The sequence below is a fragment of the Hyposmocoma kahamanoa genome, unplaced genomic scaffold (genome assembly GCF_003589595.1).
Source record: "Hyposmocoma kahamanoa isolate Upper Pololo Valley unplaced genomic scaffold, ASM358959v1 92, whole genome shotgun sequence".
In the NCBI taxonomy this organism is placed as follows: Eukaryota; Metazoa; Arthropoda; class Insecta; order Lepidoptera; family Cosmopterigidae; genus Hyposmocoma; species Hyposmocoma kahamanoa.
In genome coordinates, this window is record NW_020654748.1 from 5,269,574 (window position 1) to 5,341,662 (window position 72,089).

The window sequence follows — 72,089 nt, forward strand, 5'->3', positions numbered from 1 at the left end:
CCATTACAATCAATTGGCTTTACATTCGGTTATTTACGTAGCAAATATTCACAACACACTCGTGTACATATTTACAATATTTACATAAGCGTTTTCGGGAATACGTAAACATTATAAACATTTCTCTTTCATGTCAGACTTTTAATATTACCGTTGTAAAGACGAATGAAATTTGTCACTCAAGGAAAACGAGATCATGACTATATATATAAATAAGTATACACAATAATTACGCCTGTTTCTCAGAGACATAGATAGAAAATACTAGACTCGACTTGATATGAATTAAGCTAACTTCACTATTTATCTGTCATTTAAACCAATTAGTAGCAGTACCTAAAGATCCTTCTGACAGAGTTCGTCCAGGGAAATACTGCACCTTACCTATTCCTGCAGCCAAGCAGTACTGTGACCATTACTGTGTTCCGGTTTTGAAGGGTAAGGGTGCTGGTGAAATTACAGGCACTTGGGACTTGTCAACTTATCTCTGTGGGTTAAGGTGCTCAGTAGTCGTTTTAAACCTATGAGAGGTTCTGCAACTGTTATGGACAGGCGTGTCGCTTACCACCAGGTCCACAATTTGTTCGTCTTGGTACGTGGTATAATAAAAAAAAACCAGGGTCCGAAGAGATCATTATCATGATAATAATACGCGAATTATCTATATGAATACGCCTTGATAATTAAATCTTAATATTTGTAAAACTATTTAAAATTATCAATCACAAAAAAGTCACAAATCAATCTTTTTTAGTTTTTAGTAAAAAATTAAAGCGACAATCTATGAATAAGAGTTGATAATTATCGGGTACACACACACACTCATACGCACGCACGCACGCAAGCACGCATGCACGCACGCACGCACGCACGCACGCACGAACGCACGCACGCACGCACGCACGCACGCACCCACCCACGCACACACTATCACACAATATCGGTGTAATGACTGTCTTGATAATTTCAAATTGTGCTTTAAACACTAAGTTTCGTATACTTGGCGTAATAAAGCAACAGGAAACAGGTTTATAGATTCTACGAACGTAAGTCGACAACATTTTTATGCTTAACTAGTTACAAACTTGAGTTACAAAATTTCACATATACATAATCCTGTAGTTCGTATTATTTTTATGACGTTCATGTGATAAAAGCACTTTTAACGTATAATCATAAATGCGGTATAAAAATATGGCTTTATAACAAGGACACGATTTGAAAAGAAATAGGTCTGGAAAAGTTGTGTACGCATCTTAAAAAACCTACTCGGCTATAATGACATACCTATAGAATTTAAAAATGGCGTCGTTTTTATAAGATGATATGAAAGTGATGTTTAGGGAAAGTTTTACCAATCTCCTCCGACATAAACGTTCCGAATACGAGAATGTACAAATCTCGAAACTCCGGCCCATTTTTTGTTGCTTGTACACTGCATCAGATCCGAATCCGAGAAAATACGGATATCGCTTGTATTCCCAGAGATTGATAATTCGGGCGATTCTGGCGCTGTGTTGCATGCAACGTTGAAGTCGTTCGGTAGCTATGCGACCTTTCAATCACCGTCAACTTTTGGGATTGTTATAGTGTACTAACACTATAATAATCGTACGTATAATTTTGTAATTTTGATATCCAAATGTGGAGGTTTGTAATAGGTTTTTTTTATATTGTTTAAAATTCAAAAATTCAAATTCAAAATAATCTTTATTTTATAGGTAAGCATTATTACACTTGAAATCGTCTCAATGGTTAAACTCTACCGCTCATTCGTAAGGCAGATTCCCCTGAGAAGAATGAGTAAGAAACTCTAGGGGTTGCTCTTTGTAAATAACATTTACATTTTTTTTTTATCTGAAACATCAGAGATCGAGACTACCTCCATGAGCTAAACGGGTTACTACCACGGATTTTTGTCATCCAAGTACGCAGAAGTTGTATAATAACCTTTAGTATAAAGTTTTTGTTTCACTATAGTTTTAAACCTCGTGAAAGGCAAATTTTGTATATCAACCGGAATCTTGTAATGGAAGCGTATACATTGCCCCTTAAATGATTTTTTGACTTTGTGAAGACGACTATCAAGAAAAGCTAGTTTATTTTTATTCCTCGTATCAATGTTATGTCTGTCACTATTTTTAATAAAGAAATTACTATTCCTTTTAACATAAATTACATTTTCATAAATGTACTGTGAGGCTAGTGTAAGAATGTTAATTTCCTTAAACTTATCTCTCAAAGATACTTTGGGGCCCAGATTGTAAATTGCCCTAACTGCACGTTTCTGCAGCACAAAGATTCTATTGATATCGGCGGCATTACCCCAAAGCAAAATGCCGTATGTCATTAGACTGTGAAAGTAGCTGAAGTAAACCAATCTAGCGGTTTCGACGTCTGAAAGTTTCCTTATTCGCGTACACTGCAGAGCCTTACTTATATGGGGACCCCATTGCAATTTAGCATCTAACGTTATACCTAGAAATACAATTGTATCCACAAGATTCAATTTTTTTTCTGATAGGCAATGATTTGGCTGAATTATTAATATAATATGATAGCAACTTTGCCTCCTAAAATAACTAGTAAGATAATACCTATCTTTAGTCAAATAAAAATATTTGCTAATAAAATTATTAGTATCCATAAAATGAAATTTACTATAATGAAATGTCAAGCTGTGTAGTTTAGTTTTATACACCATTTAACTTATAACTGTAAACCTTTCTAAAATAAAAATAAAGTCGCTGGAGAAATTTTGGGCACGTTTTCATTTGATGAACTCAGTTTTCCGACGAACATTTTATAATTATGATAAACTAACGCAAGATAGCAAGAAATTTTATAACAATTACAGATTGCGTGTTTATATGTACCGATACCTGATAATTCCTTTCACCCCTCCGAGCCGACGCCACCGCCGGTTGAAACTCGGATTGGACACAACACGGAAGCGTTAATACAAGAAATATTGTAGTTACTTGGAATTAAAGATATTCTCGACTTCAGAAGACGGAATTCGGTTTTATTGTGCAATCCCTCGTATAAATAGTACTGTGACTATTTCGAATCGTCCTCGTCCATTCCATCGTCATCTCTCGATCCTTATCATTCCCGTGATAGGGATCGGGTATAACGCGCAAACGCTCGTAGAAGGAAGACGCAAAGCATTAGCGTATCAACAATATACGACTATGATTTCTATTAAAGTCTCATTCCATTGTTTCTAACAACCTTGGAGATGCTTTATAATGTAAAAGTATCTCATCTAAAGAGCAACCAATGCAATTCCAGCGCCTTACGAACAATAGACTGTAATTTAGAGCTCGAACTAGTTCAACTGTGTTTACTCGACAACGCATGACAGCGTTATTTGTGAAGATAACACGGAACTAAACACTAAGAAAGTAAGTTTATTATTTGTCTAAGTCCTTAAGGAACCTTCTCGCGGAAGTTTAAGAGGGGCTAATGCGTACACTAAATACAGTGCGAAGCGACCTTTATCCTTTGACTGACAAAACATATTGTGAGGGTACAGTATAGTAATCGTCGCGCTATTAGAAAAAAAAATTGACTGGTTTCAACTCTATGAAATAAAACATTGTGAGAAAATAATAGTGACAACCACACTGGTCTCAAACAAGGGGATTCCCTATTTTCCGGGTACTAGAGCAACGAAATTGTCCTAAATTGGTCCTACCGAGAACCGAATACAAGACCTCCTCATCAAGCGTTGGGCTGCCGAGATCGTCACATCTTACACTGTCGGAGATGGTTCACAGAACTCTTTTCTTCAGATTTTTTTCGAATTTAAATCGCGTATCCAATTCAGATAGGAAAAAATAGTTTCATCTCCAACTCTCCAACAAACCATATCTTAGAATGGAAAACATGTGTTTTGCCTCCGTAGAGTGTTGATAGTACCCTTACAAGGAGTCAACATGCCCTTTACTTCTCAGATTTAAATTCCACTCTACGACACTTATTTTAATAGTACTGCCACCTTATATATTTCTGCCGCCAAGCAGTAATGGGGCTTGTCAACTTATCACAGGGTGATGGGTGCACTGGCAGTGCCCCTTAGATCTTTGCGTTTTAAAGTTCTGAGTGGCACTGCAACTGTTAAGGATATATATGATATATGTATAGGCAAGCCCACGACTTGTTCTTCCCATCACTTGGAATTATAAAAAAACTCAAGGTAAGAAAGATGCCTGTAAATTCAATGTGACTGTGCTGTTAACTGTACTTTCACTCGAAACCTTTTCAATAGCGAGCACATTTTCTACGAAAATATGTCATAAATTGCGTTTCTCTGACCTTAAATCACCTTAATTAAGAGAATTGAATGTTTTAATTGACATTTTTTGTAGGAATTGCGAGTCAGCTACGATTGTAATTTGTCACGATCGCTAAAACATTAGAATTGTGATTAGAATGAACATGAGTATTTTGAAATTTAAAAGCTTCTTAAGCTGAAAAATATCTAATCCCTATTTGCCGCATGCGGCACTTCAAAAAACCTTAATACTATACAGGTGTCTCCGGAAGATTTGCGAGATTGTATACCATACTAAATGTTGATTTAGTCTTGTCAACGACTTCTTTCTATGATGATCATAGACGTAAAAGTAGTCGTATTTATGGGTTCTTAAAGGATCATCTGGATACTGGCCATTTCAGATTCATAAGCTTTTAGGAAGGAGATTCGTTACATTAAGCCAGCAAAAACTTACGTTTGCAATGTGGTATTTGAATTAAAACCCGATATATTAATGATTAAAAATAGTGGTGGCATTGGAAATGAGGGTATGTTTTTCAGTAAATGGTTTGCTATTGTTTAATTTATTATTCGTAATTCGTCACCTCGTAGAGTGATTGTACTGTAGTAATCTTAGTATTAACACAGCTATAAGGTGTGTCATGTTACTAACTTGTATGGACTTTGTCGTTTGATAACAACAAAGTTCATACAAGTTTTTACAAAAATTACAAGCACACGGGACTTGCCAACTTATGTCTCAGGGTGACGAGCGCAGTGGCAGTGTCCCTCAGAACTTTGCGTTTTAAAGCTCTGAGTGGCACTGCAACTGTTATGGACAGGCGTGTCACTTACCACCAGGCCCACTATTTGTTTGTCCCGTCGTCACTTTATATCACAAATAAAATAATCACAAAATGATAAAATTCATAGCTTAAAATGGTAGCTGCAGCCATTGTGTGGAGGGGCTGGTGATCTGTTATACAGGTCTCCTAGTACGGACGCCAGTCTCTCACACAGACATAATGATGTAATTATTTAGATAAGTTCACTACTGTAATATATTCTAAGACTTTGTGAGAGAAAATAAAGATTTGTTACTATTGTATTTAGGCTATAGGCTCCGAGTATGTCGTAAGAAAACGATCGAAAGATCTTATTTATTTCAATAACATTGTTTGTTCAATATATTTGTCAACGAATTTCGATTGTTTCTTTTCTTTATCATCAACTTATTACTATTAATGAAAATTCATTTTCTATAGTTGTCAAAAGTAATAATTTGTTGAAAGAAAGTTTGCAAAGGCGCTTAGATTGCTGTTGAGAATTTGTGTACACAATCGTAATAATTGCAACAATTTAGTAAAACGTGAAGATTTAAATGAGGTTGAAAGTTGTCCTTTGAAGTCGTGAAAATTATTTTAGGTATTACTTTCCACTTCCAAGACAGGATGTTAGTTGATCCCAGCCGTAAAGTTAACGTATTCTATTATAATTTTTTAACTGCAGAAGGAGTTTATGGCGTCGATAATCTCTCAGCGCGACTAGCGGTCTCCGGAAGTAAAGTAAAGTAAAGAAAATTATGTGTAAAGAGATTAACATTCTTACACTAACACTGCCCTCGAAACGAAAAAAGGCACAACTATGCGTACTTTATACAGCAGTTGTGCCTTTTTTCGTTCTGAGGGCAGAACAGTACATTTATGAAAATGTTTTTTTTACACATATACAAAATAAGTGCGTATTTGACCTCCATCCCACCTGATTAAAAGTGATGATGAGGTCGTCGAAGTAACATGCACACCTATGTAATGCCTATTCACTCTCGCCTTGAAAACGTCCAAGTTATAGCGTTTGGGGAATAAGTCCGCAGGTAGGGAATTCCACACTCTAGCCGCTCGCCATATAAATGTGGAAGCGAAACGCTTCGTGAAAATCCTGGGAATATCCAAAACAAAGGGGTGAAATCCCAGTCCACGTCTAGTCCCCCGAAGATGGAAAGGGGAAGGCGGAATCAAATTATGCAATTCCACCGCACACTCTCCGTGATATATCCTGTAGAATACCGATAAGTAGGCAACTTTACGGCGGTGTGCAAGGCTCTGCAGCTTTGCCTCTACTAATTCTGAGTCACCTATAAGCCCCTTGACACGCTTGTCAATTGAATCCAAGGTGGCCAGTTGGTATTCAGCAGAGCCATCCCATAAGTGGCAGCAGTATTCCATACACGACCGGACTTGTGCTTGGTACAGCTGAAGCAACTGTCCCGGTGTGAAGTAACGCCTCTCCTTGGAAAGGATGCCAAGCTTCCTGGCCACTTTTACGTACCATTAGGGCCCTGTGGTACGAGACGGGTGTATTCACCAGACATTAGTCAAAAGTACTCAATGGTGCATCCATAACTACAGAGTATCGTTCTGGATCAGTTCCTAGCAGTAGGTCCAAGCAATTAGCCCTATACCACTCAACATCAGGGATCCTTTGTGGCGTCACTGACAAGCTGGGAAAGGCTTAACGTTAACGCAAACTTACGCGTTTTTCTCCTAGCATGATCGGTCATCTGGTACGAGAATAACCATTCTTGATAGTGTGCATTGAAATCCCCCAGAATGACTAGTACTAACGCCGCTGGGTACCTGTGTTGAGTCTCATCAGACGTCTCGCTCAGATATGGGAAGCACTTGGTCGTCTCCTGATCTCCACTGTGCGAGCGGTAGACACAGCAGTACACTATTTGTATATCTCTAGTATCAAACAGAAACTGAGTGAAACTGGGTGCGTCAAGGTTCTTGAGACGCTTGACACAGATGTCATCGCGAACGCACTCACAGACTCCGGCACGAGGTAAAAACCTGTACTCCAGAGGTAGCTGAGATACGCTTCGCCAACCGGACATCTGAGCTACGTCTCGGTGAGGAACAGCAGCTGCGATTTGCCGGTTTCCAGGTTATTTATATTAAGAAAAATATTTTTTTTTATGAAAAATGCTTATAGACATAACATTAATTCGAGGAATAAAAATAAACTAGCTATTCTTGACAGTTGTCTTCATCAAGTCTCAAATTCCTTTAAGGGGCAATGTATAAATAAGCTTCTGTAATAAGATTCCGATTGATATTCAAAATTTGCCATCTTCGAGGTTTAAAACTATAGTGAAACAAAAACTTCATACTAAAGGTTAATATACAGCTTCTGCTTACTTGGATTACAAAAATATCCGTGGTAGTGATTTGTTTAGCTCTTGCTTTCAATCTACTTTATTAGTTTTAATTAAATATTATAATGATACATGAATTTAAATGCATAGAGCAACTCCTACAGTTTCTTGCTCATTTTTCTCAAGGGAATCTGCCTTAAGAATGAGCAGAAGAGTTTTCTCAGTATGAAGATTACTAGTGTAATTTGCTTACCTACGAAATAAAGATTATGTGACTTTGAAAAAAAAAGGGCACAATATGAAATAAATAAAATACCATGGTACCTATTTTTATTATTGTTATTTTTTTTATTTCTTACATAGATTATAACCAGTGATCGAAATTGTGGAGACTAACTTACCTAAAGTATGAAAGTTTTCTTAGTATGGACATACGTCTTTGTCATAAGCTCCTTGACAAATGCTATAGTCAATATAAAAATAAATAAATAAATAATAAATAATAACGCACACACTCAACATAGCCCCGCACTAGGGAAACCCTGTGTCGCGGGTGCCATGGACACACATATAGACAGCCACAAATTACACCCAAACTCACGAGAGAAATAAATGTAGGCCATACAAACATTTCTCCCGGCCCGGGAATCGAACCTGGGACCTCTGCGTGGCAGTCCGGCATGGTAACCGTTCGGCCACGGAGGCAGTTGAAAATTGAAAAATAAAATAGAATATAATATTCCCAAAAATCCAAAAGTCCTCTGGAGTTTTATCAAAAATAAACGTGGTATTGGTGGTGGCATTCGACGATTCTGGCGAAAATGCAAATGGATATTGTGGTTGTTGATTCTGGTGCTGATATTGCCAACTTATTTGCTCGACAATTTCACTCAGTCTTTAGTAATGATCTTGCTTCTCATGCGACACAAAATTTCTTTGAATATGATTCAAATAAATCAATAAATAATGTAACACTAAAAGAACGTGATGTTTTTCGCCGAATTAAAAAAATCGACCCATTGAAAGGGCAGGCCCAGATTCGATTCCACCATTATTCGTAAAACGCTGTGGGTCAGTATTAACTCAACCCCTGGCAATGATATTAAATCGTTCATTGCGGGAAGGAAAATATCCTGAAGTATGGAAGAAAGCCCGAATTGTAACCGTCTATAAAAAAGGGATCAGACTCATCTCAGAAATTATCGGTCTACAATACGATATATACAATACAATATCTTTATTTGCGTTCCGCGTTTGGTACACAAGGTCTTGTGTAATAGTAAGTGGACACATTATGGACCCCTTCGGGCACAACAAATAGAAGGGAAGAGAGTAAGGGCTGTTTTCAAATGCAAAACCTTTTTTTAAAGAGTTCCTTTCAAAAATTCTTTGATATCATAATAGCATTTATTTATTAATAATACTTTGTTTTTTTTAAATATTCTATAATTAATTTCGTTTTTTAGTGCATCAGGTAGTTGATTATAAATTTATTATCGCCATGACATGTGGGCTACAGGAATGTAGAGTTAATCTTGACATTGGAATCATTAATCTATTTTTGTGACGTAATAAAAATTTTGATGAAATGTCTTGACGGCGTTTATTATATATTCTGGTTATTGCGAACAAATTTACAAATCTCATATATATATGTATTGATATATATGTATTGATACTTATATATCGCATATATCGATACTTTCCTGTTTTTCGAAGTTGTTTGAAGCTGTGTTACATCCTAGTGTTACCATATTTGTCGAAAACAATATATCAAACCATCAACACGGCTTCAGGAAGGGACATTTCACACAGATTAATCTAGTGTCTTTATCTCAGACTTATGTAGGGAAGTGGATGGCGGATCACAAGTCGACGCCATATACACAGACTTTAGTAGCGCGTTTTATAAGGTCAACCATAATCTGCTTTTACAAAAACTTAGCAATTACGGGTTTGGCGGGTCGCTGCTTCAGTGGTTTAAATCTTAGCTGCAAAAGCGACCGCAAAATGTTGTTATCAATGGCTATGAGTCTAAAACTTATTTTGCTGAATCAGGGGTTCCGCAAGGTTCTCATTTGGATCCTATCCCGTTTCTAATATTTATTAATGACATTACTGCTCGGATTAAGCATTGTCCGAAGTCTCTTTACGCAGACGACCTAAAAATCTATAGCACTGTCAAATCATCTGCAGATGCTGCTCTTATACAAAACGATTTAGATGAAATTGTATCCTGGTGTCACTCGAATTGCATGGCTCTCAATGTCAAAAAAATGCTTCCACATAAAATATACCCAGAAGAAAAAACCGCTTGCGTCTATGTACGAGATTGGCGGCGTCGCTTTGGGCGAAGTCGAGGAAATCCGGAATTTGGGAGTTATAATAGACAGTAAGCTAAGTTTTACTTCGCATATAGATAAAGTAATAACTAAGGCGGCTCAGATGCTTGGATTCCTCAAAAGAACCTCCATAGATTTTAAACAAACACAAACCAAGATCCTCTTATACAATGCTCTTGTACGCAGCCATCTCGAATACGCAAGTGTAACATGGAGTCCATTTTATGCGGTGCATTCATAACGTGTTGAGAGCATACAACGAGCGTTCACCAGATACTTGGCTTTCTGCTCCAGCGGGTTCTCTCGCAGGCAACCGTATGAACAACGTATACAAAAATTCAATATGGTTACTCTGCGTGATCGAAGACTTTTGTTCGACTTGTGCTTTTTGTACAATCTTTTTAATGTATTGGTCCAATGTAGTGATTTACACGAATGCATTTCTCTAAATGTCCCACATAATATCCTAGAAACAAAATAACAAAAACTTTTTATACGCCCCCTTGTAAAACCAATCTTGGCCTTCAATCCCCTTTCACTAGAATTTTCAACAAGTAGAACAGTAGAATCCAGGACCTGGACGTGTACCACGACACGAGAATATTTTTGTAAAAAAAATATTAAATTTGTTCAAACTCAAACCCAAATAGTAGTAGGTACTTAATATAAAAAAAATGTACACAATGTACGAAAAAAAATGTGACAATAAATTTTTGTAGCAAATGCTTAATGAGAAATAATGATTTATCGCCAATGTACTTAAATTTCAATAAATAATATGCACAATCAAGTATAATCAGTTCCGAGAAGTCCCGGGATTTGTAGAAGAGAAAGTCGACATCATAATTTAGTTTACCTAAATTAACTCCGTCAATTCCGAAGACTGATTATAACAAACTAGCTGGTGTCTGCGACTCTGTCTGAGTAGAATAATTACTTCAAAGTAGCCTACTGAACTGTATTAATTTTCGTACTTTTATTGGTTTTCCATACAAACTTCCATCCTCTATTTCACCCCCTTAATCGTTTTTTTTAACAAAAAGTAGCCTATGTCCTTCTACTAGGCCCTATTTATCTCTATACCAAAATTCGTCAATATTGGTTCAGTTGGTTAGGCGTAAAAACGTAACAGACACAGTTACTTACGCATTTATAAAATATTATAATTTCGCATTTGGATAGAGATAAACACTCAGCGCATTTACGCACTGCATCCGATATGTATTCGCCCCGAATCCAAGACTACACAAATCTAGAAAACTCGGACCCACTTTGGATGTCTCTCGTGCGTCCGATTCGAATACGAGAAAATACGAATATCCCTTTACAACTAGAGATAGAATGACCCTCCGGACACCTGTGACATTTCGGACCGCCATTTCTCGAATTCGGAACTGATACGAATCGGACGTAGTGCGCAAACGCTCTTAGTAAGGCATTGAAACCTTTGACGTGTTTAAAATCTGTCACGTCTGACAAATCAAAATTAAGTAGTTATAAGCAGCCTTCACTAGGTAGAGGTGTTAAAAATTGACTACAGTGTTTTGTTTTGTAATTATATTGCGTCATGGCAACAATAGATAGTTTGATCGACTTGGATAAAATAACAAAAGAACTGAAATTAAAGCAATTTCAATTTATCTTAACGGCACAACAAGTAATTCTGAAATAGGTAGTGATAACTTGGAATAAGTTATGATTTTTTTTTTATAATATCAAGTGACGGGACGAACTAGTCGTGCAGTTGCAGTGTTACTCAGAGCTTCAAATCATATAGATCTGGGGGCACCGCCACTGCGCCCGTCATCCTGAGACATAAGTTGACAAGTCTCATGTGCTTGTAATTTCACCAGCACCCTGCTTGGCGGTAGAAATAGGTAAGGTGGCAGTACTTCCCTGGACGAGCTTTTTCACAAGCTTTACTGCTCGATATAACTTATCAAGGCGCTGCCGAATTAATAAATGAAAGTGGACGGACTAGAAAATACGAAGAATTTGACGAACGCAATGGGTTTGCAATCCTGAAGCAATCACGTTTTCAGTATTTACAAAGAAACTGTTCATATTTGGTACGTAGTCCAATAATACAATAAATGCCCCGGACAATTCCACCAATTTATCTGGCCTGGCGTGAACGCAACATATTGTGAGTGGTAATAGCTTTGGTCAAGACCTACTAAAATAGCAGCAAAACCTTATATAGCACTCACGTAATACCGGATTTTCACATCATTGCATTATGTCAACATTTTTACTCTCATAATCCGTAAAATTCCATGCTTTGGATTTTTTTACAAGGGTTAACTAAGCAGGTCTTAAAAAGGGGATAAGGGTGGGATCGTTGAAGGAGGTCCAAGAGAGAATGTACTCGCATACATATACAGTATCAACGCTCTTAAGTAAGACGAAGGTCCAATTTTGATTGTATTATGTTTTTTCATAATTTGATACCATTGTAAATAAACGATATGAGGAGTTACCTATGTACATACTAAAATACAGATTAAGAGTGACCATTGAATGATATAAAAAGTAAACACATAAAAAAGGAACACCGAATTTTCAAGTCTTTGACTTGATGCAATGAAATTATTTTTGCATGTAGATATATATATTATCTTGAAGGATGATAGTGAAATTGCAGGCACATAGGACTTGTCAACTTATGTCTCAGGGTGACGGGCGCAGTGGTAGTGCCCCTCAGATCTTTGCGATTTAAAACTCTGAATGGCACTGTAACTGTTATCGACAGGCGTGTAGTTTACCATCAGGCGCACGACTTGTTCGTCCCGTCCAGCCGTAACCATGGGGCCTGTAAAAACCCCGAAAAGCTAGTTTGTTTGAAAAACACCGATGATGAAAAATGATTTTAGATTAGAAAAAATAGTTTAATTTTCCAGTAAACAAAATGTCACAAGTTAGCAGCTACGCTAATTTGCGGTAAACAATTTATATAATAAACTTACGCAATAAACTACTCGCAAACTATCACGAAACACAAAACAAATCACTTCGGCGGAACACCATTAAGTAAACTAACTACTCATACTGAATTCAGATGATATTTAAAGCAGAGTTTGTTCCAGATGACGTCTCTAGGACAATTAGGAGGTGCATCCTGTCGTACACAAAGCCTGTAAGAGGATACTTCCTCTAACAAAGGTGCCAGTTCTAGGGACGTTCTAACCCGACGCTGGTGAAAAGAGTTCAGATTTCCACAGTGGTTCCAAAGATTTAGAGAAAATTACTATGTTTATTTATTAAAATCCACTCAAACAGGCTATCATGGAAGATAGCTGTGAAATGAATTGTTAATTGGTGTATTTAATTGCACTCCCTGACCACATTTCGTGCTTCTCCTCGATAACTCTTTGCCTGATATTGCTCTCAAAACAAATTGGCGCAGCGACATGACGCATTCTTTTTAATTTCTTTACCAGCTTCAAAAAAGGAGGTTCCCAATTCGGCAGTATTTTTTAAGTGTAAGTTACGCATTTACTCCGCAATTTGTGATCTGATTTCGATGATTCTGTTTTATTGGAAAAGGAGCTCCCAGTCAAATTTAAAGAAGATATTCCACTTTTAAGGGTGTCAAATCAGGGAATGAATCCAGATTATTGAATTTCAACCACTTTCCGTTTATCGATTTGTATAAAACTTCACCATATTTCAGGTCACTATATTTTTAGACATCAAAAATATGGTGACCTACGGCTGATCTAATGATGGAAATGGAAAAGGATTCCTCAACAGTCTACTGCAGCTACCTTGTGTTTGGACTTTAAACAAATGGGCATGGGCTTTAAAGAAATATAACCTTGCGAAAGATAAAAAATTATGTTGCATTGTGTCACGTCAAGTCGATGCTCCAACTTTGTTTTACTATTTATTTATTTAGAGGCTTTGATCGTTATTGAACATGTCAGCCCCATTAGAAAAACGATACTTCAAGAAAACACTTTATAAAATCAAAATACCACCTAACCAAACATGTATACAAAATCTCCGCAGCACTACATGCTGGCTCCGACAAAACAGATTGAAACCACCCAATATTAAATGTACGGAACCCAGAATGTGCAAATTACCGCGCCCTCATAGGTTCCGTCCGAACACACTCCATGAGTGAGAATGATGTACATTCTCAGGAATCCCACAAACTTCGCAATTCGGTGAATTCACCCTCCGCATCAAATACAAAAATTTGTTTAATGGAACGTGTCCGTATCGAAGCCTATGTAAGGCACCCTTAAGTACTCGACTACTAATCGACTAACCTCTCCATAGATTCATATGAAGATAACTGTATATAGGTACCGATATTGATACGAGTTATACCTCAAGGTGTGAGGTGCTAAGCCCGTTGCCCTAAATAATTTGCCTGCCTGTCGCGTGGCAGTTACGACAGGTAGTTAGACGAGGGACAATTTCATCACGATTCCGCCTCGTGATTAATTTGAAATTAAGCGTGTCAAACAAATCCTAATAAATGGTCCTTTCAGCGACAGAATAGTCAAGTGTTATTTTCGTTGTAAGTGCTCCGTACATTTTGAATTTGGTACTGCTTTGATTATATAATTTTTCTGTTATGATATCAAGTGGCGGGATGAACAAGTCGTAGGCATGGTGGTAAGCGATACGCCTGTCCATAGCAGTTGAAGTGGCACTCAGACCTTTTAACACTGCCACTACGCCCGGCACCTTGAATCGGATCGGTCGCAAGTCGACGACGCAGTGCCACCAGTGTTGAAGGGACCAGGATTCCGCCCAGCATACGCTGGAGGAGTGCCTCGCATGGGCCTCCGAGCGGAACATCCTGGTTGCCTGGATCGGGCGAGATCACTCTCCGCCAGGCATAGTAGCTGCTATGCCGAAGGATCAAGAGTCCCACGAGGCAGTGGTCTCCTTCTGTGAAGTGGTGATGCTCCTGAAGGAGATCGCCGAGCACGATCGGGAGAGGACTGATCCCGCTCGACGGCGGCGTACCTTCGCCGCTACGGGCGACTGGAGCGGGGGCTCCGTTCGCCAGTAAGTTTGGCAGCCGCGAGGAGGACGACGGGGCGGTGTGGCCCATTTCGTCGTGAGGAGGGGAGGGGGAGGGGGAGGACGTAGCTCCTAGGTCCTAGGGGGGTTTCCGGTGCGCTAAGTCGATACCAGATCGCTCCCACTAGAGCACCCGAGAAGGCCACTGTGGGGTTTTAGCCGATAGGAGTCCGGCATAACCACTCCGCTGCCCCCGCGGCGGAGAGGTGTCCTTGGTGGATTTCCCCACGAAAACAAAAAAGTTGACAAGTCCCATGTGCCTGTAATTTCACCAGCACTCTTACCCTTCGAAAACGGAACGCAGTAACGCTCACGTTTCTGCTTGGCGGCAGAAATATCTTCAAAGTTTTTATGTTGGTACTCACTTGAACATGCTTCAGCAATTTAAGAATGCGAAATTTTCTAGTCAGCCAAAACGAAAAGGATCGTTCAATTTTACTATAATAGTATCAAATAACTACCAGTCAAAAAGCTTAGAAAGCAATGTCTACGTTATTGCCAAAACATCAAATAAAATTCACCTTTACGAAAAACTATAATAGTAAAGTGATCCACTGTCGCGGTTCCACGGAGGCGCCAGGCTTTGTCATTCGATGCTACAGATCTCGTTGCCTTAGTCGAGACCTGCATATACCGTTATGAATAGAAATTGTGAAGCATGATCTTCCCATTTAAGATAAATTATCCATAAGAAATTAACAGTCAAGCGAAATTTAATCACAATACGCGATGGTCGAGAGGAAACTTCAGTATTTCGAGAAACCTTATTAATATTTCTGTACAATTTCGCTACAGTCGCACTCCGCCAAGTGATCTTCCCGTCATTCATTCTCAAATGCGAGCACAGGAATAACCTAAAACCTCACTGAAACATTATTTTCACCCTCCACTAGGTACAAAACAAATTGCCTGTCAAATGTTATTTTTACCTAATATCAGACTAGACACGTACATACAATTCAAAATCGCCTATTCATTGTACTTATCTTATGGAGTGCTAACGGCCCATATCGACCCTTGTCGAAGAAAGCAAGAGCCAACAAAGGCATTTGAGAATTATAATGCGAAACGTGTAAATAGGCGTCAAATAATTCGAAGTATTTCAGGAAGTATGAATATAATTTTGCAGCAACGACATGACACTAAAGAGGGATTGAAACTCAGGTACCGATCTTAATGGGTTTCAAATGAAATGCCCTGAACCGGACTTTACGCTTTGTTAATTATAATAATAAAGGTTAATTCACTTCGTTCGTTTCAGGTTACAATATGTCAAAGTCACAAACAGTAGACACTTTCCTTTCTTCCGAAATAAATGATGTAAAATATAGCGCGATTGTTGGCCTAACCGAAGTAACACAATGTAGTCAACTTTCATTGGACATCCATCCAAGAAAAAATAAATTTTTTATACGTCAAAAGTTTTTCTTTGACTTTGAAATATTTTACAGTCCCCGTAACAATGTTGTTACAGGATAGTTGAGGATATTAAAATTAAGCCCGGTTCTCTCAATAACATAACTCACACTCAGACTTTTTTATAGGTATTTACAAGTACAGTATAAAATAAAAATGGAATTATAATTTCGAAAACCAATGGCCGAAAAGGAATGATACGGCAAGGAATGGTAAGACACAGGATGTACTCGATGGATGCAGGTCGCCAACAGGGATTGTAAAATATCGAAATTGACAATGGGAATACACTATAGTAACTTACTTTTTAAGTTTACTGTTGAATGTCACGATGATTCCCTACCATTAGTAGCAGTAGAGCTCCTTGTAAAAGTGTTCGTCTAGGGAAGTACTGCCACTTTATCTATTTCTTCCGCCAAGCCGTAATGTGAGCATTACTGCTTTCCGGTTTGGAAGGGTAAGGGTGCTCGTGAAATTGGTGACAGGCGCAGTGGCAGTGCCCCCTAGATCTTTACGATTTAAAGCTTTGAGTGGCACTGCGACTGTTATGGACAGGCGTATAGCTTACCACCAGCCTTACGACTTGTACGTTCCGTCACTTGATATTAAAAAAAAACCATGACATTAAATTATTTTTTATGAAATTACTCCACTAGTTTGTTATAATTATTAATACAAAGATCGAACACTTAGAAACAATTCCTTCGATTCGGCTGAATTCGAACCTGCGTCTTCTAACAATATGTAACTAACGCTAACAAAAAAAACAGTAACTTACAATCGAATTAATTTCCATAGTTTCGTCGAGGGTAAGGACTTCGGGGCCTAACTGGCTCAAGGCCTTTAAACTATTGAGTCCAAAGTTCTAAAAATACAAAACGAACCATCAGACCCAACTGTCCTGAGGAGTTACAATGTGTACCTTATCTGAATGAAACAGGGCAAAGCAGCTTAGTTAGGCTCAACTCACACTGGCGCAGAGGCGAAGCGTCGCGACGCGTCATGTTTTTCGCCTGTAGCATATTCATCTCTATTTTCCCATTATTAAGGTACAAATTTGTATTATGCAAATATGGAGTCAAGCGTCGACGCGCGTCGCCAGGCGTTGTTGTTGAAAAACAGGACGCGACGCGACGCTTCGACTCTGCGCCAGTGTGAGTTGAGCCTAGATCTCCACAGAAATTTAATTCTTAATTTCTGTGTTAACATTTCAAAGGTTTTCGCAGAATTAGCAAAAAAATATTCTCATTTCTTTTTGTAATCAACGGAAAATCTAATTAATTATTTTTAACGGTAAGAACTAACTTTCAGACGAATTAGGCAAGGACAGTGAAAATAATTAAGTTTCAATTTCGTGAATATCTCTATTTCTTATAAGTAAAGTTATGCAATTTGTTCATTCATACGAACACGTCTCCATTCTGTACATATTCGTACAAGAGGAACGCAATAGAAATAGCAACGTTTTACGTCTTACTCGCAGCGAATATAGGTCGCTGAAACTCCAAGAGCAGAATGGCTATTTAATAAAGTTTACGCCAAGAGGGGCAAAGTAGTTATTCAGTTTCCGAGAATTCAAGTTGCCGGGATATAAACACCTGAAGTACTACTACTGACTGCGACCTCAGTCACTCCAGCATGAATAAAGTGTCTTACTACCTCGTATTTTCAGTCGGCGAAGCAATTTCATTTACTTTTAATGAGATAGTTTGAGAATGTATTTGTAATTCGCTCTTGTTTACAGCTTTTGGTTTCTTCTTACATTTTTCATTCATGTGTAATTGCATAAGTTGTGTTGAAGGATTTCTATCATTATTTCGGGTACAATTTTTAGCCGTTTCTATTATAGAACGTTTCGCAATATATACAAATTTTACTACACGTTACAAATTTTGGTAAGTGAAAATAAAGTTGCTTCCAAATTCTGAGATCAAGACGGTTCGAATCCCTGTGGCTCCATATACCTCGTGACTTTCATTTCAAAGTTTCGTCTGACTAATTGTGAAGGAAAATATCGTGATGAATTTAATTATATACGTAAAATAAGTAAGTATGTATTATACCGCAAAGTTTGAATACTAAGATTTTTCATTGGCGTTCTACTCGTTGAGATACGGAGCCGAGACATGAACAGTCACGATACGGCTAGTCCACCACTTAAAAGTCGCTGGAACACGTAGGATAAGATTCAAAATAAAGTTATCCGACAGAGAACCAAGGTCATCGACATAGCTGGCGGAATAAGCAAGCTAAAGTGGCATTGGATTGGGCGCAGACTGCGGCTCGGCAAAAGTAGTGTAGGACGCCTCTGGCCAGATGATGTATGCGAGAAGCTGAGGACGAGCGCACATTGTCCAGAGGAACGAGTCACTTGGAAAGTGAACATGTGCGGCTGCTCTCTGTATACTTGTCGTGTGACATTTAAAAAGTGAACATTTTACAAAACTTAAAACATAAAAGTTGCTAATAACTTTTTTTTCATCATCGCACTCAGTCAATTTCGAAAAAGTGCCTAAGGTAGATTTGTCGGAGAAAAAAGCTTACAGTGCCTACCGTAAATTACGATAACAAGACAGAAAACAGACGCTTCGTTAGTGTTCCCTTGTAATTTGCTAACATACCTAATTAAAGGAATCGGGAGGCTGTACAGGCAATTTCAACAATACATAGATATGCTAATATCAGCCCAGCTAACTGCACAGTTTATTTTCTTTAGAACTTCATCACGAAATATCAATACGGCTCGCTTTTGCGCAATTCAATTTCCATTTGCCTCGGTTTCAACTTCAAACTGAACAAATTGAAGAATCAACACATTTGAGCAGTACAAAGTATTGGTCCAAGATTGTCGGTATTACAGCTGGGGATTTTTCTAGTCGTTCCTTTTTCGTCCCAATGCGCAATGTACTATTTCAAACTGTTACTTCGTCTTTTCTTTCATTGTTCCTTTGATGGTAAATACTTAAATAACGTTTCCGTGTAGTTCCTACATAAAGGAACAACAAAGACAAAATTGACAATATAAAAAGTCTCACAGCCACTCAGGTTATTCACAGGTTCCAATGTCCGAAGTTGGCGTTGTTGTGGAAATTGAACGGTGAAAGTAACCTGAATGTGCATGTTTACTAAATTACACATACAGTCCGTACGGTTCTTTTATCAATAGTACGCAGATTCTTATATGGTAAGCATATAATTGTTGTGTAAGTGTGCCTAATTTAAGCGTAATCGACTGAATTGTTCATTCGTTTCGTTTTCTATTTGCAAAATCAAACAATCATTGTAACTGAACCTAAACAATAGTTAGAAAAGATCCAATATATTTGGAATGAAACACTCGAAATCACAGATATTACGGGCTGTCGCGGCCTATCATCACATCTGGCACACGAGAGTTTGAAAGGCTTTTGTTTGAGGATCGGGGGTTAATAGACTCGAGTAAGTGTGATCAAATACCAAGTGGTAGCAGTGAAAATAACAATTATTAGATAAGGTGTACCGAGTGTAGGAAAAATTTGAGACTATTTTCACTTGGCGCGGATTCTCCTCAACGCATAATGTCTTAGACCAAAGTTATAAGTAGTTACTTACACCATGTTGACTTAAGTAAAAAAAAAACAAAAAAGTTCATATTTTATCATATCATATTTTAGCTGACAATCGAACTCATGATAACAATCACGTTTCATAAAAGAGTAACTTCAAATTGGTGAAGAAATATTTGGCATCCCGTATAGAATTAACAATAAAAAGTAATTAGTGTTTTTACAATCACAAGTACGATCGACAGATGAAGTTTAAAATTTTGTGATATTTCATCAGCGGATAAGTTCATCCGGAGAGTTAGCTATACAATATTTGAGTAAACTTATGTTGAGATAGAGGACTGTTGTAATGAATAGCTGCTCTCAGTGTCATGTCTTCTAAAATTTATTTTAGTCAAATATGCGCTCGAATGTGACCGCTATCTGCGTTGACAGGCGCGGGTGACGCCGACCGACACACGGCAAACAGCCGACCTTTCTACTCGATAACGTCCTGCAGGTGAGCTCGAACCCAGTTACCTTACAGCACTTTATGTGTTTGCCTTTAGGTAGGCCTGTGTACCCATAAATTGATCGTCCTTTGTTTTTGTAAGACTTGGTGCGACATGAGTTGGAGTATCTTGAAAATAACATGTCAATGTAAGTCAATCAATCATTAGAATCAACCTACGTACGTAATTTTGTTTGTAGTGTAAGTGTATGCCTGGTTTTTATCCGCTGTCGCTAAAAGAGGGTGTTCTAAGTTAGATTAGAACCCTATGTCTGTGTATCTGCCTGAGGTTTCCAACATGATTGCGAATGAAGATAGTACGAAGGCGGTTGACCGAAAGCTATAATGTGCGATGGCTTATTTTCACGATGGGTCATTTGCGCGAATGACTATAGCACGAAGACAAATTTGCGAAAGCTGGAATGCACGAATGGTTAATCCTAAGATTGTTCATGTGCTTCACGGAAGTTTTAGTTGATTTTTCTGTTGTTTTCGTAAACAGCCATATTTATTTACTAATATTATGCTCCTCTAATTTCGTGAAAAAAGGTAACAAAAACAAAATTCTAAAAAAAAAACGAATTTAGTGAAAAAAAGAAACAAAAAACAAAATAAAAACAGAACAGGTCCAAAAATTAAGTTGGCGTAGCTTTCTTTGGAGTTATCGATTTGCACGCCTAATGAGATCAGATTGCGCGCTGCATCCGATTCGTATTCCTTCCGAATGCGATACTATACAGATCTAGAAAAGTCGGACCCACTTCGGATGTTGTAAAATAATCCCTGTGACATTTCGGACCGTCATTTCTCGGATTCGGAACTCTCGTTCTTCGTCCGAAACAATTACTATCAAATAAGTACTAGTCGACCATTTAAAAACACAATGTCCAGTATGAAGCTTCATTCGCACCATGCGTCTTTTAATGTGGTCGAGTAGATGAATAGAAGATGTCGCACGGAGATCGAGAGTACAAGGCCTGATACGAATCGAACGTAGTGCATAAACCACAGACATATATACAAATAGACGGTGCGGCGCGCCGCAAGTGTACGTACTTCGTGTGCCCAAAGTAAGTGAAATTCACTTAGTTGCCACTGCTACACTTCAGAACGCGCTCGACCGTTATCGTAGATAAACACCAGTCGAAAACGCGAAAAATGCTTAGTTGTGCCATTATAAACTGCAAAAGCACCATAACTGTGGGCAAACGTGTAAACAGGGACGTTGCCTTCCACGGGCAAATGATTTTGTAATCAGAAGATGCATAATTTATTTTAAAAACAATTAATTTGGTTTTATATGAATTTCGAGAAAACAAATATGTATGCCTCATGATTTGTAATACATTGCGGTTTTTACTTGGTGCGAAATATTTGTGATCCTTTGTTAATACGCCATGAATATCGAACGCACGCACTTTTGTACAATGCATTCAATTTCGTGGTACGGCCGCTTGTACATTTCTTTGGCCAAATTTGGCTCAACTCACACTCTGGCGCAGAGTCGAAGCGTCGCAACGCGTCATGTTTTTCCCATTATTATTAATATATTAATTACAAATTTGTGTTTTGCAAACATCGTCGATTTCGAAAACAGAGGGACGAAAATTATTATATGTTATTATTAGCAATATTATAAAAATATTCTATAACTGTTTTGTTATAACGTTTAGTAACGTTTCGTTTTTTTTTCAGTTTTGTAGTATCTATTATCAGTAGTGTCTGTAATTTCGATAATTTTTGCACGTTGCCTTGAATGTCCGAATATAGTGAGAAAATAATTACATACATCGCCGGACATGTAGTACGAGCAATACAAAAAAATATATAATGCAAAGAATTAACAGTGCGCTGTCTTTACAAGAACCTGGAGTTGACGTATGGAGGACGAAGGTGATCTAGTTTATCGCACCTAAGATGCTATCCAAATATGCAGAGTAGCAGAGTTAGAAATCCGAGAAATAATAAACAAATCACAAAAATTTCACACGAGGCCGTCATTATGTAAACCTCTTCTGATTAATAAGATTTTGCCATATTTTGTCAGCAGTAATATTTTCATTTGTTTGCCATTCATCAATATGATCAATTACGAGCAGAAAACCATTTAGTAAAATTAATTAAGGCAGTCGTAAGTTCATATTCAATTTCGATTTAATTCCTTTCAATTCCGTTCAATCAATCGATTTAGAGCGAGCGGGAGGAGGTTTCCATCACTAAATAGTTCTTGTGACGTCATAGTGGGTACAAAAAATGTTGCACGCTTGGTTTTCATACAAATTGCTGTATTTGCGGCGTCTATCTAGATATATGTCTGTGGCACAAACGCTCTTATTCCTAAATAAAATCAGACTAACATTTTTTCTACATTTTTGGTGCCAATATCTCGAAAGTTACCGCAATGCTAATGCTTTAGTTTTGACAAAAAGGGCAGTATAGTTTTACCAGCATCCATACCCTTCAAAACCGGAACGCAGTCGTGCTCACATTACTGCTTGGTGGCAGATATAGTGGCAGTATTTTCCTGGACGAACTCATTCACAAGGAGCTTTTCTGCTACTAATAAATTCCATAATATCAATATCTAACTAATTACATCAATTAGAGTCTATTAAAACAAATAATAGAAGTCAAATACCGAAAATTAATGCCACTACTATGGTAAACATATTTTGATCCAACTGAATCCAAACTCGAATTTTCCGACAGTAGAAGTTCGATGGACCGTTTTTATCCTTACATAGAGTTCAATTTAAATCTGATAGCGATATCACTATTGTGTCAACAATGTTTGTTTGTTCTCCCTACATCGTAGTACGAAAACAACCCTTATCGCAAATATTCCTCGATATTAAAAAAATACTGTGTCTCTGTGTGGATATTATATGTTTTGAAATTGATACATTTTCTTTCTAACGTCAGTATTATTTTTGACCTAATTGTGTACATACGAATTTACTCATCCTTCAAAAGCGAATACTTTCCACGAACAAGCGTATGTTTACCCTTATATATGAAAATAACTCATTTATAGAATGAAATTGACACAAGCTAAGCTCAAGACATTCTGAAAATGTTATATAGAGCTAATCAGAGCTTGGTACTGGTATAAAAATACTGTTATTTTTGTTTTTGATACCCGAATACCGGTACCAATGGAAAAATATTTAACCTACGTCACCGGTGCTCTGCAAGGGTTCCCGCTGGGCTCGCTACCGGTATAAAACATACATGTATTATACTGGTGTTTTCCATTTCGATATCTGAAAACTGGTACTCAATAGCAGTTTCTGCGGCGTTGCCAGTACGCTACGTTTGGCTAAAGCCGTAAATAATGTTGATTATTTCATTACATTTAAATATTTGAATACAAAACAGAAGAACGAAGGATGCACTATTACATATTTTCATTAGTACCGGAATACCGGTAAGGTCAGAAAAACCATTTCTTAAATACAAGTATAATTTGTTAAAGTAGTATCTCAAGTACCGATACAGTACTAAAAGTTTAATGGTACAGGTTCCTCAAACTACAGGTATTGCTTATACCGGTAGCAACTAAAGACCGGTACAGTAGCAAGTTTAGTGGTACCGGTTCCTCAAAATACAGGTATTCGTTATACCGGTAGCATCTAAAGACCGGTAGAGTAGCAAGTCTAGTGGTACCGGTTCCTCAAGATAACGGTATTGGAAGCAGTGATAACGAGCGGAAGAACCGTTGAACGAAGGTGACATGTACCTACCTATGACTTAAGTTGCTAAGTATATGAATGAATGTTTAGTATGACAACAAAATCCTGAATCGGATCAAGGTAGTGAATTTTGGCCCAAACCTCTCCTTAGAGAAGATTCGAGCATAGCATTGGGATTGAAGCTGAGGTTTATAAAACTATTTCTTCGTAACTTTCGTAATTTCTTACTTAATCTTAGGCAAAGTTCGTTTTATAAATTCAAAAAACTTGCTCGCCAAAAACTTCGTCAAAGTTCGTTTAATAAATCTTAGACTCACAATGGGTTGAGAATGTTGTTGTTGTTTGACATGAACATACTCGAGAAAAGGCGGTAAAAAAAATAAGTGGGTTGACGCATCATGTTGGAAGGATATAAACAAGGCACTGCGTTACCGTGCCTAGCTGTTACCGGTATGCCCCACGAGGAGGTTATTTCCATGCACACAGACAATAAAAAAATCATCGACTTGATAAAAAAAGGCGGTAAAGGGTTACACTACACCCGTAAGAAATGCGTCAGCACATCTGTGCCTCTACCACGAGTTTACTGTGACAGTTGTCGCTAGCGACCGCGTAAATTACTTCACAATTTTGTAAGGCAAATTATATAGCGCCCCTAGCGGTCACAAGAAGAAACAAAATTTTGTATACAAACATTTTACGCGGTGACTAGCGATAACTGTCACTGTAATGTCAAGGTAGAGTAAAACACATGTTTAAAACGGACAGTTCACCCTTAATTTATTCAAAATATTCCTATCTATTGTTCCACGCTAAATAGAAATTCCGTCCATTGTTTCATTGAAATGAAACGAGTAAGTAAAAACAGAACAAACAATGGGGACACAACCACAACAAACGTAATGTTATAAAACTTAAGTATAACACTGTAATTAAGCTTAGTCAAACAAACTCTCCCACTCTCTTTTGTATTTCTTGCCCACTGAAAATAAACGTTATTGAAATAAACAAGATGTTGTTTAAGGTGAGAATGAACTCCGTCTGAACCAGTCTGAACCTATAACAGCAGCGACAATTTTAAGTAACGAATTTAATCATGTTATGATGGACTCTATTATAATCTTCATACGCTAACATGATAAAAGTCCATTTGCTCAGTGTAGCTGTGGGGTGCAAGAAAGGAGTCTTTTTTTCAACCGACTTCAAAAAAAGAAAGAGGTCCTCAATTCGATTGTACTTTTTTTGTTTGTATATATGTTACGCGATAACCAATTTGTGAACCGATTTTGATGAATCTTTTTCTATTTAGAAAAGAGTACCTCAGAGTTAGTAGAGAGTACCTCAGTAGTGGGTCCCATTTCAATTTTGAAGAAAATATTCCATTTCTAAAGGTGGCCTTGGGGAATGGGGAAAACTAGGGGATGAATGACTTTTGAGGTCTACTTTGTACTGAGATTATTATAATATTAAGTGACGGGACGAACAAGTCACGCGCCTCATGGCAAGCTACATACCTGTCTATAGCAGTTGCAATGGCACTCAAGAGCTTTAAATCGCAAAGATAGCACTGCCACTGCGTCCGTCACCTTGAGACGTAAATTGACAAGTCCCATGTGCCTGTAATTTCACGAGCACCCTTACGCTTCCAAACCGGAACGCCATAATCACATTACTGCTTGGCGACAGAAAAAGATAAGGCGGCAGTACTTTCCTGGACGAACTCTTTCACAAATCATTTCACCACGGTGGCAAACATTATAGTATGGGTCGTATTCTAGAACTCTACTCAATGCTCAAGTCAGGATTGCAATAGAAACACAAGCACTGGAAATACGACCCTAATGGCAGGGACTTGAGTATGATTTCGAATGCTTTAAACCATACTCAAATCCTGACTTGAGCATTGAGTAGAGTTCTAGAATACGACCCTAAATGTCATTAAGGGATGTAAGGGAGTAATCACCACCTAAGCTCTTAATGTCAACCTCACCTGCACGTCGTGCATCCTGCAGTAACTAACGAGGCCCTGGCGAACGGTCGACGGCGGTATAGCCCTTCCCATAATGACACAGTAAAAAATTTACTGGTTACCGACGAGCAGCAGCGTCCGGGGTGTAAAACACTGTGTCCTGCGATCTCCAACCCGCATGCCCAGAGTGGAGATAATGGGCATAAACCCCACAGGCTCCCACAGGTTACCTAAAACAACTGACCTTGGCATTGTTTAATGGACGAACTCTGAGGCTTGATGAGCACTTAGCACAGTTGGAAGCGGAGCTAGAGAACATAAGGTGGCATGTTCTGGGGCTTTACGAAGCCCGAAGAGAGGGAGAGATACCATAACCCTGGACTCGGGCCATATTCTGTACTTCCGCGAAGGCGATCAACCATCCCAGTGTGGTGTTGGATTCCTCGTCAACAGGGCCCTCTCTAGCAGCGTTGAGATTTCTAGTGTGTCGACCAGGGTAGCGTACCGTATATTTCGGCTATCAAAAAGGTATAGTTTGAATATTGTACAGGTCTACGCGCCGACCTCAACACGTTTAGATGACGAAGTTGGAGGTATGTATGAGGACATATCAAGAGCCTTACACAACAGCACCAAGGCCCACTTCAGCGTTGTTATGGGGACTTCAACGCTAAAGTGGGACTCCAAAATCTCAACGAATCTCTAACAGGCTCATATGGTTATGGAAGTAGGAGTCCCAGGGGCCAGATGCTGATCAACTTCCTCGAGAGGGAGGGATTCTTCTTGATGAACACGTTCTGTAAGAAGAAGCCCCAAAGGAAGTGGACATGGCAAAGCCCCAACGGTGCGACCAAAAATGAGATTGACTTCATCATGGCGGATAAACGGCACCGGGCACATATTATGAGACGTCTCCGTGATCAGCAGGTTTAATACCAGATTTGATCACCTACTCTTACGAAGCTCTCTGAATATCGATCTCAAATTGGAAAGACGCCGCTTGATGAAGTCCACGCTCCGGCCTAATCCACTCCAGATCATGGCGGGCGCCGATAAGTTTCAGAAACTTCTCGGGCAAAGATTCGTTGAATTGGAAGTCGACAAGATCTTGCAAAACGTGGTTGAAACGTTGATGACAGAGGGCATCAAATTTTGTCAATTGCAGCGTACAGGTACGAAGTCCAAACTCTCGGATGAGACTCTTCGGCTAATGACTAAACGACGAGAAGACACTCGGGCCACTTCGTCAGAGCGGTCAGACAAGAACAAGAAGCTTTCTAAGACGATATAGCGCGACCTTCGGAGCTACAGTACACGCCTCATTGAGCAGGCAATAGAACAAAACCGTGGGTCCAAAGTGTTCACTCAGCAGCTTGGAAGGAGTCACCTGACGAAGCTTTCAACACACGATGGTCGAACCATAACGTCGACATAACCGGAGATGCTCGCTAAGATAGAAAACTTCTATGGCCGATTATTCGCTGCGCATGTTCCTCGTACACTACACGACAACAGAGCCACACTGATGCACCACAATACCGACGACCTACCAGATATCAGCTATAACGAGACCGTATTGGCTCTAAAACGCTCAAAAATGGAAAAGCCCCCGGTGAAGACGGAGTTACTGTAGAACTTCTGAGGTCCGGAGGAGTTCCAGTCCTCAAGGAACTACAGAACCTGTTTAACTCCGTCATTCAATGTGGGAGAACTCTTAAAACGTTTAACAAGAGTATTGTGGTTCTCTTTTTCAAAAAAGGAGACAAATCTTTACTTAAAAACTATAGACCCATCTCCCTCCTGAGCCACGTATATAAGCTCTTTTCTAGAGTCATAGGAATTATCTCGCCAGAAGACTCGACGAGATTCAGCCACCGAAGCAGGCCGGGTTTCGACGGGGATGCAGCACCATAGATCACATACACACACACATACAGTAAGGCATATTATATAGAAGTTAGAAGAGTATAATCGGCCCCTGTGTTTTGTAATTCCGTTGAAACCTGGGCTGTATTGGGGTCCTTGCAGCTATGCCAAGTCGACTATCGTTACGTCGAAGTGCTAAGATGTCTGTATAACGCCGCCACTATGAGTGTCCAAGTACCAAATACAGGACCAGCAGTCTAAACCCATCCAATTACGCAGAGGGGTGAGACAGGGGGATGTCATATCCCCGTGTGCATTGGAGGATACTCGTATGTTAGAACGCTACGGCGAGTACATCTCACACTTACGATTTGCAGATGACATAGTCGCTATAACAGATGCTGGGCGGCCTAGCGTCCGCCTCGCGACGTAGTGGTCTCGGCATGAACTTGGACAAGACCAAAGTCATGATCAATGATTACATTGATCCGAAACCCATAGTCGTAAATGGCCACCTTCTTGAAGTTGTTTCCGAATACACTTACCTCGAGCAGATTCTGCAGTTAGGTAGAAACTATTTCGAGAAGGAAGCCAGGAGGAGGATTCAGCTTGGATGGGCAGTGTTTGGGAAGCTACGTTGAGTCTTCTCGTCATCTTTTTTTTTACAAAATCTAAAAACAAGGGTTTTCAACCAGTGCCTCCTGCCTGTAATGATTTACGGAGCCGAGGTGTGGACGCTCACGATACGGCTAGTCCACCAATTTAAAGTCGCTCGGCGAGCTATGGAACTGGCTATGCACGGAGTTTCTCTGAAGGATAAAATTTGTAATGAGGTCACATAGCTGGTGCAATAAGCAAGCTGAAGTGGCAGTGGGCTGGCCATATCTGTCGAAGAACCGATAATCGATGGGGATAATGAGTTTTAGAGTGGAGACATACTCGGCAAACGTAGTGTAGGACGCCCTCCGGCCAGATGGAGTGACGAGCGGGGCGAAATAGCTCACATATTGGGGCAGCAGTGGACTGCGATAGGCTGATAAAAATACAATGTTGCTTGCAAATATAATATAAAAATTTCTTCAAATTTAAATGAGACCAATATTGCATAATAACCGTTTTGCAACATTTAAAACTTCGAAATGTGCTAATACTGAACTATTGTACCTATGAAAATAAATCTTGAAAGTTTTTTTTAAGTATTACTAGCAGTTAATCTCCTTGTGAATTAGTTCGTCCAGAGAAGTACCTTGCCTATTTCTGCCGAGCAGTAATTTGGGCAACATTCCGGTTTTGAAGGGTAAGATGCTGGTGGAAATTACAGGCACGTGGAACTTGTCAACTTATGTCTCAGGGTGACGGGCGCAGCGGCAGTGCCCCTCAAACCTTTGCGATTTAAACCTCTGAGCGGCACTGCAACTGTTGTGGGATTTAATAAACTGTTGTGGGGTTTAATTTCTGATTTCGAATAACACTATTTCGACTCGACAGTACTTCGACAACACATTAATTCGACGGAACGCCACTTCACTTGTCACTTGGTCACTAGTCTGACAGAACAATGCTTCGACAACACAAACATTCGACACTACACCGGCAGAAAACTACTTCGACAACACATGTATTCTACAGATCCAAAGTACAAAATATCAATGATATAAACACATATCGTCGCAACAGGGTGAATATGTCGTATGTGATAATTTTTCATGAAAAAATCCAGTAAAAACAATTAATATAACAAAATCCTTCTTCTTATGGAAGGAAAGCTTTTGTTACCACTCTACATAGTGTTTAATTTACTAAAATGGAATGCTAATATTATACTTTCAATTTATTTAAAATCGAATCGAATTCTTAGGTTTTCGCGACTGTTACGCATTAAAAATTAAACTATTTTTTCGGATCTAAACCGCATATATGTATATTTGTTTTTCAAACAAGACAACGTTTCGGGCCCTTTAAAAGTCCCATTGCATTACCTTGCGTGCAATCAGCAGTGACCATGGGTCCTGTAAAGGGCCCGAAACGTTGGTTTGTTTGAAAAAACAAATATACGCGATTCAGATTAGACAAATTTTTACATTTCCAAAAATATGTGCTTTTGAAGTTTTCTCTAATGAAATGTAACGTACGTAAACGTATAACGTTTGTTTAATAAAAAATTTTAATTACAAATTAGTACACAAAAATGTTGAAGGCATGTATAATTTATTGTCTATTTACTAAAAAAGTTTTTATTAGAAATCGAAATTTATTTAATGCGATTTTATATATTTTTTGCCAACCCTAAGTTATCATCATAAGTAACGTCATCATCTAAATAGTAGTATGTTTTTGTTACCTCCATATGCATGCTAAACAATGCAAATAATAATGTTACTTAGATTAGACATATTCTAAAGAAAGACTACTTACTAACACTTTTCAGTGCGGGATTACCGGAACTTTTAAATAAACAGCTCTTTTTTCATATTTTACAGGCTGGTCCTTAACTACGCTACGTCCAAATACCGATCTGCCTACAGTTGCAAATATTATATATGTTTATCTACACACATATCATAAATCCCCTGTAATGTGTTCAAAAACCGTAAATTACGACCAGCATAAAGATACTGTTTTGTTAGAACAAATTTCTTAGTGAAAATGTTATTATTGCATAGTGCATTATTAATAACATCGAAGTCTATTACATTCAAATTTCGAACATCTCTGAAAAACAAAGCTATTTGATTCGACCTCCATTCTAATCGAAATGAAATGTCAATAGCAAACAATTTTGACAAATTTCATACGTTCTTGATATCGGACGATATGATAGTTGGGGCCGACTCTAGTTTGTCTATGAATTAAATAAAATCTACGGTCGTGTGAAATGCGTGAGAACAATTTTTATTTGCCGCCATTTCGCCAGTCGTAACCTTAGAGGATGGAAAAAATAAAGGAACGTAACATTTTACAGGATGGGTAACATGCGGTTCCTGAACACATCATAGAGAGCTTATAATAATGTGTATAGATAAAACAGTGTATGTAACTGTACATAATTAGGCATTATAACACTCGTGTGATGTTTTTAAACCCACACTCGTATTTTAATGCCTTTCATTATTTATCAGTCACTTCAATTACTATTTATTCACTTTGCCATCGGCGGTTACATAAAACACTTCATTTATTCCACTTCCTTTATTTATGTTAGGATAACAGGGGGAAGTTTATCACGCTTAGTGAACTACTGTAATTACGATACTCACAGTTAACTTCTTTTTGCGGAAACTGTACCTATACACTTACCCTAATTAAAGTAGCTGCTAGAAAATTATCAGATGGAAAGCTTGCTGCATTTATTTAGAGCGTAAAAGAACTATAGGATAAATTTTAAACTCATGTGAATGTTAGAAAATAGTTTTAAACTGTTTTTTTTTTAATTTCAAATAAAAAGGTTGAATTATGACAAGAACGTTCACTCATCATATGATATATCATAATAATATGAACCACTGGTCAGTCATACCTACCAGAACGTTTAAGCGAAATTTAAAGACGATTAAAGTCTTTCTTTTTTAAAATATTACACGTTCTGTGGTTCTGGTTTATGTGGTTCATATAAAGATTGTTATCATATTTCAACCCTTTTTTTCGCGTACATCTAGATCATCCATGAGTATACTTTCGAGTTCTTCGACTCTGCCACCTTATCAACCTGCCAACTACCGAACTCAAATCTTCTAAAGGATCCAAAATATCGGAGCAATACGAGACGGACCGACGACTTTATTTATTATTTTAATTACTTTTTTTATGATACCAAGTGGCGGGATGAATAAGTGCGCCTGATAGTAATCGACACGCCTGTCCATACCAGTTGCATTGTCACTCAGAGACAGACATAAGACATGTAAGACATAAGTTTACAAGTTCCATGTACATTACCGCTTGGCGGCAGAAATAGGTAAGGTGGCAGTATTTCCCTGGACGATCTCTTTCACAAGGAGCTCTACTGCTAGTAAAATATTAATCATCAAATATCAAAGTTGCGGTAAGCCCTTGGATGTACCTATGAGTATTCATCCTGAAAAGGGAATATATCTATTCAAACATTAAACGTCTAGAGATTGAGATGAAATGCAAAGGCGCGTACGGGGCAGTTTGAACACAATAAAGCTTCCATCAAATATACAGGTGAGTCGCTGTCCACCTGTCTTATCCCTTAGCTTTATATGACTCACGGGGGACACATGTGACGTTATTACTTATGGCATGACATTAATTCTCATGAGCTCCATACATTGACGGCATGGCGCGGTTTCCACTTAAAATTGACAAGTTTGTGGCTTAGTGGAATTTGTATACAAACCGTTGCGTAGGCGCGCAGTGTGCAGAATCTTTTAGGGTCAGTGCAAACCGGCGAACGGCAATGCAGAGGACATTAAAGAAGGATGGCGAAAGCTGACCCAATAATTATAAAATCAACGAAGAGCCGTTCCTGCACTTTGCCTGTGTAATTTCACGGTTTTAATTTATGCCTAGTTATCTATATATTTTTAGGGAGTCGGGAATAAAGCAAATTGTAAATAATGTATTTTAGAATAGATGCAAGAACATAACGCAATAGATTCAGTTCGACTATAGAAAAGGTAACGTTCTTGTACGTACGTTTCATTTTGAGCATGATTGAATATTTACCTAATTAAAGTATTGGTTATTTTATAGTATACACATAAAACGTTATAGCTGTAAAATACCCAATCAAAAAATTAAACAGCAATGACACAAAGCAAAAAATAAAACACAATATGACAAAAATGTGTGAGATAAGTTAGCAAAGGAACATTTGACTAGAGACCTCTTGCCAATGTCAGGGTCGTATTCTAGAACTCTACACAATGCTCAAGTCAGGACTTGAGTTTGATTTTAAGCACTGGAAAAACGACCCTTCTGGCAAGGACTTGAGTATGATTTCTAGTGCTTTAAATCATACTCAGGTCCTGTATTGAGCATTGAGTAGAGTTCTGTAATACGACCCTAAGATTGAGAGCAGTGTGACCATTTATGGCAGATTTTTATTCATTTTCATTGCGGCAGAACATGTTAACGTTTTATTAAATGTGGCAGAATTTGGCCGATTTGGGAATAAGTTCTTTATTATTTTTGAGAACACACTGAAAACTTGTTGTTTTCTGCTACTACGAACAAACATCTGAAGCAAAATACAGGACAATGTTATTAACATAACCTATATAAACTTTACAATCCCAACATATACAGGCTGTATTTAAAAAGCTTTTTTGATGCTATGATAATGAATCATAAGTATTGATAGATCTCTTTAAAGAACGTCATCAAAAACACTGGGCCACAAAATACACGGGATGTCGCCATCCTTGTTTGTATAGTATAACAGCAGTAGAGATCCTGGTGAAAGAATTTGTCCAGTTAATTACTGCCACCTTACCTACTCCAGTCGTCAAGCAGTAATGTGAGCATTACTGCGTTCCGGTTTTGAAGGTTAAAGATCCTAGTGAAATTACAGGTATATGAGACTTGAACTTATGTGTCAGGGTAACGAGTGGCAGTGCCCCTCACATCTTTGCGATTTAAAGCTCTGAATGGTACTGCAACTGTTATGGACACACGTGTAATATCAGGCGCACGCATTGTTCGTTCCGTCACTTGATATTGTAAAAAAGTTTATTTTATGCTTTTTCATAAGGTATAAATTGCAATACACTGAGACCGACCTCAGAGCATCAAAGAGCATTTCTCTCTGCGTCTCAAAGCATTGAAATTTATACCTTGTTACAATTGCAATAGCATAAAATATATATTAATAAATTTTATGTCCTCTGCCTTGCCGACCGCCGGTTTGCCCAGACCCTTAGTCTCTCACCAAAAAGCAAGCTACATTGTCGGTATAACGTAACAACACTTTTGTTTTCAATTCTATTTACAAGTTTCCCAGTGAAATTTTTTCAATGACTTTGCACTGGGAAATTTTTGTTAAGATATTTTGTGTCCCGTGTGAGGTTCCTGTTGAAAACTGATTGATGATTGTAGAACTTTACACCTTTAATTACAACCAACGAATCAGCAAAAGGATAGCCTGTATTTTATTCGTATACAAGTAATTTTTAACTCGTTAAAAGTATACTAGTAACTTTCTACATATATAAATCTTCAGTCGATGCAATAGCGTTACCCGAATATGCAGCATCCTGGTTGCTATCGTTACACCGTCTTTTGTTACTCCACCTACGCAGTGTCTCGATTTCGTTACGTTTACTCGTCACGGCGCCGCCTTTTGTTACTGCGCTAATAATAGACCCGTTGAAAAGCTAAACTGTTTGTAATTGTTAACAAAAGCTGTTCGTGTAATGACCGGTAGGTATAAAAGGGTGAAACACGCCGACCGTTATCGACTACGAACACCCCTCGTGTGTGACCTACTGAAAACTTAACAAACATAATTTAGACGCAGAGAACCCGCGTTAAACTGTTATTATACCTGCACATTAGCTTCAAGGATACCGGCGTACATTTTCATGAGCACGAAGAAATATTTTATTCCTAAGTTTCAAGGAGGACGAATATGTTCCCAGAATTCAATGCTGTGCAATTTAACCAATAAAATAGAAGAGTTTCGGTAGTAACTCTTTGAAAAATATGTTTTTTCTATCAAAGGCGGCTATTGACGTAAAAGATTAAAAAATTCTCTGAAGTAAACACAATATTTGTTATTTACTAGATTATCACGTTATTAGCACGAAAATGAAGAAGCTAATAACTTGGAGCTAACAAATAGTCTTGTTCATATTCTTCATATATAAATAAATAGCCTTGTCCAAGCCATTAGCTTCTTCTTCATTTTCATGCTGATAACGTGTTGTAAAATTTAGTAAATAATAAATATAGTGTTTACTTGTGACAATTTTTTTATTGAAGTGAGTGGATAATTTCTTTCTTTTTGTATGACATCAAGAGAGGAGACGAAAAAGTCTGTCCATAACAGTTGCAGTACCACTCAGAGCTTTAAGTCGCAAAGATCTGAGGGGCACTGCCACTGCACCCGTCATCCTCAGACATAAATTGACAAGACCCATGTGCCTCTAATTTCGTGCTGGAAACGTGTTGTAAAATAATCAATATAGTCTTTACTTGTGAGATTCTTTATTGAAATGACAATTTACCAATGAATGACTGAATAATAAAAGGCACTAGAGAAACGGGGTGACATAGAAAACAAAAATTGTTTGTCCTTCTCTAAAAACGCCTTGAATCATATAACAACGCACTAGACCTCCATATGTGGTTCTAAAGTAGAGATAGATGGATACTTGAATGAAATTACTTTTCAGTTACACGGGGCGTTGGCGAGGCAGGAAATCAGTGGGGGCTCGGGGCTATTTATGCGCTCGAATACGCTACACCGAGTCTGGTGGAAATATTATTTATTTAGGTTCGCTCTTGGTAGAAGCTTTACAATAGGTCGTAGAACATATTTGGACAGTATATTTATTTATTTATTAATACGTTCATTAACATATTACGTTACATGGTGAAAAGTGACAACGAAGACGATGAAGCATGCACACCTATATAATGACTATTCACTCTCGCCCTGAAAAGGCAACACATAATTGTAACTTCTTTTTATAAAAAAAAAGATCTCAAAAACACGTCTGTATCGGGACATCGTAAGCACAGTTATTGTAATTAATTAAAAAATTATCAGTAAACTACAATGGGAAAATTTGTAAAATTATAAATAATATAGGTAGATAGTGAATATTTGGACGAACGTGGAAATAGTTTACTTACGTTTTTTTGAAAAATAATAATCTCAGTACAATGTACAAAAAAAACCGATCTGAAAAGTTATTGGCATTACATCTATTTGCCAAATCGATTACCGAAAAGTGCGCGAAACCGGATTCACCCATGGTGGCATATCATTTTTTTTTACCAGAGGTGCCACCCTTAGAGGTGGAATATTTTCTTCAAATTTAAATGGGACCAATACTGAGGTACCCTCTTTCCAACAAAACAAGAATCATCAAAATCGGTTTACAAATCGTTATCGCGTAATATACATAAAAAAGAATACAGTCGAATTGACAACCTCCTCCTTTTTTCGAAGTTGGTTTAAAATACATTTGGTTGTAACTACCCAAACGCAATTTAACTTACTTACTTAAAAGTGGGCCCTTAAGCCCTTAATAAAAAAAATGAAATAAAAAAGTGATGCGCTCAGAATAGCTTTCCGAGGATGCTATGAATCTGGTTCTGGGCATGTACAGAGGTTCATCAAGAAATCGAAGATAGCAGCTCACAAGAGTATTTAAGTACTCGGGACTGGGGCGCCAACTCACTTACCCTACATCGTGTAACAGTCACTGCAAATAATATGTAAAGTCGTACCGAATTGATCCTCTTTCCTTTTAATAAGTGCGCATTTGACCTCAATCTCACCTGATGGAAAGTAACGGTGAGCTCAACCATGGAGCATGCACACCTAAATAATGCCTATTCACTCTCGCCTTAAAAAAGGGCCAGTTAGAAGCATTCAGGGAATAATTCTGCAGCATGGAATTCCACTCAGCCGTTCGCTATATAAAAGCCTAACGTGGACAAAATAAATGGATTGTATATCATTCCATCCACCAAACGAAATACATAAGTCACACACATAGGCTGCGTCGCACTTCAAGCATTCCGTAATCCAACATACTGAGGATAAAGGCAGTGGGATTAAACAAGGGATGATAAAATCCACTTTTCTGTAGTAATTTCGAAAAAAATATTTCCGATATTATTAAGGTTTACTTTCAAATGTACGTGGCAAACATAATATGTGCTATTATGGTCTTAGGAGCTCGATTGTTAATTGTTGGTTATTAAGACGGAGAACATTCAGCTCGATATCGAATAAAGCCGAGTACTCACCAGCGAGCTGTAACTGTAACCGTTGCATGTTATGTAACCAAAAATCATAGTGTGTATGTGGTTCGCGAGCTTGCCGCGAGCGGTACGCGTGCGGTTGGCAGTGAGCCGTTTAATTGAAGACTGTTTCAAGCGTACACACTAGAACCTCGTTACTGTATATACACATTACAGTTACAGCTCCCTAATGAGTGGGTACTCATTTTACGAGATTTCAGTGAGTACGCGTGAAAAAGTATTCACTCGCTAGAATGAGTACCTGATTATCGTCGGCTCACTGCAAACCACACGCGGTTCCGCTTGCGGCAAGCTCACGAACCACGTGCTCGCTAGTTAGTACCAGGCTGAATACGACACTCTTTCACTTCCCACTACAAGTAAGCTAAGTAGGTACTAAGACTGATATTTAAAAAAATAACTTTGATTAAACAAAAATGCCAAGATAAGCAAAATTTTCGTATTTATAAAACGAACTTGGCCTAAGTTTAAGCAAGAAATTACTCGTACGAAATAAACTCTAAGTTTTATTAAATTTCTTGCGTAAACTTAAGGAAAATTAGTTTTGTAAATACGAAATACTTGCTTAGCTCTCCATCTTTGCTTAGTCGAAAGTACGTTTCATTAACTAACGATTATTAATACCGTCAATTGCCGTGTGGTTCTCCTTTACGAAATAAATTACATTAAATAGTGTTCCCGTGGTTGTCGCAGAAAACAATGAGTTGGAATCATTGCTAAATCGCGCGGTAAACTTGACCATAAATTCTTGTTTTTAGGGAAGGAAAGTCCCAAAAAGCTCAATTCTTTATGATATCGATTGACGGGACCAACGAATCGTGCTCAATTGTAGCGCCATTCAAAGCTTTAAATCGCTAAGATCTGAGGGGCACTGCCACTGCGCCCGTCACCCTGAGGCAAGTTGACAACCTCATGTGCCTGTAATTTCACCAGCACCCTTCGACACCGGAATGCAGTAAGCTCATATTACTGCTTGGCGGCAGAAATAGGTAAGGTGGCATTACTTCTCTGGCCGAACTCTTTCCCTAGTAGCTCAACAGATACTAATATCGTAATCTAATGTAACTATTTTTTACCATCCTGGTCTGCCAGGCAGAGGTCCCGGGTTCGATTTCCGAGTCGGGATGAATATTTATGTGGCCCACATTTATTTCTCTCGGGACTTTGGGTGTAATTTGTGATTATCTGTGTGTGTATCCATGGCACCCGCGATACGGGGTTTCCCTAGTGCCGGGCTATGAATGTGTACGTTATTTTATTATCTTAAACTAATCTACCTTAAATTTAAATTAACAGTTAGGCTTTCTATTCGAGTAGTAAACGCAATTCCGTCATTTACAAAACTTGTTCTCGTCAACGCTTGCCTCCACTTTTCTTTCGGTTGACTTTTTGATGCAGTTGTCTTATAAGATGACCAATCAAACTCACTCATCGGCTTTTAACTTTATTAAACATGTTCCTGTCTTATTTACCTATGGTCATTCTATACAGTACAAGTTCATACCTACGCATAAAATGATTAAGGCTAGGTAGTTCATCATGTTTACTAGGTCGTTTATCAAATAACATACGTGCTTACATTCGGTACTGAGAGATATATTTATCCACATTCTTATTATTATTGATATTATTAATAAAGATTATACAATACAAAGAAAAACTCCTTCGATCTGATTAAACGCGACCCAGTGTCTGTTGCCACACCGGGGCCACTGCTCTTACCAACTAGCAATAGACGGAGTAAGCAGATTTTATGAATTTCTCTACATATATAGGGTCAAACTAGTATAAGACCTCAATGAGGATCTATTAAGCAAACTCCAGCGTGTACAGAATCTTTGCATCAGATTAATATACGGATTGTGCAAGTTCGATAATATGTTTGAATATAGGAGGCTTCAGTGGCTGTCCATCCAGTTGTCTCTGCTTTCTCTATAATGTTCTATATGACCCTCGTACTCCGCCTTACCTTACGGAACGTTTTCGCTTCCTCAGACAAAAGAAATAACCGTGAATTTAGGTCTAAAATGAATAACCTATTGAAACCTCCTTTCAGTCGCGCAGAGTATTTCAAAGACTCCTTTATGATTAAGGCTGCACAACTATGGAACGAACCACCGTCTGAAATCCGACATTCGAAGTCTGCGAAGATTGCGTAAATATCTTCTGACACTGTCCTAGTCTGCAACATGTATATATTTATTGGTAAGTACAAGTTTATTTAGGTATATTTATATATACTAATATATGTAGGTATACTATATCGTTATTTATTATTTGATAAAATTAATGTTAATTTTTGTTTATCTATACAATTCAAATTATGCTATTGGCACACTACGTATCCCGCTCTGATTATCTTTTCTATATATCAAAGGTTGTCTGGAAGAGATCGCTCTTGATAATGCCGTCTTTTCCTACATTACTTTTAAGATGTCTATGTACTGTTTTTGTTCTTGTGTGTGATCATTAAAGTGTATATCTATTTATCTATCTAGTATAATACTAGTGAGCTCCTTGTGTTTTATCCTGTGGAGTTACTAAGGTTTTAATGATAGAAACATCCCTGGGGACGCTCTTTGCATTATAGATAACAAGTAGGTAGGATAACTATTCCTTAACAGGATAAAGACAGTAATTGCCCATTTGGAAAAATATTTACTTTGTAAGCTTAATGAAGCATGTAAATTGTTGCCGTTTTTATGATACCAAGTCGTGCGCTTTGATGGTAAGCAAACACGTTTGTCCATACTAGTTGCAGTGCCACTCAGAGCTTTAAATCACAAAGATGAGTGGCACTGCCACTACCCCGTCACCCTGAGACATAAGTTGACAATTCCCATGTGCCTATAATTTAACCAGCACACTTACCCTTCAAAATCGGAACACTAATGCTCACATTACCGCTTGGCGGCAGAAACAGGTAATGTGACAGAATTTCCTTGGACGAACACTTTTACAAGAAGCGCTACTGATTTGTATGATAACAACGTAAATGGTCGATTATTGTAACAGTGAATCTGTTTGTCGGTAGTAGATAGCGCTCAAATTATATAATCGCTATAGGACTCGAAATTCGCAATTTATAAAAGAACAGCATAACATCCCATGCCTAGCTTAACTTAGTGAGGAATTACACCAATACAGTATAATCCCAAACTCTCTTAATATATGAATTATTTCTGTACTACAATTTACAAAAATTCGGTTTAAATTTTTTCGACTCAAGCCGAATGAAGAGAGCTCATAATACTGCTGTTTATTGATTGACGAATGCGAATTTATAAAAGTCGTACAACATACGTGTTGGTAAAAAGAATGCCGTGTGCCATTACCTTATTTCCATGTGTATCATAAGATTAAATCCAATGTAATCAATTGAATGAATTTTCACATGGAACTTGATCGATGATCGTAAATACTTATGAAGCCATAAGAACATACAACCAGCTTCGTTCCGATAACAAACAATGTTATGAGCTCAAATATAAAATCGATGAATGTAACTCTTATAAGAGGGAACCTTCGATCGCTTTTTCCCCCATCGCCTTGGGCTATTTTATTCAGTATATTGTGTAAGAGGTTTGGAGTATGTGCGACTGAAATGTCATAGGTCTCATTTGGTTTGTCAATTAGCGCTCCAATCATAATCTTTAATCACGTTTGTGTCCACAACACATATCACCACAATTGTTGAAGGCACGTGTTCAATATTTCAGTAAACATTGTGAGATTTGGGTACGACCCTTCATTGTATACGGAGTAGTGCTTTAACATAGATAGGCATGTGGGTCTATAGTAGCTTGAATAAACATAGAATCTATTTGATAGAATTAGCATCGTCTTGGGAAAGTTATAGCGTGTTCTATTGTTAGGGAACTCATAATCTTGTAAAACAAAATAACTACATGAACATAATATTCCTTGAGAAAAATACGCTGGTAAATTATGATTATGCTTTTTCAAAATTCGATAAAAAAAAAGTTTAAGAATCGAAAACAACACTTTAATTTTCGATGAAACTAGTAATTTTTGGTCGTCAATGCGCAGCGTAGTTATATGAAATGATTTTTGTATCCAAGTAAGCTGTTTGCTTAACGACCTGTATATGCAACAAATGTTAATGCGGTAACTATGTAGTTTGTATCCATGTAGTGTACGTGTACCATAATCCTATGTAACATAAATAAAACATTAGGTAATGTGGAAACTCAATTACCGTGAGTGTTAAAATGGAAGCCATTGTTACAGTAAGGTACGGTAGAGCGAACTGCACTACTCATTTTACACGGTTTATTTGGAGCGTTCTTATCATACATTAGTGGCATGTGAAGACGACGCACTTAAGGTTTGAGACGGTATAGAATGAAAACAAAAAGTGTTAGAAAATCAGCTATTGTTTTATTTTATAGTGTAAATTTACGCTTTTTGATATTAGAAAACAAATCTTCAGTCAAATAATTAAGTACCTCTCCATTTTTCATTCTTTTTTTTTTTCAAATCAAAATCGGACATTTCTAATAACAAATAAAGATATTGTTGAATCTAGAGTGGCTTTGTGACTTGAAGTAAATTAATTTGCTCTTGGATTAAATATTTCTGTCTTATAACTAAAATACACTTTTGATACGTTTTTTTACTATTATCAAGTAATTATTCTCTAGCGTCTATAGGGAGAGGATCGTTTTGGTGGATTAATAAAATTAGTCTTCATAAAAAGAATTTTGTCTTTTTCTAAGTAATCTGTTTTTACCGTGTACACTTTTGGGAATCATCTATTTTGTAACGGAAGTGTGAATGAAATACGCAAATAAGAAAAAAGGATATTAGACGTCACGTACATTGACTGACTTCAAAGTAAGTAACTAAAGCACTTGTGTTATAGAAATCAGAAATAAATGCGCTACCACAAATACCCAGACCAGAGACAATATAGAAAAATTAGTTTTTCCACATTCCAGAGGCTATGAAAAGCTGTATGCAAGCCAGTTATCTTGTTGTTTGAAACATACTGTACAGTAAAATAGGAAATAAAAAATATAATTTACTTAACGAGTTCTTAGGAAAAGAAATTATTATTACGAATTTAAATAGCGTATATTTGTTTTTGTTTTCTATACACAATCAACCTCAAAAGTGATTCATCTCCTGGCTTGCCATCCTTAGGGCGCGTTCAAATTAGCTGCTGTTAGAAGCGCTGCAGTCGCGCGGCTGAAGTAAAAGGCCAAATTCCTAAAGACCAAATTTTTAGTGATGTTTTATCTTTCGACTCAGTTACGCGATGGATTCTGACGAAGAAACATTACTTTTGCCTAGTTCTTGGGGCCCACACTTCACATATGGGTATTAAAAATGATTCATCTGCTATGTTTTTTTCAGCTGTACTTTCAAAATTGTCAATAAATTTTAGACAAAATTTCCCCATACCTTTTTTTATACAGTCGATTGGAATAACTGGCGGAACTGCTATCCCATATTGCAGGGTGTTGTTTTACATCCTTTATAAATTCCTCAATTCGATTTTCATCCATCGTGGTTAATTTGAATAATTAACATGTACACCTCACTAACCGTGACTGCAGCGAAGGGCGCGAGGCCGCCGTGCGGCTGCAGCGCTGCTGCAGCGCGTCTAACAGCGGCTAATTTGAACGCGCCCTTAGAGGTGCAATATTTTCTTCAAATTTAAATGGACCACTACTCAGGTACCCTCTTTCCAACAAAAAATAATCATTAAAATCGGTTCACAATTATGGCGTAACATACATACAAAAAAACATACAGTCGAATTGAGAACCTCCTCCTTTTTTGAAGTCTAACCGACGGTAACCTATCACAAAGTCGAAAATGTTTTGTCCGAAATAACGTTTATTCGGATTTTCATTACATCGAAAACCGAATCATAACGAAACAGTTGTTCTTTCAGGATATGTTGAATGTTTATCGCAAAGACACGATTAGGTTCGGTTAAGTTAGGTTTAAAAGAAAAAACATTTCCTCTCAAAGTTACTTTCGAGGTTATGAAATTTCGACCAAACGTTATTTCTGGAATATGTCATTTCGGACTACTGATAAGTAGCCCCAACCGACTTCAAACAAAGGAGGAGAAAACAAACCGACATTTCGGGCCCTTACAAGTACCATGGTCGCTGGTGACTGAGGTAGTAAAGTCATCAATCAATTGTGTATAATATTAACGCGAACCACATTTTTTTGGTTGGTTTGTTTAAAAAAACAAATATACGCGATCCAGCCGGATCACAGGAATGTTTCTTTATGTTTACTCGATCTTTGTATTAATAATAACACTAGTGAAATGTGTTCACAAAAAATGGTAATAAGAACATGATTCATTTAAAATAAATACTGCAAAAATACGCGATTCAGATCCGGAAAAAGAGTTTCATTTCCTTTAAATTGCTTAAAATTAGTACAGACGACGACGTATAAAGCTGAGAAAATTTTATGGTAATTCATTAGCGAAGCCCATAAATTTTGCTCTCAATGGTGCATACTCAAATAAATGCTGTATTTTAGTGAATAAAATGGACGACTTCCAAAAGCCCAAAGTAAAGCAAAGATAATTCAATATGAAGAGCACAAATTCCCTTGACATTTAAGGTTCCCCGAGACGCGAACTTGAACGATTGGGACTGATGGAGGAAGTTTTAAGCTACGCTATGGTTCTGCTACGATACTTGTATCCTTGCGAATCAATACATGATTACTTATGTATAAGGTTTGGCTTTTACGGACTTTGAAAAGAAAGGGATATTCAGCTTTTGTTTAAGGTTAGTTGAAGTAAACACGAGCTGTCATTGTCGTGGTTATGCCATAGATTTAGTATTGGGTACCAGTTGTAATCCTAATTACTGTAATTACTATAATTTAATTCGAGCGATGTTCATTTGCTCTGTTATTTTTTTACCTTTTTATCGCATTGTAATGGCAATACGAATACCAACGTCAAATAAACATCACTCGTTTCGATCACTGACAAACGGTACACTACGATGAGAATCACTTAGAAGAGAATAAAATCCTTGAAAAACGGAGTAATTACGTTTCATTTTCTCAGATAAGGATCTGCTTCTTTATCTTAGAAGAGGGGATAAACTTACAACAAGCCCACAATTTGCGTGATTTAATACTAAAGTATTACATAATAAAGTTTGTGCATTATTGCCGTAACCGATATTGTTATGGAAGAATATCCAGCCCTTGGCAGGAGTAGCACTTCGAGCTTTAGAACGCCAAGTTATCCACGATCAGTAGTTGGAGCATGCATTACTACTCAGTCGGTGCCTCTTGTTACCCGAAACGACGTACATCGCGAGCAGAAAACGAACAAAGAGCACTTCGAGTGAAAGGAGTAGTATTCGTCGCCGTAAGCGTACACGGCAATCTAGACATGTGAAGTCGATGTCAACCGCTTCATCGAATTGTAGCAGCATGGCGAGTCGTCCGCGAGAGCGACGAGAGAGACATTCCCGTCATCGAAGCAGAAGTTTGAGCCGTAGACGCGTGCACCTACATCGCCGCAGTCGCAGCCACAAACAGAGCTGCCGCGCAAGGGCGAAATCAAACCGTAAGCGGAGTCGCAGCGGCGTACGATGAAGCCAACGGCGCTGCAGTAAGGAACATCATTGCGCAAAGCGCCATGCACGACATCAGGAGGATGTAGGTAATCTTAATAATAGTACGCAGATATTTTTCACTGAGTTACTAAAAACTTCAAATAGCAGCCGACCTGACGGAAATAAATTTCCGATGTTAGGCAATGTTCTTCCGGAATTCGACCCAATGGTCAAAGGTCAAAACAATTCACGTATGGCTAAGTAAGGTTGAGGAGTGCTGGGGTGATGCCGAAATTATACATTACGCATTGCCTAAATTATCAGGAGTCGCTAGATCATGGTATCAGGCACTGCCATCTATGTCGTTTTCCTGGCAAGAATGGAAACTCAAGCTCGCTGAGTCCTTCTCTAGCAAGGAAGGAAGTGCTAACAGAAATGCTGTCAAAGCGAGTTAGGTTTAATGAACCTCTTGAGTTTTATTACTATGACAAAATCAACTTGTTGAATCGCTGCGAGATATATGGTAAGCGAGCTGTAGACTGCTTATTATACGGAATAAAAGATCGTTCATTAGGTTGGGTGCAAAAGCCGCTAAATGCCAAGAGCCGGAGCAAGTTTTACAATATTTTCAATCAATAAAGCGACAGCCGCAGGACACTGATAGGTCAAACAAGATTAAACAAGATAAACGAAGTGTTGCTAGTACTCCAGGTCATACAAGTGTCTCCTGCACGCCGTTTAATACTGTTAACAGTTTGAAAACACTGCCACCAAATAGGCCAACTACTGGTACACCAAGCAAATGTTACAACTGTAATGAAGTAAGCCATTACAGTTTTAAATATCCAACAAGATACTCAAATGCAATATATGTAACAGATTAGGATATACAACTGTTAACTGCTCAAAATTGCCTAAAGATCCTAGAAATAACACAGATCCCGTATTGGAGAAATCCGTCATGCAAATTGAACAGCCCAAAGAGCACACTTTATACGCCTTAAAACTGTTATTATAGATACAACAGTCTTAATATGGTATAGATTTAGATAATAATTCTCTATGAATGGTTTTAGAAAAAATAAATTATTCTTATAGACTTATTTCACTCAAGTCAACATTTTAAAACCTTCTTAATACCAAACAACTTAATTAAGTGTAATCTCTCTTAAGATTTGCTCTTATAGTCCTTATTTTAAGTTCATCTGTAGAACAACTGATATTTTTTTGTAAAATTGTTCTATACACATCCAGTAAAGTCTATTAATACTCTAAAAACTAGTGTTCCTAAGTTTATTCTAGATATATTTAATTTATAGACATTCTGTAGTGTTTGTACTTGTGACAAACACGTTATAGCGCGTCTTCAGTAGATTTTATTTAAAAAAATACTACAATTAGGGTTTTTACTCTATTGGACGTTGTAAGACTTCATGCAAAATGGATAAAGTAAAGAATATTAAACGATGTGGTGGAGGTGGTGAACCTTGGATATTAAGTCACATCATTCGATACAATCAGCGTTGCCAATGCCAATTGTTCAAAATCCCCAAAAATCACGGTTAAAATCCTCAAATTTGGGGAGAGCAAAGTTTATATTGCTCACAAATTCCCCACATCTCGAGTTTTCATTATTTATAAGAAATACATCGCTTAAAAATATAATAAAGAATTAAGAAAATCAAAATGTAATAATCTATTACGTTTGCTATGAATGTAAACATAATGTAAAATGTAAAACTAATTATAAACTTAGATGACCTTAAATCGTTTATTTATTTTAATTAGATTCAACATTAATCTGTAATAAGTTTTTGAAAAAAAATCATTTTTCTTTGCCTTACAAAATTAAATAAATTGATTACTTGTTGTGCATTTGGCGACACTATGTTAATGTTAGAAATAATCAATGCGTTTCGACCTATATTTAAAGTTGACGAGTGGTAAGTTGTGGTGTGGAAGTACCAACTGCTCGGCTTTGTTTATCAATAGCTGATTTCGTTTTGCTTCATACCAGGGACCGGCCTAAGTGGGAGAAAGAATCGCGAACTCAACACGCACCGACTGGTAATTTTACAATTCAGAACCAAGTGCTCTAATAATAATTCTATTTAAGCTGCTTGTTAATAATACGAGGGATGTGCGATGTTGAAAACCACGTCGATATAGTCCATCACAGTGTTTCTAACAGTAACGATCAAACTAGCGATGCATCAGCAATTGATAACAAAATGATAAAATATTAGAATCCCCACATTTTCCTCACATAGCCCCAATCCCCACAAAATCCCCAATCTAGTTGAAATTACCCACAATTTGGGGAATTCCCCACAATTTGGATAATTCCCCACAAATTGGCAACGCTGGATACAATAGCCATAATTCGCGCGCGAGAGCGATTCGTTTGTTGACAAATAAATAAACATTGTGAATTAATTTCGTGTTCTGAAATGATAAAAACAATTGATATGAGCGCGTAAACTACTGTACTTCAATGTCGTGTATGTGTATTGTGCCGTCTATCAATACAATACAGTGAAATCATTGTGTGAAATGTGGTTGGCGTGAAGAAATAACCTCAATTTTGTAATGAAAATTTTATTTCTTCCAACCTAAGTTAGGTATGTCATTAAAATATTCCTTATATTTATATGATAGGGAACTTATCCACCTTTCCAGTCATATATAACACATTCCATATAATTATACAGAATAACGGTTTTTTGCGACAAATAGGATTTTTAAAATTGTTATTTTGACCTAGTGTTTTGAAAAGTGTTTTATTGCATAATAAGCTCACTATTCACTATAACTTTTATAAAGGTTTTGTAATACTGTCAAAAGAAAAAATCGCTTAGAAACATCGCGTTTTGTAGACAATCATAAAAGATTCATAGGAGTGAATATTCTTCTACAAGATCGAGTACACTAAAGCAAGTAAAAATAATCTTTTCTTATTGTAAAGTTTTTCTGTAGATAAAGCTATAGACAAAATGCTCCCAACAGAGTTTTGAAAAAAGCTTTAAATTCTTATCGCATTTTTTATTTTTAAAGAATTACTATGAAGTAGCCGAGATAAATTTTCTTTTCTTTTAAAAAAGTAAATTTAAGTTGAAATTAGTTTGAAGAAGCCTAGAACTTCTTCGAAATGGTTTGTTTTGTGAGTTATTTTGTATGTTTATAAGCTTTCTATAAATATTTAAAACCGAAAATCGATGACTGTATTTTTATTAAGTTTATATTTTATACATAACCATTTAAAATTTAGCGAGCGCATTACTTTTATGACAGGTTTTACATCACTTTTCACAATCTATTTAAAGTCGCACGTCAATTTGAGCTTTCTAACGGATTAAACATTGCGCGAAAAAGTCAGAAATATTATATCTAATTTTGCCATGTTGCAATTTTGATAGTTTATATTTTGTAAGCCATTAAACTTGAACTCTATTAGTATTAGATAATTGCGTCTTATGTTTGTAACGCTTTAGTATTTTGGTTTTAAAATAGCATTACTAAGAAAACTATCATAGACTATAAATTATCTAAAAACTGTCTACAAGACTAAATTAAAACTGTCTACATTCTACAAATGGCCTTGTAGCATTCTAGAACGGTTACTTGAGAAAAAAGATAAGAATCACTCTTAAGACTACCTACAGATAGTTTCTCAAAGCACTCTTGTTATCTACTAATAAAGTTGCGCCCACTTTTACATTAAATTATTTAAAAACCTTCTTCGAAATATCCTGAAGGAATTTGAACTGTTAAAATCTTCAATCGAATTAAATTTTATTAAATATGTTATACTCTATATTTAGATATGGGTGTACTGCTTGGGAGAAAATACTAATGACAAATATATAGTGCAATTGTGACTAGATGGCACAATGATGGACGGTTATGTAGATTTAGGTAGTCAATGTCTTTATTAAGATCAGCGAAGCAAATAGATTAGGTATTACGTGGATTAATGACAAACTACCAATAATGAGAAGGTTAGGTAACATTGTTATGCCTCTGGATGTAGCAAGGGTAGAAATAAAAATACAAGAAATAGTTGATAAGATTGAGATTTTGATTGAAAAATTGCAAGATGCCATTCTGTTTTTTGCAAAACTTGCAAAACTTGAACTGACTTTACAGCATGATGTTTCAGCCCCCCAAAACAACTAATTGTGATATCCGTTGCTTGTAGTAGCAGCTACTTAGATACAGCCTATGTAACAGGGTCGTTGAGGGGGAAACCTCGCAATGAGTTTTACGTATTGCCAGGTGAATACAGTTTCGAAAATGGAATGGAATTTTGGTACAAAATGTTAGTAAGAATCCATAACTTTACAAAGGGTGATCTATTAACACGGTCAAGACCTATGGGTAAATGTGGTCACGTTAATTTTCTTAAGTTTCACGATGATAACACAAACTCTGCAACATCTTGGGCCAGGATTGATTAAAGTTCAGGTAGAACGATTAAAAGCATTACTAAAATCGTTTGAGATGTGTTTTTCTAGTCATTTAAAAGGACTAGGTTTTACAAATGTGCGTCAAATAGAAATCGAAGTTAACGACTCGAAACCGGTTGTATATCGCCCTTCTTATGTCATATCCTGAACGTGAACTTGTGCAATCAATGGTAAAGGAAATGATAGACGCAGACATAGTATGCGAATCAAGTTCAGTTTATGCGAGCCCAATCTTACTTGTTAAGAAGAAAACAGGTGAGAAAAGGCTCTGTGTGGACTATAGAGCCTTGAACAATAAGAACACAGAACGTTACCCTTTACCATTAATCGACGACCAATTAGATCGATTAGCTGGTCATAATCTATTTATTAGTCTTGACCTCGCATCGGGGTATTACCAAATACCAATAGTAGAGCACTCTCAACATAAAACATCATTTGTAACTCCTGATGGCCAGTATCAATTTAAGCAGATGCCATTCGGTCTAGTAAATGCACCATCAATGTTTTATACGCGCACTGAATAAAGTACTAGGCAAATTAACTTACATTATAGTATATATGGATGATGTACTTATCCCAGCTCGCTCACTCGAATAAGGAATGACTAGATTAAGCGAGTTGCTTAGCTTAATAAAGGGGGCAGGTTTGACTCTCAAATTGAAAAAGTGCTTCTTCTTTGAAAAGGAAATCGATTTTCTTGGTTTTCGTGTCAGTGACGATGGCATTAAGCCTGGTTCCAGAAAAAAAAAACAGTTATAACAAACTTTCCCACACCAAAAAATATCCACGATGTTAGGCGATTTATAGGTCTCGCAAGCTTCTTTAGGAGATTTGTAAAAATGTTGCTCTTATAGCAAGACCTTTAACAGACCTGTTGAGTACAAAATTCGAATGGAAGTGGACTAATGAACATTTTGAAACATTCAATACATTGAAGGAACGGCTCACTGAACGACCTATACTAGCTTGTTGTGATCCTAAACTGAGCACGGAATGGCATACGGATGCCTCAAAGTTAGGCATTGCGGGTATTTTGATGCAACGTGATAACGACGGTTTACTTAGGCCCGTAGCGTATTACAGTTGGAAAACAACGAATGATGAGCAGAAGCTCCATTCTTTCGAATTAGAAACTCTTGCTGTTATTGCTTCATTGAATCGTTTTGGCATATATTTACTGGGGTTAACATTTAAAATTGTAACCCACTGCAATGCACTACGCACCATACTGACAAAAAGAGATCTTATCCCATCAATTTCACTATGGTAGGTACAATTTCAGGAGTACGATTACACCATTGACTACAGACTTGGTACTTGACGTTCTGGCACGTTGACGCTTTAGGTCGTCATCTTGTATCAGAGACAAATCCGCTTAACGAAACTCATGTTGTCGATGTACTGAATGTAAACGTGAAGGATTGGATTGCAACAGTACAAGAAAATGACGATGAAGTTAAGCGCATTAAACAAATTTTACTAGATAATGATACTAAGTATGTAGCTGACAAATAACTAAATATTAAGCACGTATTTAACGCTGTAGCTACTCCGAGAGCCAATGGACAAGTAGACCGGTTTAATCGCACTATTTCAGAGGCGTTGTGTGCATAGTGCCATAATAAAAATGATAATACTTGGGATACATATGTAGGCGATATTCAACTAGGCCTATTACTGTTTGGATACAAATTAGATAGCCCCACAGAAAACGTACTTAGTGACGTATTTACAGAAACATCTGAACGCATTACTGGTGATGATCTAATGCACTTAAGATCGCAGGCCGTTTATAAAATAAATAAACATCAGGAAGCTGCGAAAAAACAATTCGACAAACACCGGAAAAATGCAACTTCTTATAGTGCAGGTGACCTTGTTAGGATAGAAAGGACTATTATAGATATAGAAGAGCCTATCCAATGACAGATTTCTTGTCAAAGATACACCTCTGAGTAGAAAAGGTAACAAAACATACGAAAACGTCGTAGCATTAGACAAAATCCACCCCTGGCTTAATTTTAAAGAATATGATAGCGAAGGTAGCGAAAGCAAGAAAGAAACAGAGATGGCGATAGTTCTGACTCGATTAGCAAAGATTGAAATTTGTTTATGAGAACAACGTTAATATTAGGTATTAACGATAATAAAGTTTTAATTTGGTTAACTGAATATAAAATTCTAATATTATTATACTACTTGATTGAGAATACGAACATGATTGTGATTAACAAAGTATGTTAATTATTACTTAGTTTTGTTTCAGATTCTTTAGATTAATATAATAAATATTACAATTGATGCGAACATAGGCTATGAGCGGTCAGTGCAGAAAGCGAAAGGTATTGGGCAACCAATGCCACATAGATGATCCCAGATCATACCAGATTGAGATATGCAATTTTGAAATTGTGAACTAGATTAGAGATTTGATTAAGAGTGACGTTTGTTGTGAAACATCAGATTATATTTAATGTTGTAAGAAATCAATGGTTACATTTCCGTTTCCCAGATCAAACAAGCGTCACACGATTTTCGATGAGACCATGTATTATCGTTATTATCCCGTCTATTATTGCTTGTAATTTATCTAACGTAATTTTCTTTTCTCTCTCTCGTATATTGTTATAAACTTAGAATAATAACGCATAGAATGATAGTTTCATATCAAACGAGCTGTCACAAGTGAGGCAAAAATCAAATTCATGTAGGCCAGTTTTAGTAGTAGGTTAATTTTCGGTTTTAGTGAATATTTATATAAAAATACAAGTTGAAACGCGTTACTTCCTTGTGGAATGTGTTGTCATTGTGTAGTAGATTAAGTGCTTTCGGCCTTCACTTTGTGAATTATGTATCATTGGAAACAAAATTTGCCTAAATTTAATATTTAATAGGTAAACAAAACATTTATGTAATATGTAAGCTGTATGTTTCTTTAAATAAATAAATAAATATATATATATATATGTTTATGATATGTGTGTAGATAAACAATGTTTCGTGTGCGTGTTTTGTATCACATTTGCTTGAGTGTAAACGTATTCATAGACTCTTAGAAAATTAAACCTTTACACTTAGAATAATAACGCATAGAATGATAGTTTCATATCAAACGAACTGTCACAAGTGAGGCAAAAATCAAATTCATGCAGGCTAGTTTTAGAAGTGGGTTCATTTTCGGTTTTAGTGAATATTTATATAAAAATACAAGTTGAAACGCGTTACTTCCTTGTGGAATGTGATGTTAGTATCTATTTTATGTTTGTCTGACGTATTTTTGCACTCATTTACCGCACATTTCGTCATTTTTAGCTAAAATTCTTGGTCTGTTCGCGGTGCAAGTTGACCTTGAGCTTGAAGGCCTGCCCGCTCGTGTAGGCCCATTGGGAGCGCTTCAATTTGCCTCACTTAGCGTGTGCGGACTAGGTTTCTATGCGTTATTATTCTAAGGTTATAAATTTGTTAGGTCTGACTATATGTTTACATTTCATAACATAATATTGTGTGAGAGGACTCACCTTAAGAGGATGGCCGAGTTGTAGGGGAAGGTAGCCTAAAACGGGTACCCCGCCTAAAGCGGGTAAGGCTGTGTATGTGTACATCTCAAGCGTAAATGTGAATGTGTGAATGCAGTGAAAATGGCAGACCGGCGACCAATCAGAGGCAGTCGGCTCGCTACACTGGCGTACGCGCTTTGAAGGTAAGACAAAAACAAAGATTTTCGGTGTTTTTATTAAAATTTATTGCTAGATTTCAATTCTGAATATTCGAAAAGTGTCCATATTAAGTCTTCAATATTTTTATGCTATTATTACGCAATAAACAATGATCATAATCGAGTCAGAACTTTGTCGCCTTGTGTTTTGATTTTAAGGTTATGGCATTTGGGATAAAAAATGTGCTTTTGGGCAAAAGGGGTAGTGGTAAAACGGGTACCCGTTTTGCCCATACCCGATTTGCCCGAATAATTTTGCATCGAATGTGTTGCTTGTGGTTAATTTCGGCATGACATTTTTTTTTGCAGATGGTTAATAAATATAAGAGGAAAACGACTAACGCATCTTGGGATGATGGAGTTATGAAGCTTGCAATGGAAGAAGCAGGCAAAACATCAGTTAATAGTGCAGCTAAAAAATATGGAATAAATTTGTCGACACTACAGAGACACATAAAGAAAGGATGCCCGAAAAAGAAACTCGGGAGATTCACAACTGTTTTTACGGAAGCTCAAGAAGTTGAACTGGTCGAGTATTTGTTTAAAATGGATGATTTGTTTTTTGGACTTTCTAAAAAGGAGTTCTTGGAACTTGTGTATCAATATGCTGAGCGGAACTATATACCTCATCCATTTAAAAACGGAACAGCGGGTGAAGATTGGTACATTGGTTTTAAAATGCGTCATCCCAATGTCTCTCTGCGCCGTCCAGAGCCAACATCAATCGCTCGAGCTAGAGGCTTTAACCGGCCGCAAGTAGAACGGTTTTTTGACTTGCTTGAGCAACAGATCAAGAAACATAACATCGATGCAACACGTATATATAATGTTGACGAAACTGGCATACAAACAACGAGCAATAAGCCTCCAAGAGTTCTAAGCAAATCAGGAAAAAAACAGGTTGGCGTCATAGCAAGTGTCGAGCGAGGTAAATTGACGACTGTAGTATGCTGCTGCAATGCGGCAGGCTCTTTTATACCCCCTTTTTTAATATTTGGGCGGAAACGAATGGTAGACAGGCTGCTGGATGGGGCTCCACCTGGATCAGCAGCTACTTGCACCGATAATGGTTGGATCAACGGGCCAACATTCTTGGAATGGTTACGGCATTTTGTAGAAATGACAAGACCAACACCAACTAGAAAAATTCTACTAGTAATGGACAATCACGAGTCCCACAAATATTTGGAGGCATTGGACTTTGCGTCAAAAAATAATGTGATTTTTGTCTCTCTTGCTCCACATACGACACATCGTATGCAGCCGCTTGATACCTGTGTCTATGCACCTTTGAAAGTTTACTTTGAACAGGCGGTATCATTGTTCCAAAAAACGCATGTTGCTCGCATCATTTCCCAGTATGATGTGGCGAAATTATTTGGTGAAGTATATATGAAGGCAGCGAGTGCCCAGAACGCGGTGAAAGGATTTTCGTCAACCGGCATTTGGCCTACAAATAGAAACATATTTGACGATTCTGTCTACCTTCCATCAACTTTAACTGATCGACCAGAACCTTCTCTTCCAATTGGCACTGAAACTAGCCTTGTAACTACAGTGCCTGAGACAGAATCAACGCCTGTACCGACCAACAAGGAGATTAGCCCAGTTACAGTTCTCAGGTCTCAGTTGCCTGAGACTATTCCAGAGTTTGAGACTATTCCAGATGATACTCAAAGCCAAATTGATTCAGATACTCGTAAATCATTTGATTCTGATCGCACTGTTTCACCATCCACTCTGAATGAAATTCTGTTTGGAAATTTAATCTGCAAAACTCCTGAGCCATTGGAAGACTCAGAATCAGCAAAACATAAAAATATAACGCTTTCAAGAACCGTAACACCACTACTCCATAATGCTTCCCCATATGACATTAGGCCGATACCTAAAATGGAATCCAAAACTACTCGTAAACGCAAATCACAAAGGGCGGAAATACTCACAAGCACTCCTATAAAAGACCAGCAGAGAGAAAAAGAAATGAAGAAAACAATTACCAAGAAAAAAGGTGATGCTGTGAAGGAACATTTGAAGGAAGTAACGTCAGGAAGTAATAAAAAATGGGCATTAAAGAGAAATTCAAAAGACGTTAAACCGTCTACAAGTAATATAAACAAAGATGGAAAAAGGATGAAAAAAGGTATAAAACAATCCGAATGCAGATGCTTAGTGTGTTATGAGCAATATCAAGATCCGCCATTAGAAGATTGGATTAGGTGTGATGATTGCAATATGTGGGCACACGAGAGCTGTACCTCATACTCAGGAAGAGGCGCTTATTACTGTGATTTGTGCCAAGAATAACAGGTTTCTCTATTATATCTAATGACTTCCACCACTGTCAGCAAAATTATGAGCCCCTTGTGTTGGATAAACCATTTTTTCTAATTAAACAAACTTCTAATTCCTTATTTGATTAATGCCATTGTCGTGCCAAAATTAGTTGTAATAATTTAGAAGTCACTATTTTTATAATTATTTTATAACAATTTTATTGATCTCAATAATTTAGTCACTACCCAGTTTGCCCTAAAGCCTTACCTGTTTTAGGCCCCGCTACGGGCAAAACGGGTAATTCGAGGAGTCTAGCTTTTTGTATTTTTTTAAATATTTTTTAAGTAATGACTTTATTTTCATGTTGATTTTATAAACTTTAAAACATAAAGAACTTAATATTCAAAAATACACATTTGATTTGTTAATGCTCTCATTTTTATTTAACCACAACCTTAGCTTACCCGTATTGGGCTACGTTCCCCTAAGCCTAGTTACTGTAATTACTATAATTTAATTCGAGTGATGTTCACTTGCTCTGTTATAGTCTATAGCTTTTTATCGCATTGCAATGGCAATACCAACATCAAATAATCATCACTTGTTTTGAACACTGACAAACGGTACACTACGACGAAAATCACTTAGAAAAAAATAAAATACTTGAAAAACGGAGTAATTACGTTTCATTTTCTCAGATAAGTATCTGCTTCTTTACTAAATCTATGGGTGATGCCGTGTTAAGATGTAGTGTACCATTTACAATAAAGATTTTTTTTTAATAATTATAATATACATACCAGAATTTATTTTAAAGACAAGATATCTATGTTCACGCTTTTGTATAATGAGTATTTGTTCTTTGTATTTGCTTAATGCAGAAAAAAAGGATAAGTAACTTGAACGCTCTTGATTAAGACAAAAACAATTTTGATTCAATAGAATATTTGTATAAGGATTACTATACAATACAACTGTTTGTTGTCATAACTACAATCACCAACAGTATGATAGGACACCACCAACACCAACAGTATGATATGTTACACCCTGTGTTACTAAAAAATCTATATTAAATATTAGACAATATCGCATGCGTTGCGCTGATCCCAAAGTAAGTAACTAAGCACTTGTGATATGGAAATCTGAAACAAAGACGGTACCATAAACACCTAGACTCGAGACAATATAGAAAAGCTCATTTTCTATATTGATCCGGCCGGGGATCGAACCGGGGACTTCAGAGATGGCGACACCATGAAAACCGGAGTGAAAGCCACTTGACCACAAATATATGTATATTGGTGGAACATGATAGCTCAGGGTGATCTTGTTCTGAAACATGTCGAGAATTATTTAACGAAGACGTGAAGAAGACATCTAAAGCTTTTGCTAGAGGAGAATACCCTGTAATGGAAGGGCCAAACAGAATAAGTTATACACGGCGTTTCAGAGCTTGTACCTTGTGGCAGGTGTCAAATGAGGGCCTTGTAACGCACTTAGCGGAAATACTTGTGGAAGAGGTGGAGACAACTACGTTAGTTCAAATAATCATTCATATAAATGTATTATTTATACAAACCTTTGTGTTTTATTTCTATAGCCGCGACAAGTGCTCGTCGCTTTCGTTCATTCCTGCGGCCGTGTAGTAGTTACATCGTGAATAGGTTTATTTGAGAAAAGCGCAACACTAATTTACATTTGTCAAAAGACGAAAGCACTGCACTATAAAATATGTCACGTCCTAATCTTTAAAGAGCCCCATATACAGTTGATTAATCATTTCAATCGATCGTCACGATAATCGTTACAATCTGTCGCTACTCCCTTGACGTTCAAGTTAATCGTTAACAACACAAACACATTTACGAATTGGTTCGTATAATATAAAGCAAGTCCTACATGCAAATAAGTTGAGGATTCCACGCCAATGCCGCAGACCTCGTGTGAAACCACCAACAGTCGAGCGAAGACCTGCCATCTTACCTTACGTGAGAGGTGTTACAGACAAGATTGGAAGAGTCCTCAGGCGTGCATCTATCAAGACCTATTTCAAGCCCCTGAGGAAGATTTCTCAGTTCCTGAGACCCGTGAAATGTAACATCCCCTTACAGGATGCAGGAGTTTACAAGCTTGACTGTGAGTGCGGTCTCTCTTATATTGGACAAACAAAGCGAAGTATTTGTACCCGCGTCAAAGAACATATAGCTGATGTCAAACACCGTCGCGTAAACAAGTCTGCAGTCTGCGAGCATGTCATGGATAAACCTACACATTCAATGAAGTTTGATAAGCCCCAGGTCCTTGCAAAAGAAGTCCGTTATCTGCGCAGGATGCTGCGAGAGGCCATTGAAATTAAAAAAACATCCTAATTTCAACAGGGAAGATGGTTTCTCCGTAGCACCAGTTTGGGATCCAGTATTTCCTCTAATGAAAAATTCCAAACAGACATAAGACTGCAGTACTAATTAATATGTTTTAGTTTATTCTAATTTCTATTAACAATTAATAATAAATTAAACTTAATAAAAATTCATTCAATAAAATAATTTGTAAAACATAATGCAGCGTAAATTGGAATGTTTTCTTTGTAAAATTAAAAATAAGGTATTTAATTGATAACTATTGTAACTATAGTGAAAAAATAGGGTGGTTTGCATTAATATTAGACATAACTGGTTGAAGACTGTACCACCTCAGTCAACCGTGACCATGGGACCTGTAAAGGGCCCGAAACGTCGGTTTGTTTGAAAAAACAAATATACGCAATTTAAATCCGGAAAAATAGTTTCACTTCCTATGTGTAACAATCGCGAAAACCTAAGAACTCGAAATATCATTAAATTTGAACGAAACTCGATTTACAACAAATATTTAGTAGCCAATAGTTTTTCCCTTCGATGTTGGGTATTAACGGGTGTTATTAACTCGATTTAGACCAATATATATTAATAAAGAGCCGGGTTTAAACCCGGGCGCTTGACAATCTCTGGTCACTACAGATCATGAAGACAAAATATAAACATACATTATCGATTCGTCGTTACGATCAGTCTGAAACGACGTATCGTGAAGACAAATCGTCCCATATATGTGCGCCCTAAGAATTAAGGGTTGGCACCTGCCACAATGTCGCTGTCGACTCAAGTTACCATAACGTACATTTACTCTGCCAACGTTTGTACTAACGATAATGTTTCACATAGATGCGGTGTGCTAAAAATGAAATGTCGAACTCAACGATAAGCGGCCAAGCTAGGGCGCGCCGTAACATTTTTTCCCATTGGCAAAATACCGTTTTTACAATATGTAACTAATCAGGGCTGCTAATTTTAAACCATCTCAACTTGTCGATAGAGAGTTAATGCCAGGATTTTGTGCGTTTGGTATTCTGCTAAAAGTTAAAAGTAGTGGCTTGTCAGTGCCTTGCCATCGTGGAATTGAAATTTCTACTATTAATATATTTTTATAGTTGTATTTTTTATGTAATTATTTACATAAAAAAAACATTTAATTTGACGGCTAAATTGCAGATCAAACGAGATAAAAATTACAATAATTAAGTGTAGTAATTTCCGTAGTAGTTTTAATAACACCGGATTTACATTTATCTGACGTGGCTTGTCAGAACGGTATCGGTTTCATAAACACATCACAAGCCGTCACGTCAGGTTGCGACATACTAATATAAATCTAAATATATTAAATGTATGTAACCGATACCGTTCTGACGCGTCACGACACGACACGTCAGACAAACGTAAATCCGGCTTTAGGCAACATCGACCGTTAGTGATGGAATGAATGAATGCCATCACTACCATTTCACTGTCACTCTTATTTTATTGTTATTCTGCTAGTTGCAATTTCAGTTGAGTCTCTATAGAGACTCAACTGAAAATTCAAGAAAATTACAAGACTTGGAGCCCTGGAAACGCTGGATTAAATGTTATTTAAATATTTGACGTTAGAGAATCTTAAAAAAATAATCATACACAAAATAAAACAGTAATACACGAACACCCAAAACATTGTACAACATCAACTGCGGCTATGTAGCATACCTTCGTTTGCGTATGTCAAAGAGAAAGTTTCGCAACCCTTCGCATAATTGTGTCGCTTGTTCACCGGACGTCGGATAAGTACACCTTTCAAATCTTATTGGCCGGGTTATGTAGGAATTTGAGTCTACATTTACCGGTGTGTTATTGTTGCTAACTTGCTTCGTATGTTGGCTTAGATTTTGCATAAATATTCATTCAATATTATTAAATCGCTAATAGTAGTAACTTGTGAAAGAGTTGATCCAGGGAAGTACTACCACCTTATCTAATTCTGCCACCAAGCAGTAATGTGAGCATTACTCCGTTCCGGTTTCGAAGGGTGCTGGTGAAATTACGGGCACATGGTACTTGTCAACTAGATTTTTGCGATTTAAAACATTGAGTAGCACTGCGATTGCTACGAACAGGCGTGTCGCTTAACATCAGAGGGTCTACTCCCGTTCTATGTCCGACATCCGTTACTCCGCAACAGTTACTGTCAAATAAGTAATACTCGACCACATTAAAAAACGCATGATGCGAATGAAGCTTCATGCTTGATATTGTTTTTTGATTTCGTCGAGTATTACCTTTTTCACAGAAATTATTTCGGACGAATGTCGGAGAACGAGATTAGACCCCCTGGCGCACGATTTGTTCGTCCCGTAACTTGGTATTATAAAAAAAAATCTATTTTGACCTAAATCCTTGGCATTACTCTTGTTACACTTTTCTAATATACAGTATTTGTAAGGTATACCTGTATTTAAATATTCATGTTAATCAAATAAACATTTGTATGATATTTTTCCAAGCGAACAAAATGCGTTTAACTTTTCACACTTAAATAAACCAATCTTGCTGGTAATCAAAAATTACGGAAAGCGGGTCCCATTACGAACTTTCACACATTTTCGCAGCAATATATAATTTTTATACCTCACTAGCTCGGAAAGGTTTTCTTTCTCGTTTCGTTTCGTTTTTTGCACGCTAGCGTGGAAAAGGTTTTTTAAATTCGCACTTGACGATGGACTGAAAAAAAAATGAAACGTTCAAATAAGCGACTTGTCGTACATTTCTTATATAATGTAATATAAATCCGTTGGTATATTTCATTCTTATTATAGTTGACATTAAATTGATAATGATAACTAATTGTGTTTATTAAATTATTTTAATTCGTTGAAGAAGAAAATAATTTCTATAATCACTTAATCACACAAAATAAAAGTACAAGCAAGAATAAAAATTGATGAGGTGTAAATTCAGAACGCATCCGAATATAAACTTTTTCTTTTAATTTAAAAAAAATGATGATACAAGTCTTTGTTTTTCAATTTAAGTTTTTCAAGGATTCGCTCTGGACCTTTTGGAGGGAAAAGTTTCGTTTTTATTTTGACTTTCAATTATTTTGTGAAATCTAGTTTAAAGTGGAATAGGATAGTGCTATTGTGCCTTAATCGAAGATTAAAACGCGAAATTAATGAATTTCGAACTAAAATACCCGTATCGGCCCGTTTTAAGGAATCCCGAGTCAATCCAAGCACGCTGAGGCGGCGTGTCATTTTGAATTTCCTATCCTGTTTGTGGCGGCCATTTTTACAGAAACATAATTAAACTTCATGTTTAGGCTGATGGCTTTGCCAAAGCCTTAATAAATTTAAAAAAATCAAGTCTTTTCAATTGTTTTTCTTTCATCTACGATTTTCCTCACTATAGTGAGGTGAAAAGTTGTGTGTTTCGCTCGGCAGCAAAGTTGTTTTGCGTCTCGTGCCTTGAAACCCTCGCTACACTCAGAAATCTATGTTAGCTTCCTTCGCTTACGCAGGTTACAATACAAGTACTCGCGTCAACAACAACTTTGCAGCCTCACATAACAAATAACTATTATTTTTCCCTAACGCAAGACGGAAAAAATGTAATATATCGGCCAGAAAATTGAAAGGACGATCACAGCTTCCCGATCAATTTGCAAACTGCGAAACCTATTAGTTTATGAGATTATATCTTATTTTTGCAAATGATATAGGAATTGAAAATTCAAGAGGACAGATGAAATGGAGTTGATATCCGATGCTAGGGTTTTATCGTATAATTTCATTATATTCATGTACAATTTCTGATATTAATCACGTCTTTGAACGTGTATAATGGCTCTGATCGCGTCATTGGTTGGTAGTGGAAAATTATAACCTTCAATACTGAAATCCCAATATCAGTTTCACCTGCCCAATTGCCGTACGATTGATCGCAACTGCTCGCGAACGATCCATTAACTGAAAAAATAATTACCCAACCGATCACTATATTTTTTTATACAGTTTCAGATTTTAGCTTTGAAACTATTTACAAAAAAAGACAAATCAAACAATTTAAAGTAATCAATGAAGTTATATATTCTTTAAATAATCGAATTAGTTTTAATGTAGCGTAAAAAAAATGAATTGTAATCTGACAAACTTTGTAGTTGGCTATGTAAGTAGATTATTCAGAATTTTAAACCAAATTTAAAAGCTGTGAAGTTTGCATATATATAAAAAAATAAATAAAATATAAAAAAAAATTGCCCAGCCCATCCCTTTAAACGGTGACCATAAAATAAAAACCGTATAGATGTTTAAGATTAAGTCTCTATTTTATAAGAACGTAATCGCTTAATGAAATTGATAATAAACTTTGGTCTAAGTATGATGTGATTTGAATCATCCAAAACTCAGCAGGTATATACATAAGCAAAAAAAGCGTTCGTTACAATGCGGTTAACCTCTGTCGGCTAACAAGGCAGAAGTGTCATTTGCAGCAAGCAGCCTATATTCACAGAGTGTATGGTTAATGTTACGATAGATGTAAGGTATATCAAAAACGACCTTCAGGGAGTTGAAGACTTGTCTAACACATTAATGAATATTAATCAAGTTCATGGGCTTAATTTACTGTTCCGTACTCCAACATTGATACTTCTTGTGGTTGTTTTAAGTTTAAATATTTATTTGTGTATGGGATAATATTATTTGGTCCTCAAAGATATAATTGATCTATTGTAAATGTGCACTTTTTTAAATAAACGATATTTTTTATGTTTGATACATATAGTAATTGTTCCGTCTATATTAGTTGGTCTATGGATAAATTATAAATGAACTGTATTCAAGTTAACACTATCATTATGATTGAGCATACTAAATTAATATACGGCATTAAAAAATAATATTTGATCCTGTTTTTTATTATTGATCTTTCTTTTAACGATTGATGATATTTATAACCAGTATATCTTTTGATATTGATTTCATAATCAATTTTATTGCTTGGTTGCGCCCTCCATTCAGTAGGTTAGCTTAGTATATAAAAAAGCAGCACGAGACGAGCAAGCGAAGTGAGCGTGTCGCGGCAGCGACCAGCAAGTGCCGGAAACCAATTTGCTTGAATTTCCGAACATGTTCTCCCATCAAATTATGTTTTAATTAATATAATGTTAGTATAAAAATATAATCAACATTTACTTACTTTTAAAAAATAGACATCTAAATTTTATTTTTAATGCTCATTTGCCTTAGTTTTGAAGCCTAAAATAAAACTATCAAAGTTAATTCACACAAATCAAAATTTTTTTGCGTAGCTCAGATCAGATTTAAGATATGCATTGCAAGATATGCATTGATTTCATTTATTTTGTCTCAGAGAACGAGGATCAATCATTAAAAAGATGACCGTTTAGATTTTTTGCTTGCTGCTATTGCAAATTTAAAATGATCATTTAAATACATGCCTTTATGTGTTATGTAAGTACGGTACAAAGGGGATAAAATTTGTTAGGTATTCAAAGAATAGCTCCAAATCTCGAAATTAAAGGTACTCGCTACAACACAGACGCCGCTTTCACGGTAAACCTCACCGGCTGGAGAAGGCTACGTGGACCACTGACGTGATTAGCCCACATCAACCTACCTGACGTTATCAGCAGCGCCTGAGCCTGGCTTCCTTTCATTTTAGATGAAATTGCGGCTAATCCAGCGCTGTTTTCTTCAGTTTAAAAGAATTTTATCATTTAAAACAGCGTTATTTTTATCTTGCTACACTCTTGGACATTTTAGAAAAACACAAAAAAAAATGGATCATGATAACAATGTAATATGAAGTTTATTAACTGTCACGATATTTATTTTTAGTTTGTTATAATTATTAATACAAAGATTGAACACAGAGAAAAATTCATTCGATCCAGCGTCTTCCGGGTACCTGACCGAGCACTAAAAAAATAACCAATTTCATTCATTTTTATGGATAACTTCACACTTCACACTTCAACAAAAAACATTTACTATGGCGAAATTGTTCCCACAAAAACAACCTAATGGTTCTTTAGACAATTTCCCTGTACCTCCTATGGTTTCAGATTTCCCCATGCTGTCCCAGTTAAAAAAACATACCGTATATGACCAGTGGTTCACAATATGAACGCTGTTATCATAATTAAATTTTTTTTAACGTTTCTCTAAATATGTCCATAAGTCTTTTTTACTTGCATATTTTACTTCATTATTACCTTCATATAACTGATGAAGTAGATTTTGTAGGTAGGTATTAATTGTCAAGTAGAGATAATGATAAATTAATGATTATGAGTGAAATATTTATTTAGACTATCGCAACACATAGACAATTGTTTTAGATTTTGCGACAAATAAGGTGTTATCGGGATTATTTAATAAAGTTATAGTTTCTGTCGTTAAACCGCTGAAGATGGATACTCGTATACCCTTAAATTTGTTGATCAAAGCACGTCCTTGATCTTAAGATCGCATATCGTCGCCTTACTTTCTCAAACTCGTATCTTAAAGCATAAAGTTATTGAAATGCAAAAAATGGATTGTATATTCAAATTTTGCAGGCTGATTTCACATCGCATTTCCTTCATGTTCACACACTGGCTTTTACCTTTTTTTTTACTTTTTCATTGAAGCTTAGCAATAAATCTACGAAGAACCTACAGCTATCTTAGGTGTGGGTTTGGCCTCCTTGAAGCCGTTACGGAAGCGCCTCCTGACGATCTTGAGGTGGCACATACGGCCGCTACCGGTGGTCTTCCTGCGCTTGGCCTTCACTGACCAATGGTAAGAACGCAGTATTGCTGCAGGGTATCCGCACTGTGCACATTTGGACTTCTGAATGTGGTAAGAAGATCTACCACATCGTCTGCACAGCGCGTGAGTCTTGTTGCGGGGTTTACCAAAGCTCGACGTACCCTTCGTCATTTTGTCAGACTCTGACAATCAAAGTAATGCATACAAATGAACTATGAGATAATAAAATTATTTATGAGAAATTTAAAATAAATAGAAAGTTTTTCTTGAATAATCATTTCCATTTCCTGAATAATCACTCTTTATAATATACGAGTTTGAGAAAGTAAGGCATCGATTTTGAGTTTTAATGCAAGTCCAAACCGTAGCAAAAGTAAACGAATTGCCTGAACGAGTCCAGTGTCGATTCTTTACCTTGTTATAAAGTTAGAATTCGGAACAGGAAAGAGGTCACATGTGTAAACGTGGTACCCTCGCGAGTTTACGACGTTAAATATTTGCATGCTCCATCCGCAGTTTCGCTGCTTTATTTCGATGTTTTCGGTTTGAAATATTGAGTGGTTGCTATGTTGTCAATATCCAAATTGGTATCTATTTTTCGTGTTTATGAGAGTGTTATGAGACGGGTGTGGCGATACAAGTTAGCAGATTGGGACGAAATGCGCCCTTTATTTGCATCATATCCCTGGCAGGCGCGCTTTACTTCAGGAGATTCGTCGAGCTGTGCTGATGCTGTAGTCGAGGTCTTGCGTTTTAGGTATGGAGTATTACATACCATACTCTGATGTACCCAATGAACCCCAAGCTCGTCCATGGTTTAACGCTGATTGTAGTTGTGCTGAAGCACATAAACTGTCCGCGTACCGAGCTTGGGCAGATGCTCGACTACACAAAGCTCCGAGTACTCGGAATTTGAAGAAAGCTTTTAATAAGGCCGCCAAGAAGTGCAAAAGCGTGTTACTTAGGGCCAAGTTTGACCATGTGCGCCGCATTGGGGCCAAGCTTGCCTCTTATCCAGCAGGCAGCAAATCCTGTTGGTCCCTGGCCAAAGCGGTCGAATGTAACTTTTGTCGCCCACATTTGCAACCTCTGCTGAGGCCGGATGGCTCGCTGGCTCATACTGCGGAAGAGAAGGCGAATCTTTTTGCCTCACTTTTTGCAGAGAGTTCGCGTCTGGATGCCGCAGGGAACCTACCACTACCTTACCTCAGGTTAGCTGCACTATGGCGCCAGTTTGCTTACGTCAAAAAGAGGTACTTAGAACTCTGTGGAATCTAGACGTGAATAAACATGATGTTCTCAAAAACAAAAAGTTGTCACACGCCTGTACCGCCTCTCACTTGAGACTGGTGTAGTTCCCACATCGCGGAAGCTTGCGAGCGTGCAACCTGTGTGTGAAAAAGGGAAGCAGAGTTGACCCTGTCAATTACAGACCTATCTTAGTCACTTTCATACTCTGCAAGACTATGGAACGTGTACTCAACAACCGTCTCCTATCATACCTTGAAGACAACGACCTCCTCAGTGATCGCCAGTACGGATTCCGACGAGGGCGATGTACTGGGGATCTTCTTGTGTATGCCTGTGATATATGGAGCGAAGCTATAGAAAAGCAAGGCGAAGCACTTGATGTATCTTTGGACATTTCTAAATCTTTTGACAGGGTCTGGACCGCAAGCCTATTAAGTAAGCTTCCCCCTTATGGACTTCCTAACTAACTAACTAACTAACTAACACTAACACTAACTTTTGCAATTGGATCTCGGATATCTTGAGCGAACGTTCGATTCGAGAGGTCTTAGAAGGCTACTATTCCGAACATATGGCGATAGATGCCATGCTCTGTTACATACCAACTGGCCATTTTGGGTTCAATTGACAACCGTGCCAAGAGGCTTATAGGTGACTCGGAATTAGTGGAGCCTTGAACACTGCCGTAAAGTTGCCTGCTTATCGGTATTGGTAGGATATATCACGGAGAGTGTGCGATTGAATTACACGATTTAATTCCGCCTTCCCCTTTCCATCACCGGGGGACTAGGCGTAGCCTTGGGTTCCACCCCTATGTTGTAGATCTTCCAAAGATTCGCACGAAGCGTTTTGCTTCCACATTTATATGGCGAACGGCTATGGAGTGGAATTCCCTGCCTGCAGACTTGTTCCCTGAACGTTATAACTTGGGCCTTTTCAAGACGAGAATGAATAGGCACTATTTAGGTATGTATGCTCCATCGTCGACTATCTATAAAAAAAATTTAAAAAATTAAGAGTTCCAGCCTCGGAGGCAACTTTTTGTGTATCTCGGTGGCCCAACGATTAGCACTATGGGCGCTTGTTAAGATTAATAAATACAGTAGAAGTGCTTAGATGGCGAGGCACGTGTGCCAACAGTAGATGCGCGCAGTTCCACATACTTGAGCTCAGACCGCCATTTTCGCTTTGTACGCTATGGTCATATCAGTCATATCACGCAAAACCTCGAAAAACGTACAAAAATGCCGTATTTTGCTTTGGAATGCAAAAATGACACTCGCACCTATAATATATTATTATCCATGGTGCTGCTTCTTGCCATCGTTAAGTCGAGGTTCTATTGCTATCTTGGCAGTCGATTATAAAATAAAATCAATAACAACACAACAATATATCAACTACCAAGAACCAGCTGCAAGCGAGCAGTGATAAAGTGGGTTAAATCATTGGACTATGACAAGACTGAAAACCTTTTGCATCCCACCCAAATACAAATACCTACAACACACGCAAGCACACTAGCCCAACTTGTCTTTACCGAACTACATAATTCATTTACTATTGATATTTTCTTTTATGAACTTGTCATTATCCTAACAAAGACGACTCAATACCTTCTCTTCTCGTGAACAACTTCGCACATCACACTCTCATAGATTCTTCTGCTTCCTTGGTACATTCCTTTACTTCAAATTAAATTCAACATTGCATTTTCACGCCTTGAATAAGATGGGATGTAAAAAGACCGTCAAACGCTGGCTTAAAAATAAAAACTATGATGAAACAGAAGGTTTACTAGAAGTTATTTCATAATTATATTGTAAAAGCTAATTGTTTTATTCCTAATTACATATAGCTATTTTGTTTTTAAGCACTAATATAATGAATCTGTGCACAAACAAGATGCTTAAGATACAGGTAATAATGTACTTAGTTTAGGCATCGCAACTATACTGGTAGGCTTCTAATAATTAATTGTATAGCTTTATGATTAGTATAATAATTAAGGTTTATTTTTTATTATTTTTTTTACCAATTGTATATTAGCTTCCCTTACATTTGTTTTTGTTTTTTTTTTACTTATATTTAGATTAAGTTATGCTGAAATAAATTTATCTTTATCTTTATATTTATCTTTATTATTTCCAAAAAATTGTCGTAATTTAATTTAATTTTGCAAATTTAAAGTAATTATTTGATCACAATGCATTTCATCCATTTTACTGTTGATTTACTGTAGGTAGGCCTAATCTATGTAAAATTGATTTTAACTTATATGTAAGAACGGGGACCTGGTGACAGTGTAATACAGGCATTTTTATGCCTATCTCAGGCACCTGTCTCTCGCAAATAAGGTTTAATGTAGAAACTCATTAGGCAGTAAGCATTTATACAATTTACCTTGTATGTTAAGAGAAAATAAATAAAAATTATTAGTATAATATTATATTCATCTATCGTCCGTCTCGACTGTGTTCAACTGTGCGTTGTTGAAGTATTTGTCATTGTTTCAGTTGTTACCTCGTTGTTGTCTGTTATTGTTATGAGTTTTTGTTAAGTTTTCAATCTCGTTGTTGTGTTTGTACCTATTAATATAAAGTTTTTTCAGTGTATAAGTTGGGTCATAGAAATTAGCACCTAAATTATTATTTAAGTATTTTTTTGTGAAACTTGTTTTGTACCCCTGACCTATCACTTTGACAGTGACATATCTGACATTTCTTTGTTTACAAAAATTCTCTTGGAGTCTAGGTCACAGCATAAAAGGCAAAAAGTCCGCATTAGCCGCGTTGCACCTTATAACACTTTGTATACTAATAAATCAAGTTTAAATTATAATAGCTTAGTACGACCTCTTTCATATAACATTATTCACAAGTATAATATCATTGATTCACACAGTACGCCGTCTGGCTTTGGTGCTCGCGGAAATTAAGTGTCGGTGATGTTACTTGCGCTGGAAAATAAAATGACAAACCGGTTGATTTTGACTTCATTAATGTTTATAGCGAAATGAGCTCAAAGCGTGACAAAGTGGGTTCAATTTTGTTAACAGACATTTGTATGCGGATTCTCCTGTGTCATAAGGTCAATCGTATGTATGGTGTTTGAAGAACACGAATAGTTGGTTATGTCTAATGAGATACGAAAGTAATTGTCTCTCGATTTACTTGTTAGTTATCAGATTTATCGCTCCTAAAAAAATATCTGAGATTACAAACCCTTGGAAACCAGAAACTCACAGCAATAGAGCTTCTTGTGAAAAAGTTCGTCCAGGGAAGTATTGCCGCCTTACCTAATTCTGCCGCCAAGCTGTAATATGAACATTATTGCCTTCCAATTTTGAAGGGTATGAGTCCTGGTGAAATTACAGGTGCATGTGACTTGTCAACCTATGTCTCAGTGTCTGAGGGTAAAGCTCTGAGTGACACTGCAACTGTTGTGGTCTGAAATGGTCTGGCGTGTCGCTTAACATCAGGCGCAGCACATGTTTGTGTCCCGTCACTTGATATCAAAAAAAAGACTGTGCATGAAAAATATGTCTAACCCTATTTCCTAACCAAGAATACAGCGTAGTAATTTTATTGTTAGAAGTTGCTTTGTGCTGTAAAATTGAAAGTAATTAGACTACTGCGGTACGGAATAACTTTGTTCGGAAGTTAGCTTGTTAACGTTCAGATGCAAATGGTCGCTTTTAGTTTGAAACAAATACTCCGAAGGATAATATAGAAGCTATCCAAGGTTTAAGTCCAAACGGTTATAACAATGTAGGTTTGTAATCGTAGCTAAAATACAAGATATGTAGGTAATACCTATAAACGTCTTTATTGGTTACCTAAAAGGAAAATTATTTATCATCAGAAACAAATCAATTTTTTTCCTTATGTCTAAAATGGATAACCTACACTCGCTCGGACTATTTCAAAGACTCCTTTACGATTAAGGCTGCACAATTACGGAATGAACTTCGGTCTGAAATCCGACATTGTAAGTCGCTTCCTATTTCTAAATTTATTACTTTCATATAAGCTGGATTCCAAGTCTGCAACGTGTATAATATTTATTAGTAAGTATAACTTTTCGAGTTCTTAGGTTTTCGCGATTGTTACACATAGGAAATGAAACTATTTTCCGGATTTAAATGGCGTATATTTGTTTTTTCAAACAAATCGACGTTTCGGGCCCTTTACAGGTCCCATGGTCACAGTCAACCGTGATCGATATTTATTATTTGATAAATTACAATATAAGTTTTTATTTATACAATGCAAATTTTGCAATTGGCATATTATGTCTCCCGCGTTGATTAGCTTTCCTCTACTTCAAAGGTTGTCTGGAAGAGATCGCTCTTAGCGATAAAGGCCGCCTTTGTCCACATCATTTTTAAGTTGTTTATGTACTGTTTTTGTGCTTGTGTGTGAACAATAATAATATATCTATCTATTTTTATCCCGTGCCGGTTTGTGGTGTTTTCACAAACCATTGTCTCGTAGTCTTTACTGGTTCCATGGTCACGGTTGGCAGAGAAAAAACAATATACGCGATTTTAGATCTGAAAAACTAGTTTCATTTCTAATGAAAACCCGAAGAACTTGACATTTATCAACAACTTCATTAGTAGCAGTAGATTCCTCGTGAGAAAATTCGTCCAGGGAAGTACGCCACCTTACCTATTTCTGTAACCAAGCAGTAATGTGAGCATTACTGCGTTCCAATTTGGAAACGTCAGGGTACTGATGAAATTACAGGCACGTATGACTTGTCAACTTATGTCTCAGAGTGACGGGCGCAATGGCAGTGCCCCTCAAAGCTTTGCGATTTAAAGCCACTGCAACTGCTATGGACATGCGTGTCTCTTACCACCAGGCGCACGACTTATTCGTCCCGTCACATCATAAAAAGGGTAAATTAATGTTAATACATCTCCAAGAAACCTGCAAGACCACAAATATTACCACCAGTATTCTAAATAAATAACATGCTTTAAAAAAGACGTATACCGGCTATAATATGTAGGTATAGTGTAAATACCTTGTAATTATTTTGTAGTTTTAATTTCTGTATACCGCAATGTTACATATGCAAAGCAAAATAATTAAATGAAGTATTACTTCACAATTATCCATAATTATAGTGGTATAACATAAATAATAAATAAGTGGTTTTTGCGGGCGGTCTTGACGAGTTATAGTTGTATGGGCGGGCGGCCTTATGTAGGTATTATTTAAGGCTACAGCTCACTGAAATTTGAATTCAAATATATGTTTTTTTTGTAATGTTATGTGACGGAACGAACAAGACCGGAGCCTGGTGATAAGCTACTCGCATGTCCATAACAATTGCAGAGCCACACACGAGTCTTAAGTCGCAAAAATCTGAGGGGCACTGCCACTGCGCCTAGATATAACTTTACAAGTCCCATGTGCCTGTAATTTCACCAGCACCCCTACCCTTGAAGTACCACCCTGGACGAAGTCTTTTACAAAGAGCTCTACTGCTACTAAAGTTTATTTCATATGTAAGGAAATTATATTTATAATTTGAGCGATACATCGAGTGCTTGGCAAAAACTGCTGCCAGAAAACTAGGCATACTTTTCAAGGTCAGGCGGTACTTCACACCTGAACAGCTTATAAATCTATATAAAGCACAAGTTCGATCCTGTATGGAGTACTGCTGCCACCTTTGGGACGGCTCTGCCCAATACCAGTTAGCTGCCTTGGACTCGGTGGAGCGTAAAGCAAAGAGACTTATTAACAATAATCCTCTTGTGGAGTCGAAGCTCCAAAATCTCGATCATCGCAGAAAAGTAGCCTGCTTGTCGGTTTTCTATCGGATACATTTCGGGGAGTGTGCGCAGGAACTTTTCAATTTGGTTCCGCCCTCACCGTTCCTCCTTCGGTCGACTAGAAGGTCCGGAGCACTCCATTCTTATGTCGTTGATATTCCACCTATTCGCACTAAGCGCTTTGCTTCCTCCTTTCTGATGCGTACGGCAAAGGAATGGAATGCTCTACTGCGTCTCTATCTGTATTTCCCGAAAAGTACAATTTGGGGCTATTCAAGGCTAGAGTGAATAGGCATTTTTTAGGCAAACGCGTCCCATCGTCGGTCACATCGTCGCTTAACATCAGGTGAGATTGTGGCCAAGCGTGTGTCTATTATATATATATATAAAAAAAAAAAAAAGACAGTGTAACTTGAACCCGGTAAAATGTTCATCTAATGGGTTTACAACAGGTTTTGAATTTGAAACTATCATATATATTTATTTTCTTAGATAATTATTATGATAGTTATCCGATAGTTTTGAAATTTTATTCAATAATGAAACAATTTTTGAATAAAAATGACAAAGAGTGCGAGAACTAAATGAACACGAAGATAAATCTTTGGGAAAACGATTTGGTTTGTGCATTTTCGATATTGACATTTGACACGTTTGGATTGCTAGCGGTAGTATTACGTGGTTCCGATTAATTTTATAAATATATATTGACGAATATGTCAAGATAATTATCGTAATAATTATCTATATAAATATCAATGATAATTATCACTTCGAACCCTGGTTTACAACCTCCATAGAATCATGAGTAGATGATTACTTTTACGAAGCAAAACGTGACATATCGGAGATGATTAGCGAAACTCTTCGAAGAGCTATAAAGTTCTCATCTTCAAGGGTCAGTGTGATAAAGCTTTGCCAAATATATTTCCTCTTTAGATGAGATAATAACCAGCAATAAAACATATGGGTATGATGAATAATCAGATGACGACAAAATTTTCGCTCCATAAGATAAAATCTGTTGTATTTCGCGAATATACAAATAATGCCAACCACGATGATCAACGGCTTGTACTGTGGGCGCTGGATGAGGAGGTCTCGGTTTTGATTCCCAGTAGGACAAATTTGGAAAATGCACTT

General features: G+C 37.2%; 2 protein-coding genes across 2 annotated transcripts; one reads left to right on the plus strand and one right to left on the minus strand.

Annotated features, from left to right (window-relative positions):
- The first annotated feature begins 14,627 nt into the window (after nt 1-14,627).
- LOC113236658 lies at nt 14,628-54,807 on the plus strand. Its single transcript, XM_026472818.1, has 3 exons — nt 14,628-14,788; nt 52,419-52,485; nt 52,810-54,807. Exons 1-3 carry the CDS (start codon nt 14,628-14,630, stop codon nt 54,805-54,807), a joined length of 2,226 nt encoding a protein of 741 aa, XP_026328603.1.
- An 8,989-nt stretch (nt 54,808-63,796) lies between these two features.
- LOC113236856 (60S ribosomal protein L37-like) lies at nt 63,797-64,075 on the minus strand. Its single transcript, XM_026473064.1, has one exon. The coding sequence runs from the start codon at nt 64,073-64,075 to the stop codon at nt 63,797-63,799; it is 279 nt and encodes a 92-aa protein (XP_026328849.1).
- Between the last annotated feature and the right edge of the window lie 8,014 nt (nt 64,076-72,089).

Coding starts and splice junctions, on each gene's coding strand:
- LOC113236658 (XM_026472818.1), top strand. CDS start 14,628: ATGCCGAAGGATCAAGAGTCCCACGAGGCAGTGGTCTCCTTCTGTGAA. Junction 14,789..52,418: donor AGCGGGGGCTCCGTTCGCCA/GTAAGTTTGGCA, acceptor GTGTGAATGCAG/TGAAAATGGCAGACCGGCGA. Junction 52,486..52,809: donor CTGGCGTACGCGCTTTGAAG/GTAAGACAAAAA, acceptor TTTTTTTTGCAG/ATGGTTAATAAATATAAGAG.
- LOC113236856 (XM_026473064.1), bottom strand. CDS start 64,075: ATGACGAAGGGTACGTCGAGCTTTGGTAAACCCCGCAACAAGACTCAC.